The 62,606-nt window shown below is 37.0% G+C and overlaps 1 protein-coding gene across 1 annotated transcript; it reads right to left on the bottom strand.

Annotated features, from left to right (window-relative positions):
* Positions 1-20,945: 20,945 nt before the first annotated feature.
* Positions 20,946-41,916, bottom strand: SLC38A11 (solute carrier family 38 member 11; the record flags this gene model as incomplete). Its single annotated transcript, XM_080347193.1, has 10 exons — positions 20,946-21,191; positions 23,883-24,014; positions 24,666-24,778; positions 26,465-26,626; positions 27,564-27,634; positions 35,559-35,638; positions 36,013-36,119; positions 37,810-37,875; positions 39,894-40,028; positions 41,856-41,916. 10 exons carry the CDS (start codon positions 41,914-41,916, stop codon positions 20,946-20,948), a joined length of 1,173 nt encoding a protein of 390 aa, XP_080203319.1.
* Between the last annotated feature and the right edge of the window lie 20,690 nt (positions 41,917-62,606).

Here is a 62,606-nt window from a genome sequence, read left to right as displayed (position 1 = left end):
GTCTATGGTTGGAGGTAAAACAATCCTTCACCTGGAGGCGTTACTCCGTGTGACAAGCCCCCACCCTCTGCACTCAGTACATGCACTTGGTGCCACTGTACATTCAGCATAACTGTTTGCAAATTAATACCCAGTTCTGATTACTGTTAGCATGACCTTCAAGTTATGGTTGTAGTCAGAACTGTTAATCCCAACTGCTGTTTGAAGGAGAACCTCTATCTTGGGTGGAGACATGGAGTTCTAGGCACCTTATTAACTACGAGTTCTTCATACAAGATAAATTACAAAAAACAAAGTCCTGTCTGTTCCAAAAAAAAAGCAGTAATACCCAATGGCATTTTTTGTAACAATCAGGAGTTGTCCTCAATGGTTTTAGGAAAATCTCCATGCCTCAACCCACATTGTAGGATAGTGCCAGTGGTTGCTCTCCTCTGTTAAAGAGGTTGCCAGAAATGTGTAATACAAGTATTCAGGGATGAAAGATGCTACAGAAATGTAATAGAGTGTAGGATCTTTAAACAGGTATGCTCATTATTGCCTGTGGTGAAAGCTAATAGAAGTGTTAAACAGACCACAGGAGTCTTAAGGTATTTTTCACTGTTGTAGAAGTCTATTTACAAGGTCTTTCTTTCAAAATTTATTACTATATAACAGTGTATATATTACTATATAACAGTGGCATTTCATGATTTAAGGATGTAACCTGAATGCTCTCTTAATGTAGTTTTGTACATAGAAAATCATACTGTATCACACAGTAGTTGTTTTGAATAATATTGTGCAAAGTAGGTGTGAAATAGAATATGGAATTGAAGGCTGTTTTCCTCGTTAAATTAATTTTATGATGCGTAATTAAAATATATTAGAAAGCTGAGCTGCTTTATTCTGACAGCAGGCATGATGCAAGTGAGGTTTTTTACCTTTATAAAGATAAAACAAAGAATTATTATATGACTCTTACTTTCATTTAAATGAAAACTAAATCTGTATGTGCTTTTTTCTACAGAGCAGGCAATCAGCTTACATTGCATCCTGTTGAACAGTTGCCTTTTCTGTGTTTGCATTCCAGCATGTGGGTGAGGTTTCGGGAAGCATGCTCACACATGCATGTAGCCACTGAAAGTATTGCTGTAGGCACGGGGACAGGTTTTTGTGCCCATCTAAACTGTGTGCGTCATTGAAGAACCCTATACACATATACACACAAGAGGAATAGTAAGCATTTTGTCAGCATCTTTTTTTTTTTCCCCTAAGGAGCTTGAGGAGCATTTCAAAATAGTAAAATGTTACCTCCATAAAGAAGTTAAAATTATTATTTCTGTTTCTCATGTTAAATAACCTCAGTGATTGAAGATGACACAATTTGCTAAAATCACAATTAGTGAACAACACAACTTGGACAGCACTATATCACAACTAGTTGTATTCTCCACTCTCATCAGCAGATAATCTTAAAGAAAATTGGATTATAATAATAAAAGGCATTTGCCTGGGCGAATCCTATATTTCTAAGTACATGGAAAATTATGAAAGTGTTTTTAAAATGAGTAGACTCAAAATTTGCATCAGAGATTTACCAAGTAGGGCACTGATACATGCATTTTCTAAACATCTGAGCATAAAGACATTCTATGCAATATGGTGATGGATTTGTTTTCAGTTTATGGTAGGGCTACTGTTTTTTTAGAATAAGGAGAGGAGAGGAGAGGAGAGGAGAGGAGAGGAGAGGAGAGGAGAGGAGAGGAGAGGAGAGGAGAGGAGAGGAGAGGAGAGGAGAGGAGAGGAAAGGGAAAGGAAAGGGAGAGGGAAAGGAAAAGAATGAAGAGTTCAGTTGAAAGGGACCTACAACAATCATCTAGTCCAACTGCCTGACCACTTGGATTAGTTGATTGTTGAAGTGCCATGGAATATAGAAAAAAAAATGTCTCCTCTTATACAGGGAAAAAGTAGAAAAGAGTTCCAGTTAGGACTGTCCTGTTTAGGTGACCCAAAGTAATATTGAAATTACCCCGCAGCTGGGTTTGTACTGGTAAACTCCTTTGCAATGGAGACCAATTACAGTAACTGAAGTGTCACAGACTCTGCTAACCTAAACAGGATTACACATGTAGTACCATTTAGTCTTTGTCCTTAATGTTGTATTTTAATAATTACATGTAGGTCATATCTATGCTGGTCTTCTACACAAGGACAGGTGTCACCCTGAGAAGGAGACAGGTCACCTTATTCTAAATTGTAAGCAATGCAGTTGTTTGTTTAATGCTTTGGACTGATACATGAACTACCAATAAGACTACAAAAAGGTACCTCATATACTGTCAGATATAGGACTAAGTAATTTTTGCCTTTTATAGAGAGTGTTTTCCCAATAGTTGCTACTACATATAAAAGTAAATGCAGGGTCAGATCAAAAAATATTTTATTCTTTCACTAATATTGTCCCAAAAAAATTTTGCTTCAAATGTGTACATTACAGGCGCTTACTTTCCTAGAGATATATTGTCCTTTTGGGTCATATTTAAGATTAGCATGATACTATGATGCATTCCCATTGCTATCATTATGTTTTTACTCTGCTAGTGTTTTATTTTTGCCTTTGGATCATCAAGGTGAATGTTTTACTACATTACGTGTCATTATTTGTAAGTTATTTTGCATGTTGAACAGTATTTTTGGGAATGCATTAAATATCAATTAGTGAGGTATTCATGTGGAATAACTTTGCACTTGAGTAATATTAGAAAGCTTCATACGATGTGGAGTAGTGATATAAGATATGGAATCATTTATGCCCTGAAGTATCCTGTTGCAATGTTCATTATTTTTTTAAACAGCTTTGTCTAATGCTTTCAAATCATGTTAACCACAATAGCTCAGACAAAGGTCAGATAAGAGTGAATTTAAATGTTAATCTTATCTAAGGTTTGGAAGAAACTCCAAGTTCACAAAATTGCTCTCATGCACTAAATTTACAGATTATGAACGTTCATAACTAGGAAAGTATGCTGTGCAAAAATCCTCAACACTGACGGCTATGAAGTCGAAACACTAAAAAATACTTATGAAGAAAAACACCTTTGAAAAAAAAACACATTCATAATATTTGTTCAAGTGATCAGTGATGCATTATCTTCTCTCTTATTGTATCGTAAAATAACACTAAAAGAAACAAAATAGCCTTTTTCTATTAGAAAAATACACTTAGATCCAAGAGAGATTTGGGGATCTCTTCAACAGAGATACAGAAAATATAGCAATAGCTAAGCTATCAGTGGAGAAGTTATCTTAGGTCCTGAAAGATATATTGCTATGGTTGTACTATATTGTGAAAGCAAGGTATATGAGCCCAGGAGAAGCTTTATGCTGCACAGATTTGGATCTCTTTGGTACTTTACCTAGCTCGCTCAGAACTAGCCTGGGGAACTTCATAGGGCTCACACCTCCTGGACATCCTCTGAAGCACCACATTGATTTAGGTGGAATCTAGGGCCATATGTTAAGATGCTTTTGAAGCATGGAGGGGGAGTTAAATACTTAACCCAGATGTTATGAAATGCATGCTCTGATTAGACAACTGAATAAATGGGGAGGAGGGAAGGAAGAGGTGGTGCTCCTCTGGATCACTCACAAGAAAAGAGACGCTGCTCTGTGTGCAGCATTTCCTCAGGTGTGCTCAGGGACCTGCTGCTGGCAGGGACCCCACTACAGAGCTCCAAAGGGAAGTATTTATCTGGTCTATTTTAAACAAAAGATGGTACCGAGATGTTCAGCACAGACAGATCCAAGATAATTCTGGTCACATACGTGCATACAGTGAATTCTAAGGATGTGGAGAAATCTGTCAAAAAAAAAAAGGCTCATTCCACCTTCAAATGGTGGCAGTTTCAAGAATACCACACTGCACTGAGTTCCATTTAAGTCATTTAAGTGCTCTAAGCTTTTAAAAAGCTGGCTGTCTTTTTCAATAAATGTTCGAATAAAAGTCACGAGTAAGCACTTATGTAAAGGTTTCAGTCAGAGTACCTGTCCAAGTCTACCAACTGTGATAATTCCCACAACCTTTTCAGACACATTTTCCAAGTACATCACTTATCGCTCTGATTCTAAGAAGCAAGAATGAACACGGCCGGGAGCTCAAGGCTGTGCATTACAGCTGAATTTGGCTTTATGTCTAGTATTTGCCACATCAGGGGGAGATGAAACATCAGCTGCAGAAATTCTTTCAGGTTTTCAGCTGAAAATTATTACTGATCTGAGTTTGGGAGTTTGCATAAATAATTTCAAGTCATTTCAAAGCCCAGCTTTGACTCAGTTTCTTTTCTCCAGTTTGCCAGTGTCTCCTTACAGAATTACCTGGTTAGCAAGCATCTAAGTGTAGTCAGCTCAGCTTGTGCAGACATGTCAAAGACAGTTTGAAACTCGCAGCTGTGTGAAGCTCGGCGCAGGCTAACAACTCATTGTCAGAGCCAGGTTTCCTGGACAATGTAGAAGCTTAATTCTTTATGTCTATGGCTATACTTAGCAGCACTACACAGCACAAGGTAGCTCAAAGGTAGCACCAAGCATATTCTCTGCTATGCATGCACCAGTATATGTACTGTTATATCTGCCCTGTAAACAAAAAATGGTAATTAAGCAGCAGTCTCACACATAATAGGCCCATGGCAACACAGACTCAGAAAGCTGTCTAGCCTTTGTGTGTGTTGTATAAAAACATAACTTGTGTAAGCATACCTATTTGCTATTGATTTACCAAACTGCAGTGTATATTCAGCAACTTGAAATGCTTCTAATTTAAGCAGTTAAGTTTTAGCTAAGTTTAGTTTTATTTAAGAAACATAGGGAGCATTTTCCAGCACTGGTTTTCCCATTTTTTTAATTGAGGAATTGTGTCCACACATCATGGGCAGTACACTTCCTGGCATCAGAGGTGCTGTTACTTCATTCTTTCTTCTCTCCACACTGCTCTGCTAGTCACTGCTTACTATCCACTGAGTATGGCACGGCTTGGAAAGTCTGATTCGTATCTTGACACAGTCAGGATGGGAAAAAGGGCTTAACAATCTAGTTTGGTTTTGTTCTGTTTACCATGGTATAAAAATAAATATAACAATGTTTAGAATTCTCACATGCTAAATGCTATGTATACATACAGCAGTTTACATTGCTTTTTACTATACATTAACATCTATTAGTTCACTCTAGTTAAGTACTGTGTACTAATCAGAGATAAACGTTGCATGAATTGTCCAGATATTTTAATTAAAAATTAAGTGAAAAACCAAAAAAGTTAGGCTAGATCTTTAAATGCTCCACATAGAACAAGCAAAACCAGAAATGACCTTAGCTCAACCAATTTGACTTGGGCATCAGACCAGATTTGTAAGACTGCAATGTTTTATGCACAGCGGTACAATTGCACAATTAAAAGATCTGAAGACACAACTTTTAAGTACCTTGTTAAAGGTATTTTTAACCTTTTCCTTTGAAGAAAAAAACCCAACTAAATACAACAAAAAGATTTTGAATGCATCAGTCAGTTGCACTCCATGACCAATATGTAGCTCCAGGGTCACACATTTATGCCACGAGATGTGAAATTGTCATCATCATCCTATACTGGAGCTGGAGGCCACAGAGCTGCTATACCAGCACTGCAGCTATTTCTGATTTTGTGGAATGGGGCCAACATTTTTCTCAGAAACAAAGGTTAGAAAATGAAAAGAGCACCAGTTTTATCTCCCCTATCTCTTCCTGGAGAAGACTGGGTGAGTTAATGGAAAAGAAATCCATCAAGAGTTATTAAATACAAATCACCATCTCTAGCTCAGGAAGTTCCTGAACCACAGATTGCTGGATGATAGGGAGATTTGTTGAAGTACTTATGCTTTCCCTTCATTTATAGTGTTCCCTCAACATCCATTCTTGGACATTGTCTTCGACAGGATACCAGGCTAGATAAGACATACTGTCTGACATAGAGAGGCACTCTTGTTTGAGGTTCTTTCAATATATTTGGAGGCCTGACTTTAAACAAGAAAGGCCTCATTTTTTAATAAAGGTAAAGGAGTGCTATAGAAGTCTGTGGTTTCTTTGAACCTACTGTAATTATTATCTCAATATTTTGCCTACAGTCTTATTTTTACATTGTAATGCACCACACCTTTCCAGCATTAGGCATTCAAAGAGCTGGTAAAGGCAGTGGTGTTCAGGGTAAATTCCAGTCCTGCTGAATGGCTTGCTTGGGTATTGGCTTTAGCAGCTCTGTGCAAAGCGGCACTGAATGGCCGCATTAACAACTCTGAACCCAGTCTGTGTGAAAGTGACAGCACTGGGACAAGGGGATGTTTTCTCTCTCCCTAGTAGTGTATCAAATACTTATTGACCTGGTTGAACCTTAGAAGTCAGCCCATTATAGTCAGATACAAGTTCTTGGGCTTCATTCCAGGCTAAGACTCACAAAGATAAACATGTATATGCTAATAAAATGCACCAGAGTCTATTTAGGCCAAACAGCTCAAGAGAAAAGACTGAAACAGGGTTGAGCTGCACAGATGCAGATGCAGGAGAAAGTAAGGGGAAATAATGAATCACTCTAAGTGGCTTGCACCCTTTTTATTTTACTACCTATGAAAGTGCATTTGAGAAATAAGCAGCTGTAAACTCTGGTCAACATGATATCAATTCAGGTGGAGTCACAGAACCATTTTTCAAGTGAACTAACTCTGGTCTCATGATTTTACAGACAGAACCCTGCTGCATAGCCTGTTTTAAGTAATTCAAGATGCACCTTAGAAAATACTCAGCCCAAGGGCAGAAAATTTTTGAAACATTTAAAGTGAATGAAAAAGAGCAGGGAGATAAAGCTGCACAGTGGCTCAGGAGATAGATTCCTGTGAGGGCAGAAGGAAATAGATTGAACATAGAACATAGATTGTGATTATCAATGTTAAAAGGAAACATGACATTTTTCAGCATGAAATATGAAGACTGAGATGAGAGGAAGAAAACCAAGAGGTGTAAATGTCTGGCAGGGCCAGATTACATGGTTAAGGAACATGAAGATACAGGAGCAGATTCATGGCACAAGTAAAAATAATGTTCTTGGGCCGGACAGATGGTTAACCTTGCATACGGAGGCTTTCATCCCCAAGTCATTCTGTCCTCTCTAGATCACAGTGACTATTAGGCTAGACAGGAATGCAGAGTGCATAAAGAAATGTGCGGTGCAAATTTTGCCACATTTTCATCCATAGTCAAGAGTGAGAGAGTTTAGTGCTGGTACTTGTCAAGATCTGCGCTCTGATGACTTTGATGAACTATCTGAGTCAGGAAGACAGATTTGTTACTGTGTTAATGCATTCAAAGAACAGAAGCACAATGATGCACCTTCATCAAGCAGCTATCATTACTGTGTAAATCTGAAAGGTAGTAAATGTGAATCTGAATTTAAGTCTTTTGAACTGAAATGGTAGAGGCAACTACATTTCTAATTTCTAGACCACTTCAGTTTTTGGTTAGAATTCCTTAATATAAAATGAAATTATTTTTGCCAATGTTTTCTAACAAAATAACAGATTTTTTTTTAATCCTCCTTATGATAAAAATTTTATCTATTACAGAATAAACTTGTAGCTGACAAAAAGTAAACTCTAGTTCACAGAGATTTAAACCAATTATAGTTAACCTGAATAACATCTTTATTCAGTTAACGTGATGCTTATGAATTGCCAATCAGGCTAAATATATGTTCTGTAAAAAAAACAAACAAACAATGAAAGTGAATCTGTTGTACTCTAAGAGTTAAGGAGTCGCAACTCTATGTATTGTTTCTCCAGTAAAACATAAACTGCTCTCTACAGAGACGAGAACCTATTCTACTGATTCACCAATGCAGAACAGTCAAACACCATGGATGAACTTCAAGCTACTTGCTTCGAGGGCAAGATCCTTTGTGATTACTAGGGGTTCAAATTTACCTGATGTTTCAAGGTTCAAGCATAGGTGTTTTCAAGGTTTTCCTTCTTCCTGCCATTCAGGCTAAGAAGTCTAATTTTTCAAAGGTCAGAGATATTTAAGTCCGCCTTTTTCCTTTAAATTAGTTCACAAAATCAGGTAAAAGACAGGACTTAGATAGCAATCACTTAGATGGGGAATAACAGGGAAGAGAGAATTATCTTTGTTTTAAATGTATGTGGAAGATTTTTTATTTTTTCTTTTGTTCCTAATTACTGTTATTATTGTAGACAGTTACCTTGCTTTACACATGATGTAATACTATGTTGTCTACTTTTTCTTTTATTGAGACTTCTAGTCCTCATGCTGCTCACAGTAGTTTTTTCATGCATAGTTTATGGCTGGGGCTTTAATCAGAAGCCTGTTCACCTGCCCCGGGCAGACAGCTGGAAACCGCTGTCCTGTCTTCTGGGTGAATTCGTACCAGGATTTCCATCTCCGCTATATATGTGCCTGGAAGGGTACCAATAACAATTACTGATCATTGCAAAGATCATCCCTAAGTGATGGCTCTTTCAGTCTCATTTTCAAACACATTCCACAGTTTTCTCCAAGTTCAAAGAAAGATTTGAACCACAGTGCTGAAGGAGAAAAAAAGCCAGGAGGTGGATTTCAGACCAACAATTTTTTAATATATTGAAGTTCTATCCTTACACATGTCCATTTCTCTAGTTTTAACTGAGTCCCTCTCTTAACTCCAAATTAAATCATGAGATACATTCTGAAAGTTACTCCTGTGAAAGAATCCTAGACATCTGGGGCCTATGATATGAAAAGAAGCACTTCACAATCTTCAGCAAAATAGCAAGTGGGGGAGATAGTGAGGACAGCGTTCAGCATTGTTTTTTGCAGCCACTGTGAAGAGAATCTTCTCCTAAGAGCTGTGGAAATTACATGCAGCTGTTACAAACAGGAATGTAATTGTATACAGTCCCTTAAAAAAAGACTAACATCTGGAAGCTTTATCTGATGACTGTTCAAGTCAAATATCATCCAGGTAAAAAACAAGAGTACAGCACAGAAAAGGTATCCAAGTTTGGTATGATAGGACAGAGAACACCAGGAAACTGCAATGTGCTTAAGTCATGACAACTTTAACCTGATGCTGGGAAGAAGAAAGTGAAATAATATTTCTTAAACCCTCTCAGGCACCACAGCTTATTGCTTGTGTTTATCCAGCAAACCTGCCTTTCCAGAGATCTCTCCAGGTTGCACCAGATACCAGCAAGTATCACGCATTGCAAAATGCCACAGTAGAGAGCAATCTGATTAGAACTGTAGCATTTCATTTGCAAACATTCTACTTCAGTTACAGATTAACAGAAAGGATTTAATTTATTGAAGGAGAAAATTAGTAGCTGGCAAAAGCAAGATACGGAAAAGGCATGCTGGAAATTACAGGAAAACCTCAGGAGGACCTGATTGTAGTATGTTTTAGCTTTTGCATACAGCTTATGATTATTGTGTGAGAAGTCTCATGAAGACCAAACATACTTTCCAGAGATGATTAATGGTTTTACCTTGTCCAGTGAAAAAACGTAGTGATTTCACTGATTTGTTAAAGTCAGCTCAACATCTCCTAAGGCAGGCCTCAAATTTACATGTAGGCATGACAAAAAATGGGACCTATTAGGAATAATGGAAGTATAAGATAAGCTATTAAACTTTTGATGATTGCCATTATGGAACTGGTGGTAAAGGAATGGAGTGGTAATGCCTTTTCCCATTTCTGCTAGAAATCTTGCTCCTTAACTGCTCCAGGATCTACTTCACCAGCAGATCCTGCCTGAATAATACTCACATTTAATCTCCATACATGAAACAGAAAAGAGGAGTAATAAAATGGGTAGAATCCCCTGTCAAACTTACAACAAAGAGCAAGTTCCAACAACTCCTGTCCTCCTTGCCACTATCCAGAGGCACGCACAAGTCAGGTAACTGTTGCAATTTGATCTCTTTAGCAACATATGACCCATCAGACTTAAGAGTACTTTTTGTACTCCCACAGCTAGATACTTTTGCTAGGTATCATCAGCCTAATTTACTACAATATTATAGAGCCCATTGTAAGGATGGCGGGATTCTACAGGAAGAGACTCTGTATCAGACAGCAAGAAAAGCTTTCTTCACTTTCTTCCACCTGGCAATCACTGTAACCTTAGTCACTTTTCAAATTGTTATGGCTCAGAAACTATTTTACTGGAAGTATGAATAAGCAGAAAGGCCTCTGTATTAAAAATACAATGGAGAGCAGCTAGTTTTAGCACACCATCTGCAGTGATTGCACTCAAATATTTATTACGTATGTTCCACTAAGGAATAATCAATAAGCTTTGCCAGAGAGCTGATGAGGGTTCAGAGGAGAAAGCTGTGTGTCAAGTAGCTTGTGACAGTGTAAAGAGACTACAGAAATATATGCATCCAAGGGGAGAGCTGTCAGGCACTCAGGAGTTGGAATATAGCATTCAGTCACACTCAACTTCATGAATACGTGCTGGATTATTACATGAAAGGAAACTGCAGCTGTAGCGATACTGTGTTCTGCAATACAGGTGTGCCTGCTGCCAAGGATGACCTTCTTGACAAGCACCTTATCCTCACCTCAGTGCCCCGGATTCTCAGTGATTCAGTCACTTTGACATAATGAATACAGACTTCCTCAGAATATTGGCTTGTGATAAGAATGAATGCCCAAAAGTAGAATGACTAGTCTCCAAAAGAGGCAGAAACTCCTCTTGTTCCTTTCTTTCTCTGTTTCTTAAAGCTCTATTCTCAACTGTTACAGACTGCCACCTTTTTAACAGTCATCTTCTCTTCCAGAGGTATCTCAGGATCAACAGCTCTCTCATGAATAGGCTCTCAAGTGTTCTGTGCTTCAGCTTGTCTCTTGTGTAGACTAATACTGCCCTGCCAGTGTTTGTTCGGCAGTTGCCATTGTCTGATACAATGGGCCTGGGTTACCATTTATCAGACCTGTTCTTCCAGCCAGTCTGCATTCCTTGCCCTCTCCACTTCCAGGATGGGGAGATCCTTTATGAAGATACTTCCTGAGCCTGCCAAAGAGGCATGCTCCTCTTCAAGAAAACAACAATAATCACTTTCATAATAAATTTAAAAGTGAAACAAATGCTTTGAAAGATATTTTGATTAATAGCCCTGATAATATAACTTCTTTCCTCTTATGCTTCTTGGTTCCAAGAAACTAAAATACCACCTTTTTACATTCTAGCTTGATTTCATAATGTCTTTTCAAAAATTTTCATGTCTGCAACTCTTGCTGCTCTCTGGAAGTCCAGTGCAAGCTCTGTGGAATAGCTTATTGGAAAGGAGTATAAGAGTTTAGCACTGTGCACAAACCAAGTGTAAAAAAAAAATAAAGTTAGAAATCAGTAATATTTTTTAAAACTTTATAACTAAAATGAAAAAGTAGTTCAGCAAGCAAAATGGTGTTTTGGCTTAGGAAAATTTCGGACCATCTCTTACAACTCTTCTCACAACTACATTTTTCATCTATAGCCAGCTATTGGTTCTCAGAGTCTTTACAGAAGGCAGGTATGCTCAGTAAACCAGGAATCACAAAGCTCCCGATTCATTCACGTTTAACTGAGAATAACCATAAATAACCCCTTGAATTCACTGTCAGCTGGAGAGGAATGATGTACTGAATAGTGTGAATGCCCTCTTCAGGCTGAACAAGAAATTGCTATAATTCTGGGATTGATTTCAGTTTGTCTATTAAATAGGTACTAAATAAATGAGTCTATATCAGTCATTATTAGCCTGAACTGACATTGTCTGAAAATTGTAAATAGTACAGTGATATCTCCTGATATTGTGGATAGACAGTTGATAATCTATCACAGACTTTTCGCCAGTCATAAAGGCAGGTTGTGCCTGTACTACTGAATTATATAGAAACACGGAACAGGATTGAACCGTGCACCCTTGTTCATCACTGCTTGTTAACTGTCACAACACTCCTGGCGTGGTTTGACTGTACCAGCCAGCATTCTTTCCCATACACTCTGTATAAGGCTACCTGAGTGTTTATTGGTCTCATGAGCTATTGCACATCCTTCGCATAACTTCAAGTCTTTTGATCTGAAAAAAAAATCTTTCTGTCTCTCTCACACACACACATGCACACACACAGAAACTATGCCTAGAGCCCTATCAGTACCCTAGTTTGTCCAGGGGCCCTCAAAGGCCAACTGATTTGTGCTGTGGACACAAACAATTCTGTGCCATTTGGCTTCTGATCTAGAGACCAGTCTCCTCTCGAAAGCCTCAACAACCTCCTGGAAGAGCCAGGTTTTGAGGTAATCAATACTGCATTTTCCTGAAGGGCCAATTTAGTGTGGGGGACATCAGATGCCAGGTAGCTCACAAGCATCAGGTGAAAATAGCTTCCCGTTGAAGCAATTATCAAAACAGACACTAAACCATCAGCCTTACACAGGCCTGCTCTGAGCCTGCTGCTGTCTCTGGCCGGTACATGTTGCCAGAGGTTTCAGAGCCTCTGTCACAGCAATCTATTTTGCCCAGAAAAACAGCAGTCAGCAACTGTTGCGTGCCTAAACTCTGTGACATTCGGCCCCATGACCTCCATCCCAGCATATCTGTGTTGTTTTTCTGATTGGCCAAGTCTACTGTGCATGAGATCAACAAAAATATAAATATATGCACTCAGTTTAACAGAGAAATCATCTTATCCCCTAGCCAAAGATGGGTGAATACAACTATTTGAAGACTATTATGAATTCAGAGCAGGAAAAAAGGCTTTTAAACACAGTATTTACTGGAATAGGAAGACTAATGGACATCACGTGGAACACAGTAATGTCATATGCAACAAGAGTAGCAAAGCAACAGAAGTACTAAAAATCAAAAACAAGGAAGGAGAGTGGTGTGACAAGTAAAAATCCATGGCCCTGCTTAATTTTAACAGTCAAAATCGCCCTTGTTATTTCTAAAGGAGCTGCTGAGCAGTTCCATGAGAACATGCCCAAAATATCATGCTCAGGGGTAGATTCACCCTAATGAATGCCTGTGATTTCAGGCTGCAGAGGAGCTGCAGTTCTAACTGCACATGCAGTACAGAGTAACAGCTGCATTTAAAGACTCCAGCTGCACAGATAAATGACCTGCTTGTGGTTGTCCCTAACTCTGCCACGGAAGTTTAGATAAGCATACAAGTCCACAAAATCAATGTACGCCATTACAATGCTTGTCTGTTCACTACAAACATGAACAAATGACTCAATGACTATATTTGAGAAAGCAAAGAGAAGTGTTCTACATGCAGGAGCCTCTTGGCTGATTCTTGCCTCTTGCTCCTAGCAATACAGTGCCATCTGCTTTTCTTGTCATCCTCCTTACTCCATTCCAGAAAGAGACAGACCTAACGTTCCTCTAGGACACAATTACAAGATCCCATGTTAGAAGCCTGGATTCTGACAGGGTTAACTATTAGCAAATCTGGAGCCATGTTCTTTTCTCCTTCTCCCTAGAACACAAAATAAATATTTGCTTAATTTTGCACTTACCAAAATATTTTGCAACATAAGAAATCTGTACTTGCTTTCTGTTAAATATAGCAAATTTATTTCCAGCTTCAATTGCCTTATAATGTCCAGTTTTGAAGAAGGCATTTGAATCTTGCCACTTTCTTCCTACACTTCTGGCAAATATACTTCAATACCACACACATATAACAAACAAAAGTATTTTAAAATATCAATTAATTTAAATAAAAATTAGTTTTGGTATCAAGCTGAAGGTACAATCTTCAAGGCCTGGATATAAAATGCTGGTCTGTTGATATACTGAACAGTTATTTAATTGAGTATTGAATTATTGAATAATCACTAACAATTATCAATTTAATTATTAATTTACCCATATACCACAACTGCTTTGTCTACTGGCCAGAATATTGTAGTGAATCTGGGTATGTTCTGCGTAATGGTCAATATTTCACAGTAGACAGTTGTCAGAGTAAAATCTTGATTCCTACAATATTATAATAAACACTTTAAATTTGTTTTCATGTTGAAGTAAATAGGATTGCTGCTGCATTTTTAGTTAACCATGTATGTTCCGGATTGAGACTTTGGAGCCCTGTGAAGGATCATAAAAATTGAAATCCAAGTAAAAGAGCACGCAGAAGGCTGCTGCTCATGAATGGAGTCTTTTCAGAACTGAAATACGCTTAAAACTTCAAGGAAGATTAACACTTCATACAGGAGAAAAAAAATCCAAGTTGTTAGTCTGGATCAAGATGGATCTAAAAAGAGAAAGTGCAATGAATTTTTAATGCCTCTGTGATTTGCAGGATCCCAAGGGCACTGACACAGAGTTTCATTGACAAGAATACTGATAGCAGAATTAGCCCAAAAGTGAAGATCCTGGAGTAACAGAAAAGTTTCTGCAATTCCTTTAATATTCCAACTAAGACATTATTTTTGCATTTGCAAAACAGCAGTTTAAAGGCTTGTTTTGTGGTGTTTGGTTTTGGTTTTGTGGGGTGTTTGTTTGTTTTTCTAAAAGGGGTAGGTATACTATGAGAAAAATATAAAAACAACTTTTTATTTATCATTGTTCCATAGTAAAGGAACGTTAACTAAAGATTTTAACGAAACAGTTTATCTAGTTGCCCGCTTCAACTTCTTTCTCTTGGGTCACAGTGATATTCTTCATGAACTTGCACCAGTCCCATGATACTCTGTCTAGTGCCTACAGATATCCTGATGCACAGGATCTGTTATTTTATAATTCTACGTTGGCACCATCCCACTTGTTACAGGAAACAGCCAGAAGCTGTTGCACAAGTTACTAAACCTCATCATAAACAATAATTACTTGTAAAATGTTATTATCTGCCCAATTTTTGAACACAGTCCAGTGAAATGCAGTTCACATTGTTAGAATACTGATGTTACCAACAAGAGGTCCAAGTGAGTTGCCAGCTTACATCTAACTATAGCACAACAAGCACAATGTCAAGAGGTTTTTTTGGCTCTAGTTTTGGAAGCATTAACCATCAGTTGGGAGTATTTGCAAATTTTCAAAAAATGTTCCTTCCTCAGTTCCAGGAGGCTCCTCTTTTGATGCCCTACTGAAGTTTCAGGATGTTTTTCTTGTTGCATCCTGCTTTAGTTCCAAGTTCCCTTCTGGAAACCCCCTACAAGTTTCATAGTCTTCCAAGGAAAAAAAATACAATAGAATGTCCATTTAAGGAAAAACTGCATCATAATAAAAGAAGGTGGGAACAGACTATCAGCGATTAATAATACAAAGTAGCATGCAACAGAACCTGGAGAATCTTTTAGAGCTAATTCTGTTCTTTACTGTTACAAATTGACTTATGTGTGTATTAGAAGGAACAGTATTCCTGTCTACTCAAAAAGACTTGTGTTTTAAATTATTATCTTGATTTCTTGGTTCAGCTGGCATTTAATAACAGCAGATGCTACCACAGGGAAAGACTGTTTTCAAGTTTCCTTGCATCTTTCTGCATTTCCATGACTTTTTAGTCAATAGTTGCAGTGGACTTGAGATTAGGCAGAGGTGATTAAGTCAATTCCCAAAGCTTGAATTTGTTTACAGCAAACAGAATTGTTATTAATAGTATCTTTACCATTGGTATTCTTAGGCAATGCAAGATTGGTTATTTGCAGAAAACAGATAAAGTATCAGTTCTTAATTTGAAATAAGAAGCTTCCTGTGCTATGTTATCTGTATTTTTCATGTGGAAGAAATGAAATAGGGTCTCTTGTCCAGTTTCACAATGAGTAACTTCTCTTTGAAATATAATGGCATGGGTCTTCAGGGCACCCACAGGAACAACTACACCATCCCCTCTGTCAAAGCTCCTCAAACTCCTGTGTCTCTACCTGCAAAGTCAGAAAACTGATCCAGCTCACTTTCCTAGCCAGTGCCCTGTAAACCATCTAATGCAATAGGCTGGGAACACAGGGCAGAAGGGATGAATTACAAGGAAGAAATTACAATTCCCTCTGCTTTTGTACCTGAATCTAAATTAAGAAAGCTAGTGGTGCTTCACACCTCCAGGTTCTAGCTCCCCTTCCTCTCCAACCTGATGCTTTAACACTGCTGCATCCACACGCTTTTCCCACAGTTGGGACAAGTCCAACGGAGCCTACCAGCAATTATTTGATATGTCACCAATTATACATTTGCCTTTCCCCACTCAGGTATACCTTTCTTTTCTAAAACCTGGATTAAAATACATCTGATTTCTGAAAGACTGAAAATGCTAACTATTCTGTGATAACTGGGTAACTGCACACTTCTCCCACCTCTCCAGGCAGGCTTCATGATGGTTTGTGGAGTCCCTGGAATGACTAGCTAACTATAAACTGGTCTCAGATAATCAGATTTCTGCACAAAATGGGCTATAATCTTCTTGTGTGATTCAAAAATTACTGTCTTATTAGAAGAAACTTCTTTTTCATCCTACTGCCCAGTCATTGCCAGGGAACAGATCTAATATATGCTGTTAAATATATGAATGGAGTCCAAAAGCATGACTTGTCTCACAATGCAGGCAGACTAGCACTGTTACAAAGGTTTGGTGCCAGCATACAGCTAATTTGAAATGCTGTAAAATGCTGTGCTATGGTATTGTCTTATATCTTCTTCAAAATGTAATTTTAGGTATTTATCTCTTTTCTGGAAAACATCTAGCTACATAGTCCTGGGAAGGTAATAATCCTTCTGTGAAACTTCATGTTATTTTAAGACATCTATTATTCTGTAGTAGGCCAATGCCAAGAATTTTAATGTAAAGAAAAATGGAAGAGAAAACACTTTGCACTGGACACATCAGAGCACTGAGCTGGGATATAAAAGGATCTGATTCAAAATACAGACATGCCGTTCTGTGAAAAAATAAGTCAGAGAAAGATAGAAAGAGAAGGAGCAAATGAGCAGAAGTGAATTTATGTGACCTGAACATTGTTTAAATATGCTCACATTTTATCATCTCTTTTCCATTTTTTAAGTTGATGCCTAGTCAAGTGACTTTTTCAGTCAAACAGCGTAGGAAGGTATTTTTATTTGCCTTTTCTCAGCTAACATCTCTCTCACAATATGACAGTAAAGAGCCTGAAGCCTACTTGCTGAAGTTCACTAGAAACATTTCTTTTGTATGATATATAAGGTAGGATGAAAGGAAAAGCTAGTGCTCAGTATAATGGAAAGAGTTTTAAATATAAGTCCCTGTAATCATGTAACTTTTTTGCTCTGTAGGGTCTATCTTAATGAAGGTATATTCAAGAAGTCAGTTTTGGCTTTAAAAGCAAATTCTTGTCTTTTGCCCTCAAAATTATCTTTCCAAATAGGTTGATATGAAAGAAGGCCAAAATTAGACAGGTGTCACTTCATCAAATGTCACATGATCCTAGCCACGCTTCCTTTGATAAGATAATTAGTGTTCCAAGATGGCCAGGACTGCCCTGTATTTGAATATATTCTGTATAACAGACAAGGTACTGCTTTTTCACACGAGTTCTCACGCAGCACTACAAAAACTAGAATAACTACTAACCACTTTTGGCCACAAAATGCAGTGAACCACATATGGAGACATCTTTTAAGCCTTTTTTCCACAAAAAAATATTTGAACCAAAAATAAGAGCAAAGGGACACTCTGTCACCCAGTGACATATTTACGTTACTCATTAATGATAAGGACAAAATATAGAGAAACAGCACAATATTGCCAAAGAAAAATAAGTACTTCTTACGTTACTAGAGCACCTAGGAGTCCCTGTCATCCATCAGAAGCCACTGTACTAAGTAAGTAGTACCTGAACACAGAAAAAAAATAAGACAGCCCCTGTGTCTAGAAACAAGACATGAGACATGCAGACAACATATCACCATGGAGTCTCAGCCAGTCAGTCTTGGCAAGACAGCAGTATCACCACTGTCAGTTTTTCTGCTGCCATCAAGACAACAGACACCACTGAAGCCAAACAGGAGGTAACTGGAGCAGGCTGCGTGGAACTTTTTCAGTATAGGGATTTCTACTCGCTACAGCTGAGTCTGCCAAGTGTGCTGCTTCTGGCAGATGTCAGCTTCCCATTGAAAGCCTATTTGCAGGATCCCACCTATAGCAGGTTTTACGGAATGACATCTGTAATTTATTCCTTCGGTGTCTAAAAGTCATTTTGACTTAGTTTCTAACTTCGTTTTTGTCTTCAGCTCATTACTTCAGTACTTGTATGAATTCAGCACACCCAGAAATTTTGGGGGAATTTCCAGTGCTTTTGTGCTTTAGGAAACCACATGTGAAAATTCAGACCTTCCTGAAGTTTTGCTGAATGCCTGCTGCACGTGATTTTGGAATTCTATAAATCAACTACAGCTTTCCCATGCAGTATTGTCTTATGAAATATCTAGAATAAAAGTTTAGCTAAAAATAAGCAGAAAGAGGAATAATCAAATAATCTAATTTCTCTTCATGAAGAGTTTTCAGTCAACTGTTGAATTCATAGGATATATGTTTGTTTTTTGAGTTCTCTTTCCTGCTATGGGAATCTGTTCTGTCTCATGTCTTGCATGAGATTGTTTAGTCTGCCACTTTTTTGTCCTTCTCCCTAACTTCTATTCAGTGTTCACACCAGACAGTCCAAATAAATCCTCACATTATATTTAAGTTTTGTTTGCTACCGAGTCACAAATACTAAATAGTATCTCTACTAAACAGATAGATATCCTTCCCATATCTGACCCAGATAACATGTGTGATATGAGATATAAAGATTTAGTGTGTAAAAAAATATATAGAATAACATCCATTTAGCAAACCTAAGCGATTCTTGACTCCCTCCAGACAGAAATGTGAGGAGGAAAAAAAATCTCCATGGAGGCCACTGTAGTACATGGGGTATGCTCATCTGACAAACTTTCAGAGAGAAAAATACTCTGTGAATGTGTGGAATTTTGTAATCGATAAGAAGGACATTGCTCTAGAAAGTTCGAAACTGTCTGCTTAGCTCCTGTAAGAATGGTAATTCTACATCTGGTGTCCTGAAATGCCTCCTCAGCTAGAGAAAGGAACTTGGAAGACACAGTGAGTCACACTACCAGCTTTTGATGTGAAAACCCTGCCAGTGAATGCTTATGGAACGTTGTTGTTCTCCGTCCGCCTGGGCTCGCTGAAGCCCTGTCACCACACAGCATCTGGGGCTCTGGCACTCCTTCCACTCTTGTGCAGCACAGCTCTGCCTGCAGGACTGCAGTACTGGTGAGATCCTGCACACGCTGAGAACAGCCAGAGCATCCCAGTGGATTTTAGAAAGCTGCAACAAACTCCAGTCTGCTGGATCTAAACTGGTGACAAATATTCTCCAGTTACCTGGACAGCAGATAAATTTTCACCCTCAACATGGACTCTGTGTAGGGAAATGAAAGCAAAACACTCCCATTTCTCTCTAATAGCTTTACAACTTAAAAAAACAAACAAAACAAGCAAAAAACCCCAACACCCCCAAAACCCCAACAATACTTAAAACATTTATTATGAAAGCACTGCTTTTAAAAGTGTATTATTCTTATGAGTATTATTATAATCTAGTGACTCTTGCTTTAAAATCTATTTAGCTAGAAGTCTTGAATGAAATAGCTTTTTCATGCAGGATGAACTGAAGACAAAAGCCATCACCACCCCATTAAGCAGCACAGAAACAGAGCAGCATTAAACACCTAGTTGTCCAGTTTGCAAAAATGAAGATCACAATAATGCAAAAACTGACTCAAAGCACACAGTTTCATTTGATAACATTTTCAAAATCCCAGTACTGATATAGAGAATGCTCATATTACTAATTCTCAACTTCAAATTACTCATATTCTAAAGGCATATGTTAATGTGTATTTTTATGTATACATATTTACATATATATATATATGAATCCTTAATATCAAATGAATTTTGGAGAACACAACAAATGACTGAAATTTTACAAACCACAATGAAATCAATAGATACATATTGAAAAGAATCAGAGGCCTAAAATGATAACCAAGTTTAGAATGTTTTCTTACAGGATTTGCTTAGGCTGTACATGCCTAGCACATAGTAATGTTTCAATCCAGTTTCAGAAAAAATAAACAGGGTTATAAATGCAAGATGTGTTTGTTATGCACATAATTTTCTTCTCTGTCAATTTTGAATATTTACAAAGACCATTTACTTGAACCTTTTAACATTCCCCTGTGTGGATTTATTCATGCAAAGTCTTTTAATTAGAAGACGACAAATTGTAACAGTTACAGTTGAATAGTATCAGTTACAGTTCAGACAGAATACCAAATTGCCCTTGACTCAAGAGCCAGTACCAGGGATGCTTTCAGCACTAAAGGAAAGTTATTGTGAAATCAAAGAGACAATTAATAGGGGTCTTTCAATTTAACAGCAGAAGTTTAATACACAGCGACCTAGACATACTTTCTTCCAGGACTTCAAAAAAGGCCTCATACTATAGTGTGCTAATAAATGTACATTATAAGATTATAAAATTAATAAAAATTAAATGACAGCAATGAAACATGGGAGATGTTTACATCCCTAAGCATTTCATTCATAGCTATTAAACAGCATTTCAGACTGTGTTTAAAAAAAATAAAATAAAACAAAGCAGCTTTTTTTGATAGGTTTGCAAGCTATTCAAGTAACGCCTACTGAAAGGCACCTCTAAGAATTTTTTTTTCAACAGCTAAAAATTAAGTCTTATATGGTAAAGGATTGCAGTATAAAAACAAGTGTGTAAATACAGTTACACAGTTTAAAATTTTTAGTGCATATCAAAACACAAAAGGTCTTTGTTCCACTCTTTCAAATTGGTGTGTATGGCTTGCTGCGAGATGCATCTGATGCAGTCTGGAGACTAGCATGCTACCTATGGTGGAAACGTACTGTTGGGAAAAGAATCATTGCTAGGGAAGCAGTAGAACATTTCTTTTCCATGGCTACATTCCTGGGGATGCAAGACAGTCAAAACAAACCCAACTGTCATCACTAGCACACCGACAGCAAGAATCAGGCAGGATATGAGGCTGTCTGAATGGTTCCATCGCTCTTTGGACAGCCTTAGATAACACGCTGTTGGGATGATAAAAACAAGCGGGGTAGCACTCAGAACTCCCTGTGTGTGGGAAACAACAATAGAAAAAACCTGCATAAGAATATTTAGATGTGAAGAACAAAAGCCTACATTTTAAAATGGTTGTGGTTAGATTGATACAACAGTAAAGCCAGAGAATAGAGCCCTTTTCCAGTCTTGCTCCATGGAAAATTTTCTTTTCAAAATCACAAATAACTTGCAAAAATATCTGTAAAACTATTTGAAATAATTCAGACTTAAACGCTTTTGCTTTGTTGATACAGAATAATATTTTATGTTTCAAGTACTATCATATCTGATTACCAGACATTTCTTGGCTTCAGTTCAAACGTAATAGCATAATGGTTCTGCAATACTGTAACTGACTTAAAATATTTAAGACCATTCCTCGTAGGAGTCTAGATATAACACTGCCTTAAAAAAAAGGGGGGGTGGGGGGGTGGGGGGGAACATCATGTAGCAGTTCAAAGAATTCTGATCAGTTTCTACATTTATGATCTGATTTGACTTCCCTATGAAATCAAAGCTCCTTCTGAGATAGTAGAACACCTCTTATCAAAAATCCAGCTTCTCTTTAGATGCTCTCTTAGACAGATAAAAAGCACCTGCTTAAATGCTTTTATAGTAAAGCCACTGCATATTAACATGAGTTATATGCCAAAAGAGAGCATATTTATGCAGAAATTTTGAACACTTACTTTGTCACATACTTAAACACTATGTTTCAATGTAATTATGGTGAGGTAGTAATCCAGCCTACCGAGTATCTTCACACCATTATTTGTACAAACTTTTGTATTTTTTTATGGTAGAACCTGTTAACAGTGATCAGTACAGACATCAAAAATAGGGACAAACACAAAGTATCTTCATAAAAACTGAGACACTCCAGTATGTGAACCAACATAAACCAGGATCGCAGTAAAAGAATAGCACAGCAAAATCCATGGACTCTTGGCTCCCATATGACCAAATGGCTTCCATGGCTACCACAGGGCTAACACAATGGCTTGTGTTTCATTTTAAAACCAGAAAGCAGGGAAAAAAGTAAGCATAGTCAGAGAAACAGCAGGAAATGCCATCTGTGATGGAAAACCAAAAGACAGCTCTTCTGCTGGACGGAAAGCCTGCTGAGAAGACAGAACACCTATCTTTCATATGTAAAGACTATTTTTTCTCTACTGGTGGATATCAAGACTGAGCAATCTTTCTAACATCCAACAAATACGTACAGCTGTACTGTCAGATTCTCTCTGAAAAAGGAAAAGAAAACATACCCACAAGATATAAGCTATCCACTCAAATCCCTGGCTATCAACTTCTATTTGTAACTGAATTAAGCTATCAGCTTGACTATTGAATAATTGCTTAGACCTCCCTGGGTAAAGATATTGCACTGATGGAATGTTTGCTTTTGAGTGATTATTTTAAAACAATTTAATTCCAAATAGGAATCACACATTTTTATTCCTGCTAGAAAGACTCACTGGCATTTCTCTGGTGTACATTTATTCTTAACATATTATACCATATAATAAATGTAAAACATACACATATATAGACATATATGGGCACACATAGTTAATTAGGTTAATTATACCAGTACTCAGATATTTGGCTGGAACAGGCATGTGTGTATGTATGCACACATTTAAATATTTTTATTGGTGTGTACATACACAGACAGGTGAATTTTCTGTACCTTTAATGTAAAAACAGAGAGAAAAAAGATGGACAAGAAACTACCAACAGATGCCATGAATAAGAAATTTTAATGGAAACATGCATCCTAATCAAACTAGTAGGAATATTGTCTATTTTGAGCTGGTTATAATTTGGAAAGGTTCAACTGAGAAGAAACCATACAGGTAACTATTTTAAATAGAGGGTAATTGGATAGCTTATCTGTATAGTCAGACTTGTTCTACAATATTACTGTAAGCATGACCTGCTAAATCACTGCTACGAAATCACTCATTACTGCTCAGTTAGCAGACAAACTGCACTGTAGGGCAGAACAGTGTACACGTATCATAATGTACATACAAGTTTGTTCCATCAGTTTTAGGCAAGCGTGCGATACATAGCTTGAAATTATCAATGAGTGCATGGACAGGGATGTGTGGAGGCAGTTCTAAAGTATTTCTATAGAGAAGCAAAGGCTCCACTTAAAAAGTTTTCTGCACTTTCTAACTTCTGTATCTCAGAGTATGATATTTCCACATCTGCTTTATTTATTAAAAATAGCTGACCTGCACAGAAGGCAAACTGTTAAGACAAAAAAACCTTTATCATAATGTAGACTGGACTTCTTTTTAACATTTGCTTTAATTAAATGTACATTCTGTGCCAAAACAGACTGATTTCCTCTGTTAAGTTTGCTTTGCTAACTAGTAGTCTCAGACTCCAGCAGACTACATGGCAGTGCCAGCCAATCAGGTTACTTAATTGTATGAAAATTGGTTCAAGTCAATAAGCGTCTTGTGCATGTGCCTGGTAAGCTCCATCTCTGCTACAAGGTGATACCAGACATAGGAATGTTTACTGGTACACAAAGCAGTTTCCTCCTAAAAATCATACACTCAGGTTATGAATTTTCTCAGTTTTGCTCCTTTTTAAGCCAAAACCAGGGAAAATTCCAGTTACTATCTCTGTAGTTCTGTTTTATAAAATAGTGACTTATTTAACAGAAGAGTATACAGGTTCACTTACATTCAGCTCTAAAACTATTCCAAGGCAATCATACACTAGTGATACACCCGTCGCCACAGCAATGATAACCATTGTCACAACAATATGGAAAACTGTTGAGAGGTTCCCATGAAAAAACACATTGGCAACCACCTGAAACAGAACCACAATTTTAAATCTTGATTTTGCTCTTTATGTTAACAAACAGGTTTTCCCAAATCTTCTCACTTTAGTAAACTAAAGGAATTGGTGAGAACACACTGACTGAACATTATCGATCTCGCTTCAAGAAAACATCTTCATCCACTTTCAAAAATAACTCACAACGAGCATTACCAGAATTGCAAAACACTTGCAAGACTGAATTATACCTGCAGGATTTAGAGGATTTAGTCTTCTCAGTTTCCCACTACAGAATTAAAACTACTTACAATTATTTATGGAAAAGATGGCTTTCCTAGAGGGAGATAGTTTCACAAAGTAACACTAGTAAGTATGATAAATATGCTATTTGTGGCTGTTCTCAACATCACAAAAACAGTAGCTTTTATGCCAAACCTGAGATTTTAAGTAGTCCTGATATTATTAATTATTAATATAATATTGGATAATATTATAATAAATGTAATACAACATTATATTGCCAGAATCTGAACTGTACAACTAGGACCTCATATTCATTGCATGCAGCAGGATAGGACATGCTGATATTACAGATCAACCATTGACTTCAGCTACAATATGTATTAATAATGGGAGAATATTATTAATATTTCTAAAACGGAGAATGCAATAAATTCTTACCTCTCTCGTCACAAAACATTCAAGGGGGAAGGTCAGAATTACAGTAACTCCATAACAAAACCTTCCAAATGTAGCAAGGTTGTCACCTCTACAGTAGTTTTCAAATATATCTCCTGAGGCACAGCAAAACAGCAGTTAGTTTGAAGTTCATGTCATTTGCCTATTTGCAAACTGAAGCATAAGTTACTGGAGTCACTGTACTGAGACTTTCTGATCCCTTCTCCTGACACATATCAAGACACTGTAGTTACCAACACAAATTACATCCGGGGGAACTTTCACCTTGTCCTACTAGTAGCCATGTTTTTATTTCAAGTAGCATTTATCTTTCAAAAAGATTTTAACACATACACATTAGAGTTTGTCATCTGTTATCCTCCCCTTAACACAGACTTTGTATGACATGCTGGTGTTTGTTTAAATAAATATGTGACTGATTCAGAAAGAAAGCTTGTATATATAAAAGAAAGGTTTCCTTGAAAAATGCAATTCCTAGAACGACAACAATTACTTTTACAATTACAACAAGACTAAGGAGATACCTCTGGAGAACTGCATTACCCTGATGGTATCTAATTATAGCTGGCAAAAAGCCCATTATAAATGTATGGATTATTACCTAGCAAATCTTACATCTAAGAACAAAAGCATTGCTCTGGAATTCAAATCATCATCATCTCGCTTAGTGTTTACCACAAAGAATCTAGAATAATGATCTCGGAGCCACAGGAGACATTGCAAGATAGTGATGAGATGATTTATCAGGTCTTTTACAGTTGATTGCTGTCTTATGATTTACAACTTTTATGATCGCAAGGATGCTGAAGAAGCAAAAATATGTACTTCAGAGAAAACAGCCAGAAGATTTTGAGAAGGGAGACAGAAGGTAAGACAGAACCTGCTTACAGTAGAGTCATATGCTGAGGAATAGCTGCAGTCAAAGCTTTCTATACCTGAAATATCTCAGCCTGTCTGCACTTAATTGAGCTACAGTTGCATCTAGGACAGTAAGTTATTCTGCATAAACAGCACTGGAGGCAGGAAAAAAGGACATGGTACAATTCCTCTGTTCTCAAGTACATGCTGGTGCTCATCAGGAAAGGGAAAAGCTTGGAAGCCTCCTACAATTTGGAACAGCACTATTAAATAACAAAATCTGATTCCTTATGAAATATATATTCTTCCTGAAGAAGCTAATGTACTGAACAAATGTATTCCCTGTTGTTCTGAAAGCACCTCTTCCACTTCAACAAAATGATGTTCAATAGTACGATGTTACATTGATTATATATATTTATACATATATTTATATTAATACACACACAGAGGTGACGTTAGGATTAGTTACAGTAGAACAGCTGTTGTAAATACAGGCACTATCTCTCAGTCAGAGCTAGGATGTTGTATTAGCACAGCCAGGAAAAGATACAGGACAGTGTACAGAAATACATATATCCCAGCCACCCTGTAGAAAAATCAAGGTCATTTTTGTTCTTACTGCTCTCCGCTTCTGGATCATGTGGCTAAATTACAGATGTTTACTCCTCAGAGGTATTATGATTATGGAAGCATTCAATGGAGACTTTCACCAGTGAGGCTTACACTTCAGAATGTGGCACCTATTGCCATCCCGTTTTGCTTGTTGGGTAACTACAAGGAATGTCCTAACTACTTCTGTCCAAACATAGTATGATTTGGCATTTTTATAGTCGCTAAGATATTAACATCTAAAGTCAGACAGAAAGGCAGAAATGTAAGGATTACAGCAAGCTCCAAAATTCAGGGATTGAGCAGTTTACCTTCTGTGTATCCTGTGAAAGTCATATATCCACACGCAGCAAACATGACACTGATAACAACAGCGAGTGAGACAGACACATGTGTGACTCGAGACCAGTTCTTTAATGTGGGTTCTTGCAGAGACCCATAAATTAAAAAGCTGTTATGGTTGCAGATGAATGCTGAAACACACACGATAGTTAATGTAAATGTAGGAACTCATGCATATAAAATACATTTATGGAGTATATATTCCAAAGTAGGAGTGACACAGCACAGTCATTATTAAATATAAACTTAATCTTTAAATTAGTGGCAAAGATAAATGGCTTGAACTTTTACTTACTTATTTGATTTTGGTGAAGGTTTTTCTTAATTCTGAGAGGATTCCGATTACCCTAAAATGACATGCCATTTCCCACTCTCCCCACCTCACTTTCCTCTTCCTGCTCTTCTTTTGCTTAAGAACCCTACAGCAGTTTTGAAATTTTTTTTTTTTGAAGTCCACAGAGTCATGCACTACTTTCAGACTTCTTCTGACATCCATTGTAGGCAGCAGCAAGCATTGGGAGGCCTTAGATTATCACAGTATTAACAAGAAGTAACGTACCAGCTCCTCCAGGCAGGAACAGATTTTAGGATGAGGATAATGGAGGCAAGTTGAGATGCACCTGAGTGGTTCATTGTGAGAAAAGGGCAGCCACAGGCACTCTCTAGTGAATGTTCGCATTGCAGTCTAAGTTTTTTCCTGTTAGAGGTTATCTGAGAGAATGCAGAATGATCACAGCCTCCTCAGTTTATCAATCAGACTAACCGTGTTGGTGCAGATGTTTTAAGATGACCGGGGCAGTTGAGCTGGATTCACACACCACAGCACTGTTCCTGCTACAGCAGCAACAGCCTGTAGGGCCAGATGGGCAATGGATGGGGATAATGTCTTAAATGATAACAACTAAATTCACCTACAGATGACTCAAAGTCAACTTCATTTTTTTTCTAAACCATCTTAACATGCATTAAAAAAATTACAATTAAAAAATTCAGTTCCTAAGTCCAAAATACTGAATAATTTCCTAGCAGTTGATCTGAATATTGAAAATAGAAAAAAAAATTACTTACCAAATGACATCACCCCAATGGCTTGTACTGCATTTGGTTTTGCAAATGCCCATGCATTTTCTGATTTAGGTCTAAAACAGACATTTGTTTTAATAGATTATTCTCTTTTCAACTATCAGTTATTAAAAATAATTTAAAATACTATGCTGTAATGCAGAACTGCTAGTCAGGTCTCCAGAACTCTCTGAAGTACGCCACAGTGTTGATCAACATTAAGTTGAAACTAGGGACATACGCTTCTCACCTCTGTTGTTTTGATTAAAATATTTCTGTAACCAGTTTTTACAGCCAAAAATGTCAACCTGTTTCAGTGACCAGTTTTGTAAATGAACTATTCAAGTCATCATATACCAAGTAGCAGCAACAGTGAAGGTAAAACTGTTACTGACTCTGAGTAAGGTTATCTCAACCCAAAATCTCTATTTAAAGGCAATTTCTTCCTTTGAATTTGCACATCTAATCCATGCAGTCTAGAGATACATTTTCCTAGGCTACAAATCAAGTAAGACACTCCACCTTTCTTTAAACCTGTTCCGACTATTCTTCATAATAAAGGGATTCTGATAGTTCTCAAAGAAGCAATAAAGTATAAGAAAGTATATGGAGACTTTTACAATCAGTCAAGAATATAATATCCCCCACATCTGTCCCTCTAGGATATGCTCACAGTTTTGGACCTGTGGTTATTTTAAGTCTTAGAAGAAGACCACAGAAAACCATCAGCAATCTTTGTTAAAATCCATTTGATGTATGAACTTCCTCTCTGAATAAAGAATTAAAATGAAGGAAAAGGGAAGGGCATGAAACATTCTTTTCCAGAAATAACAAGTGACATTCACAAGCCAGTTGAACATTATATGCGTAGAAAAAGCAACAGTACAGAGAACTTGCTCTTAAGAAGTCATCTGCTGCTAACTTTGCTCTGTTTTTATTTACAGGGAAAGCTGCTGCCATCTGAGAGCTCAGCTGCTATTTTCCTACTGCCCGAGAAAGCAGTACAACACTCGTGCCAGTTCTGTGAAGGTAACAATGGCAGCTTTGTCTCTGCCTCTGTCTGCTGATAACTAGCTGGTTTTGACAGCCATAGTAGTAGATGCTATGCTACGTTTCATTGCTTTCAAAGGTTTAAATTACACCTCTACTCACTAGAAAGGAAAAAAAAGACTAAAAATACGTTTTTGTTTCCCCTTTCAAAATTCCTATCTTACCGTTGCTCGACAGCTCAAATAGTCAATCCTTCCTTTTCTATATTAAAAAAAAAAAAGATTTATAGTATCTAATGCACATTCAGTTCAGACTTAAAGCACCTTTTCAGTTCTTAAGCTGTGGTTGCTAAGCTTTGCTTTGAAGTGACCAGAAACCAAGCATCAAAATGAAGTTCAGTTCTTTGTCCTCAGATGCAGTATATTGTCTTGACTACTGTAACATACTGCTTCTAGTCTTAAGAAAAAAAAAAAAATCAATAATATTCCAAAATAAAAATAGAATATGGAAAGCTAACATTGCAACTCTTCCATTCTGTAACCACTAGAGGTCAGCTTTGATATCAAATACACAGAATGAAAATTTGTTTTATACTATTCTTTGGCAACAGAATTTGTGAAAGCCTCCATACCCGCTTTTCTATTAATAATTAACATTTAGATTATCCCATACCCTATACACCAAAATATTTTTAAATGCACAGATATAAAGAATGCTTTTGTCTGAAACATTTATGTGAAAATGGTACCTCCTGCACAATAGTATAGCTATATTATAAGCTCCTATAAACAGGGATTTCAAAAATGGAATGTAGAAAGCACCTTAATTTCAGTTGAAACTTTTTAAATAAAGTGGCCAAATAATCAACTAAAAGAAAATATCACAGGAGATAGTTTTCCCCTTGCACAGTGTTTGCTTATGCACAAGCAACATACCAAAATATAGCTTTGCTTTATGGATCAATAACAAATCGGATTGGAGTACTATTTGGGGGAAAAAATTCAAAAGTATAAAATCCTGCTTATTTAGCAGCTTAAGAAAATAAATTCCTTCCATCTAAATTCCTTGTAGTTGCAGAAGGCAGGAGGAATTTCAAATCCACAATTTGAACACTTGCAGCAGACTGCAACAGCATACAATGCACATTGGTACATACGACATACACAACAGCATATGACTGCTTCTTACAGTAAGTCATATACTGCTGCATGTATTTTGAAAAACATTTTTGTACCTTCAGAATAGATGGCTCTCACACAGACGTGATATGTAAAATAGGAAGTGAAAGCAACGCAGTAAGAAATTTCATTTCTGAGCATTTAGAACTGAATCAACAACTCTAGAGTTCTGAATATACCAACAACAAATCATCCCCAAGTCCCATTTGTAAGACATACAGACTTACACAAAGCTCCTGGAAAAGTGCACAGGTGACACAAAAGTGTCTATATAAAATGAGACTTCAGACTAGGAAGGATAAAATTGTGTCAGGAAACAGTTGCCAGTCACTATGGAAAAGCCATACAGTGAATAGTAACTTGGGTTAATAAGTTACTTATGTGAATAACATACAGTGAATATAACTTAAAAAATGACTGACAAGACAAAGGGCACCTATTGGAAATATCAAGTGTCAAGGTAGACATGCATACATTCATATGAACGCGTGCCTCTGTGTAGCCAGATGCATACATTGGCTGAAAAAGTCTATCACAAGAACACCAGGTAACATGATACCTGTTTTGCTTTTCCAATCCTGCTGCTACTGTTCAAAATAAGAGTTGTGGTTTGTGAGGTTTTTTTTTGAGAAGGACCTTTCTTCTGACCAGTCTGACCTACATTCTTGTTAGGAATTGTTAAGGGAAAATTTTAACTACTGCTCATACAAGAAAAGTAGTAGCTGGCAAATAAGAATGAATGCCAAAAAAAGCTAGCTTGCTGCTCCTCACTCAGTGTATAAAAACACAGGCTCTGCCTGCATGAACACAAAGATTTTTTCATGTTGGAGAAGTAGTTAGATAGAACAAAATGAAAGTTAACCGAATAAATAAATTTGTGATACTAAATGCATTTGTAGAAAGCTGTATTATCATATTAGAAGTTGTAACACAAAGTAAAAGCTGAAAGGTAATAAACTGTGATTCTTGGAATAAAAATAATAAAAGCTCAAACAAAATGACATTCTAGGTGAGATCCCAGACTGTATAAAGTCTCAGCTGAAAGTAAGACAATAGCAAGATAGATTGACAATGAGAACTGTCCATAGGAAGGTAGTGAAGGCCAGTGACGAAGAAAGCCTAGAGGTTAAGAAAATAAGACCCTATCCAGTCTTAAGTATATTTAAGGGAAAGTATAGCATAATAAACACACTAGTGAGTTCAAAAACCGTTTTGAAAGTATTCATGTTTATCTGCATAAGAACAGGGGAAAATGAAAAGAAGAAATGGACCAGGCAAAACTTAAGATATCCTAACGAGGTAAAAGGCATTTCGCACCCAGATCCTGAGTAAGAGTCGGATAAATTTATTTGGCAGTCTAAGATCGCGTATCTTCTACTTCTTGTAATATGTTTACAGTATAGTATTCCCCATCTTAAGATCCACACTATGCAAAAATATTTCCTGTCATTTATGAAGAAATGCTGACAAATATAACACAACAGCAGAGTGCATCAGAAGCAAAATATCTTTAAGGAGGAGAATAGAAACATACGTCCCTGATCTCAACCCAGCTTGCACATAGGAAACACTGATTGGGAAAAAAAAAAAAAAAAAAGAGTTAACTTCTAGAGAGGAAGCAAAGTCATATGTTTGACAGGGGAGCTACATGTTGGAATGACCAAAGACTTCCATTGTTTTGGATTGAAGATCAGTGACAAAACACCAAGTTTAGGTGCAAACCAGCAGTTAATCAAAATAATCCAAAAACACATGGAAAATTAATTCAGGTTTAATTAAATGATTCAGACACTTAGAAACCTACTTGTTTTAAGTTAAAATAGCTTTCTAGGTTTTGTTTAAACTTTAAGCATTTTAAAATACTGAAAAAAGTTTATAGATACTGAATATAACTTCAATCGATATAATGGAAAGAAAATGAGTAATGTTACATCAGCCTTGAATTTTATATTAACCAAAGTCATCTTGGTTGTTAAAGAACACAGATGAGACAAAGCTATATGTCATCCCCACTTAGTTACAGCTTCTTTAATGGAAAACTTAGCACTTCTGAAAATACATGGTAGCTTAGGTTTAATTTTTTAATTTCATCACACATTAAAGTTTATCTTTTCTTACTATTGGATTATTTATATGAAGGAAAGAATCAACTTTCTACTTTGAAGTTATTTTTCCTGAACACATGGTGTTTCGTCCCTGTGGCCAGCTGCCAGTTGAGTAATTCTCACGTCCTATTTATGTGTAGCAGATGCTCTTGAAGTTTTTCCTAGAGCTTTATGTATTGTGCAGACACCGACATCATGATATTCTTTCCAAAAGAACACCAAATTAAAATTATACATCCTTACAAGCTACATAAAATATTGCTTTGTACAGCAATGAATGTTAGTTTCAGCTTTGAAGCATGAAGTTATTTTATCCAGTTTTACCATACTGTACATTTACAGTTTGAGATCATTCTAACCCATTGTTTTTGATCACAGTAGCAAAATACCCAGCTATAAGTAGGTGGAAATAAAATAAAGAATGGATCATCAACATGTATTTTTATCCAGCATCTTGAACTGTTGAGAATAAACTTTGGGTCCAGAATGTTCATTATGTCCTTCAGGCAACAATAATCATATGGATAATATTGATCAAAAGCAAAACTGGGGAAAAAAATAAGGTAACTCAATTTCATATTTGTCATAAGAGGAAATAACATAAATCAAGTAATCTCTCAGCATAAATACATTCTTTTCTTTTTTTCCTGAAAACTAACAATAAAATAACGTTCCTATAATATCCCTGGACAATCCATTCCACTCCCAAGGCAGATTAAAAAACAAAACAAAAAAACAAACAAAAAACAAACAACACCACCAAAAAGTGCAACATTTCAAAGACTTATAATTGTCATTTTTCAGCCTACAGTTTCAAGTACATCACAGCATTAAAAACAGCAATAATGTGGTTTCACCGATGGTCTAACACATTGCAGAGGGGTTCTAGGAAAGATAATATTCTCTGTTGTCCAAATAATAGATATAATTTTCAACTACCAACATAAATTGCATTTAAGCAAAAAGGAAGTTTTATCATCCCCACATAATCTTTTTGTACTTCTCAAAGGGAAGCAATCTTCTCTTTGAAAAATCTAAACATAAGTGAAAACTGACTAGTACTCAGAGAGTAATTATCAAAGCAGGAAGATATCTGAATATGATTCCAGTGGAACCTGACCTGAGCCAAGCACTTTTTAATGCATGCAGCAGTAACCTGAATGATGGAACAAAAAGTAAGAAGCATCCTGAACAGAAAGCATGAAATGTGCAGTTATCGCAAGCATGCTAGAGAATAGGGCAAAAAAAAAAAAATATCATCTGACAAAGCAGTATTAAATTCCGTAGTGACAAATTCTGCGGTTACGCAGGTGAGGAAAAAAGCCTTCATGAGAACAGAGCAAGGAGGAAACAAGCAAAAAAACACCCCAAACTTCATGAGAACAGAGTAAAAGAAAGGAAAAATTGCCAGCTCACTGCTCCGTAGAGAAGGGCTTGATGCTTCTATTAGACTGCAAACCCAAGACATTTCCACAATGTCATGCTGTTTTCCAAAAAGGCAAACATCAAACTAGGTTACATAAACAGGAGCACGGCAATCCCCAAAATATACAGTTGAAAGGGTCCTCAAGGTACTTGGCATGTAAGATACTTCAATCATTCTCCTCTGCTCCTCAGTGGGAATGCCACTGGCAGGTGGGGCACCATGATCTTGCTTCAATTTGCAGAGCTTAAGGCAGCCATTGAGAATGATGGTAGCACAGGAAATCAGAAGAGGAACATTAAAGGAACTGTCTTTGCTTAGTCTATAGAAGGGATCACCAAAGGAGGACAAGTTACAGCTCTTTACAAGTGTTTTTTAAGCATTTGAAAAAGAATGAACAGTTTGCTGTCCATATCCGCTGTGGTTAGGCCAAGAAGCAACCAACATGAAATGCAGTAAAAGAGACATGATACACATTTAGGAAGAACTCATAAGAAAAGGCTAGTTGAGAACTGGAATGGGAAATCATGGCATCGCCAAGAACAAACTACGTAACCACCTGTCATCAACGACAGGCACACCATCAGTTCTGCCATGTAACAATGGTAGGGATTAAATATTCTGTCTTGGCCCCATCAAGCCTTTATCTAGGATTGTACAAATTCTTTTCCTATATGATGGATCTGAGGACTGTATTTAATAATCATTATTTTTAAAAAATGTCTTTGAAATCTCCAACTTCTGTACTGTACTGTAATAAGGATTCACAGTAAATGACATATTTACTTGCTTCACTTATTATAATACTATGATGGGACCCACACTAAAGTATATTAGTGTTCTTGATTCTCATTGAAAAAAAAAGACATGGCATATCATTATACCATTAATGAAATACTAGCAGAAAGTTTTAATAATTAAGGCATATGTCTAACTGTAAAATACAAATAGTAAAAACAGACTTTGACAGGATGTTTGTGAGGCAAAAAAAAATTAGCAGTTTATCAACTTGCTAGATGCATTTTTGAAAACAAGAAGTATGAAGGCAAAAATGGAAGTCTCTAAAGAATTAAAAAGTAAAACTTCAAGAATCACTCAGACTCCAACTTTACTTATTCTAAGAAGAAAACCCATGGATTCCATAATTTTCAATACATCACAGCTGTTACCATACTACACAATACATAGCTTCTTCCTTTTTTAACAGAAGATTTTGAGATTACCCTCTCAAATACCCTTTTAACACACAATATGTAAAACATTCTGCCTTAGAAAGATGGTGAAGGGTAAGTCCCATGCTGTCCCAAGTGCCTCATTTTATGGATGACAGACAATATCACCTGGTACAACTTCAGAAATTGCTATTCTAGTCATCTTCCTAGCATTAAACATGAATGCCCTGCAACTAACCCATATATCACAGCAGTAAGACAAACAAAAGAATTATGCGTAACACTGCTGAAACAATCATGGTGGAAGAATGCACTACTTACAGAAACAGCAGAAATACTATATAAAACTATTACAATAAATAAAAAAGCACATTCAGAAACAGAGGTTGTCATCTTTATTAATTTATCTTCACATTTAAAAGATAAAGGCAGACTTTCTAGGTCATAGAGAAAATAGCATAGATTCGTAAAACTTTCTTGCAATATAGTTATAAAAATATTGCCACAACAGATGCTTGTGTGTACTTAACTGTCTAGAACACTCCAATGTCCAATGTTAAATATTACTTTCAGAGTAGGAGCACTGGAAAACAGTTCTGCACACTTATATTGTTTTCTCAAATAAAGTTTTAATAAATAAAGAATAATAAATAAAGAATAAAGTTTTTACTATTGTGTTCTCTGTTTTCATGATTTTGAATACAAATTTTATTATGAAATACATATTAACAGAAAAAGAAATACTTCTAAGATACTATCTATTTCAAGATTGTAAATACAGGCCTTTCTGATGATACTAGACAGAATTAAAGATGCCTCAAATGACAGACAACCTCACATGCCCATTCAGAAGCCGCTTGGTAGTAGCCATATACCTGCAATTTTCAATTAATTGGTAGGTTTTTTGAGGCTTCTTCTACATCTGCTTATGTACAATAGAAGAAGAAAAATAAAAGGATAAAGTAGGTTTTAGCTGTTCAGTTTGTATTACTCTTAATACAGATTTGTTTTTTCAATTATTTATCTCTCCGAAAACAGCCATGTTCCAAAACTGTGCAGATACAAGTAATAGTGAAATAGCAAATTCCCCATGATAAAAAAATTCACTTTGTGGCAAGCGTAAGAATACTCACACTTGTGGACTCAGTGTTACTGTTCTCACCATCACAATAATCAGTATGACAATGGTTAAAATCAGAGAAATAAGAGATACCTGTAAAGGTAAAAACACAAATTCAGTCAGTAAGCTGCTGAAAGGTTGTCCCTGATATTCCCATTTACACATTTCTAATCAACAGAGCTCAGCATTTCAAGATCAGGCCTGTATCACCCAGTGCTTTACAATGTTTGAGTTCTACTGGCAGTAGATGGAAAAATTCCAGCAATTCATATTGAGACCAAAGTTTTGCTTAAACTATTCCAACCTTTCTGATATTTCTTGGGACAGAAGACAGTCTGAACTTCTAAACTATTTAACATGCTCTAGCCAGATGTAATTTAGTTCAAATACATGAAGTTATGACTCGCACTTATTTTCTAGTGGCATACAAAAAAGTAGGCTAAAACTCAACTGCTATTGTGATTTACCTTTCCCAGTTTTGCTATGTCGCGATATAAAGATAGAGGCAAGGTAAAGACGATGGTGGTAAGAAGAATTACGAAGTGACGATCAGTAAGCACGTTATCTGGTTCAACTAAATAAAAAAAGAAATAATTTATTTCTCCAGGAAACTAACACAAGGAACAGATTATTAACTTTTGAAAGGCTAGGTGTAACAGACTCTGACACTGAGCAGGCTTTTATCTGCTTTATTCAAGGTAAGTAACACTGAAATAAACACTAGGCCTTAACTAACTTCAAGAAAGCCATACATAGCATGCACACAATCACAAGAATTATAGGAAACTTTGGGAGTCTGGCATTTCTACAAATAGATCAGTATGAATTTAATTCATCATGCCAGGTTTGATGCTGGCAAACTGCAAGTAAAACATTCTACTACTTCTTTCTGCTATTTACTCTTCAGGATTTTTGACACTGTGTGTTGGCATCAATTACTGTGCTGTTGACGATAAGCAAATTCTTAAAGAACGATCCCAAAATAAATTAATGTTGAGGTTTCTTTTGAGCACCTTTTTTCTTGCTGTCTGCTGGCTTCCACTTGCAAAACACAGATTACCATGTGAAGGCAACAATAATGTTATAATATTCCCTGCAATCAGAGGGATTTATTTGTACAACTCGTGTTTTTTCCAAGCCAATGATAACTTACAATAAAACATATCTCAGTTTCAAGTCAGACTACCACAAATCATGGCCTTGAAAGAAAGCTTGCTGCATGATTGTGGCTGGAAAGTGGCAATTGACATGGAAAGTGTCTGTTCAGTTCCATCTGTTCTTTGGGAGATTATAATGCTTTCCCACCTCTTTCCAGGCAGGCATTCTACCAGCCACTTGAAAAATACGTGCCGTGCCAGGGTCTCCTCCTATTACAGAAGTCATATTGTATATAAATCATTAGGTATTTACTGTCACTATCAACCTGATCAGGTATTCACAGAACAACAGTGTGACAGTTAAAACTGCATCCACACCTTGCAGGCTTCACCTACCGAAAATTACAGTCCTCCTGTGGAAATCAAACAGTTCATACAAATACTGATTTCCACTTCACTGCAGACACATTCTTTTTAGTTTACTTTGCCAGTGAAGAATGTTTTAACTTAGCTGGCCTCGCGATAAAGTAGATGGCAAACATGCACATAAATTGCTCCACTGATTCTGCTGTGAAAACTTAACAACACAGGAAGTGTAACAAGAGCATGAGCTAAAAAGCTCAAAAAGCCACATCTGGTTTTGCAGTGAATATCTAAGAGAACTGAAGGTTACGTATGCAGTTCACGACCAACTATTACAGATATGCTTAAGTATTAAATCCATTAGATTACAATATTTGCGAGCTATCCAGAATTATTCACTAGATAAAGTGCCATTTCAGTATTCAAATGATAATTAGAGGAAATATCTAAAAAAAGATGACAAAATATTACGATCTTGTAAATATACCACTGTGGAAGACTCATTCTATTTGCTTAGTATTTCATTGAAACGTGTGGTCTCTTCACTGACACTGAGTTCAATGATAACCAAGGACCAGGATTCATAGTATTTATTTGAGAAAGCCTTATTTTAAAAAAATCCCCAAACCACATTCATATAAATTTACTTCAAGTTCTCAACTGGAACTATATTTAAGATTGATTTAGAAGCAAAATAACAGATAGGACTTCAGATTCACACACAGGATGCTAATCCCTTAATACTTATGCTATATTCCTACCCAATAAATTTTCCCTGTTCTGAATTTTTTAAATGCATCTTACCTCCAGGAATTCTCTGAAAAATTTTAGTTAAAGTATCTCCTGTTATTATGTTGTAACTGATCATAGCTTGAAGAAAATAATATTTTTGTTAGTACAAGTCAAATATGAAATATTTGATAAACATTTAATACACATATTCCATAGACTTCAGGATTATAGACCAGTATCCCTCTTATTTGAATTCTAGCCAGCACCAACAACTTCGAAGTTTCAGGTTTCAAACAAAATTTTAAAAAATTCTTTAACACTCCCTTTTATTTTATATACATATAATTAAAACAGGTACAACCTAAGTAAGAATCCAGTGTGATAAGCAAGACTGTCGTGCTGCTCTGCCATCTAAACTTAATTCAGAAGAGGAAAAAAGGCTTTTAAAAATTGTTTCTAACAGCAGTTCTTTGGAAGTTTATTTTCAAATTCTTGTTTCTATTTAGTAAATGTCATGCGTTAGTCTAATAATCCATCTCACAATTAATTGCACAGGACTTCCTAGTTCATGTAAAACTTTAGCAAAATCTTTAATCTAGAAGAAAGGAGGAGAAAATAGATGAAGACATCAGATATTGACATCCATCCCTTCTTCTCATTAATAAGAACTACAGCCATAACATTCATATTTCATTCTTATCTCATTCTACACTAAAATGTGTATACCTGTGCATGTATACATACACACAAATTATATTTATATACACATTGACAACCAATGATAGGACAAGGGGTAATGGGTACAAATTGGAACACAAAAGGTTCCACTTTAATTTGAGAAGAAACTTCTTCTCAGTGAGGGTGACAGAACATTGGAACAGGCTGCCCAGGGAGGTTGTCTAGTCTCCTACTCTTGAGGCATTCAAGACCTGCCTGGACGCTTTCCTGTGTAACCTCATCTAGGTGTTCCTGCTCCGGCAGGGGGATTGGACTAGATGATCTTTCGAGGTCCCTTCCAATCCCTAACATTCTGTGATTCTGTGACATGGTCTTCACCATTTAGACAGCATACATATAGGTATTGACCTTAACTAATGCATAAATATTCACTGTTGTGAAATTTTAAGTCATCAACACTACTTACAGAAACAAGTTCAAGCACATATGTATAACTAATTCCATGGCAAAGATGGAGATCTTTAAATTTCTTTTCCATTTGCTCTATGAAGTAGTAATTATACTCTTTTTTAAGTCAACATATGTATCATTGTTGCCTGCAGGAACAGTAACTTGACTTCCTTGAAAATCTCAGCTACATGTAATAAATTCAGACTGATAATTACCAAACTAGGAATTTTGGTCTGGGACTCTGTGGTCACTGAGTCCAGATTCAGTATCTCAAGTTACAATCTCTTGCAGCCCCATGTGTGAACATATCAAGCTTATTTAAGATTCGATTTCAGGCTATGAATTTATTTTAAACTTCTGGTCTAATTCCTGCCCAGATTATACCTGTTTGGTTTTTTACTAGTTCTTCTTCAAAGGGGTCTTGACTGCCCAGTCTCTTAGCACCTCATTGTGCACAAGGCTGAATTAATGCTTTTAAAGAGGAATGACATCAGATAATATTCAGGCAAGATCTGATGAGTAGCTTCTCCAAAGACAGCAATACTACATCTTTGGAAAAATATTAATTCAATATACTCCAATATAATACAGAATATTATATATATTATAATAATATTATAATAATATTATATACCATATAATTCAATATACTCAATATGACAAAAGTAATATTTTTCTTTTGTTTCAGGAACATCAAATCTGTGTTCTGTTACTCATCCTAGAACAGAATCTCTTCTTTGCTATTTCTCATAGCCACTATTGTCACTAATTCTTAAGTGTGCGATTGCTAATTTCTTTCTCTGCTATGATATTTCAGTTCATTTCTGTTATTCTGGTCCTCCAATTCACTGAATTCTTCCCCAGTTGTTCTTCAGAAAACACCAAGTATTTTTTCTTTTTTATAGGAAAGAGGCCTATACAACGTATTCCTTACAGAGTTCTTAATATTTAATCAGTGAAAGAATGAGGAAATGTGAAAAAGCTCGCTATTTATAACACTTAAACATTTTTATTTTATGTGATCTTACCAATAAACGGATATAAAAACTGAAGAGTTGAAAGAATCAGATAACCTACAAGACCATATGTTTTTCTGACCAGCTCTTGATAGGTGTTGGTACTGGAGAGGTTTCCTCCTTTAATCAGTAATATAATGGAATAATCTGTTAAAATATAAAATCACTGTTAAATACAGTATGAACCAACTTGTGGTTGGTTACTGATCATCTTATTCACTCCTTAAAAGAAAGTCTGTAAAAAGAAAAACAATGACACTGAGAAGAGCAGGGATGAGAAATCTCAAAAATTATCTCAATCCACCAACACCAGGAGTTATAGGCTCACATTCGGAGGACGTTCCATCTTTCCCGACTTCGGACAGAAAAAACAGACTCATTTTCACTGGTTTCCAGCATGATCAAAGGGAATGAGAACTGTCACAAGCACCAGAGGAATAAAAATTAAATTAATAATGCAGAGGGCTCCAGAATGGATGGAGCATTCGATTATATCCTGAAAGGGAGTAAAATGTGAAGACTGCCTGTGTCATGGTGCTAGAACTCTCAATCACTTTATGGAGCTATTTATTCAAGATGGTGAAAAGATAAAGCCTGGTTAGTATTTTGTGTCTTCTTCATTGTTTACGATAAAATATTAAAAACATTTTTATTGGCTACTTTTAAAGCAAAATACATGTAAAGTAATTTATCTGGAAAACCATGAAGCAATGTGCCTTGAAACAGATGTCAAGGCAGAATTAATTCCAGACTGAACCCCAAGATTTCATGAACAACAGTTTGAAACACTGCTGTTATGTCGAGCTATGCTTTAGTATTATTCACAAAACTTCAAAAAGAGTTATCATTAAATGACCTAAAATTGTATTTGTCTGTCAATCTAGGGCTACACACAGTAATATTCAAAAACATCCTCCAAAATGAAATACAGTGAGAATTGTTAAATAACAGCTATTTGCCAATTATTCAGTAAAACCTAGGGAAAATATACAGTAATGTTACATACTTAGCATGTACTTTTAAGTGCTACAAGTCAGAAAGTTGTAACTAAGTTAGAATTTGATTGTGCAAGATATATTGAGCCACAGCTTTAAAAGAATAAAATGCTGAGTTTAATTCATGGGTTCTGGGCCTATGGCTATGAAGTCTTCAAAATACTTAGAAATGCAAAAGACAAATCAGATTCTTACTGAAAAGTAACTGGAATTTCTGAGCTATGTGTATGATGTGATTTCATTAATGTATGATACCATCAACCACAGAGAAAATTTTACATTCATAACAAACATATTCCTTATGTTATATTGCTCTCCAGTCAAACCTTGATCATTTATGAAGACTCTTCTATGATAGTTTAAGCTATGAAAAGCATCAACTGCTGCACAGCATATGGGTAACAGAATTTATGCCATTCATGTTGACTTGGTTTGTCATTTTAAGACTTCAATTCACAGTCTTTACAAAAAATCTCCCTTGATGCCAATGGATTTATGCTTATTTATCATGTGATTTCAAAACTTCTCCCTTTCTGAAAGTAAATCTGTTATTTTTTTGATGACTGACAAGTAAATATAATATTCAAAATCATAGTACAACAAAGGTTTTGATTCTGTGGGATATTTTTTAAAAGTGCTATACAACCCACTCAAGGATCAGTCTCTTAATTAGGGTAGAAACAATGGAATAAAACAGGTGATTATGAAGCACAAATAAGAGCTATTCTTCTAAACATCACCTTGACCAAGTCTAAGAAACTAGGCTTTAAGAAAATAAAATGCACACAAAAAGCAGCTTTATAGGTTGTACAGCATAATTCTCTACTTCCACTAATCTGCTCAAGGGATTAGTGAGGTAAGGAAAACATTTGTCATTTTTATTGTCATAGATATACTTGTTTAAGATATCATTAGCTCAAGATCAGCTAAACTTTCCAAGACTAATTTTCACTTTACAATAGAAACTGCTTTTGAGTACCTGTGATATAGGCAACCACAAATAAAAGCAGTACTCCTAGCGGAAAACCGGCTTCCTTCATTGAATATGGCAATCCTGCAAATAAGAGGAGAAGAGATTATACAAGAATCTTTCCAAATACTTATTCGTGATGATGAAAACAAAGAAATATTCACATTTTAAAAAATGCTATCAATCTCCCAAATTGGGCCAGCATGCCTAACAACCTCAGAAAGACCATTTTTACTTGACGAAGTGTTGCCCAGATATGAAGTTCAGTGAGCACCTGCCCAGATAGTTCTCTCTGATTGCTATGGCCAAGAGGCTGTAGGGTATTTATCACTGTGAAACATGATCTCAACTGACACCTTTGCATTTTTGCATAGTAAGCAAATAAAAGTAGAGAAAAATCACTAGGAACAGCAGCAGAAAGACAAGACTTATTCTCCAAAATGGATAGTCATACATGTCGAAACAAGGCTGAACACAGGACAGTGAAGAAAAGTGCACTTACCTATAATGCCTGATCCTATGATGGAGTTGATAATGTTAAAGCCAGCTGATGCCAGATCACCATTTCCTCCTTTATTCTTGGGCTTACCAACGAGGGCTGTCTGGTCATCTGTTTCTGCCTATTTCAGGAAGAAAACAACATTATATCTGAGAAACATGGGTGAGAACAAGGATTTTACACATTGTCTATTCAAGATTTAAAAAGTTATAGACTCAGATTTGTAGAGGTATTTTGATAACTAAATCCCATTTTTTTCAGTGAGAAATCAAAGGGGCATTAGGCATCTAATTCCTGTATAAGTCTGACCCACAATTAATTCTTCTCTGAAAAAAAAAAAAGTGGAAAGGCAGAAATTTATTTTAAATTAAGTCATCTTATAATTCAAAAGAGGAACATGCATTCAATGAAGAAAATGCCTGCCTGTGTTCTACAAAAGCAAAGCATTGTGTACTTACCATGAAAATAAAACCACTATTTCTGGATGCAGAAGCCTATTTAACATATATATCAGGTAGTACAAACTCAGATGCTTGTCACTAATACTCCTGGAATGAAAATTAAATGACTGATAAATTGAAGCCATCTGTAGATAGTGGTATAAGCTGACAAGCATAACAGTGCCTCGAGGAGGGCTACATAGATAACTGGAATCTTTAATCCTTAAGCAGTACTAACATCAGAAGAGTAATACTGGCTCAGATATATACCAGTATAGCCTGGCATCCCATTTCTGAGAAAGGATATGGAAAACATCTAGGGAGGCCTATAAGAACATGAAAAATAGATAGTTAGCAAATAATTCTCCTGTCCCAGCTTTCATCACTTTCTATACCCTGGACTTCCAAAAGCAGATATGCTCTTGGTACATCACATCCCTTAATGGACTGCTCCTTGAATTTGCCCATTTTTGAAGGCACATGTATTTTTTAGCATCTGCAATGTCATATACCAATGAATTAATAATGCAACATATGAAGAGACATGTACTCTTCTTTGCTCTGAATCTACCATTAAATATTTCCACTTGATGACCCAAAAATGCTTGTAACATCACAGACAAACCAATCACAATTTCCTACTCACCCATATCACATGTAATTTTATAGGTAACGTTCTCCCTCAGCTGTTTCTCATCTAGACTTAGAGGTGCTACATTTTATTTTACCACTGATTTGAGCAACAGAAGCATCACTGTCATTGTCTCCTGAAATGTTAATGCTCTCTGCTACTTACAGCACAGTACATGTGATATTGCACTAGACTAGAACAGTCCAGTTGCCTCTATTCAGTTGGTACAAGAAAATGAGCACAATGTGCGCTCTACAGCTCAAAGTCTCTGTCATTAACCCTGGTCCCTTCCCCACCTGGAAGAGAGATATTTGAATTGGAAAAAAAAAAAAAAGGACAAGAAATAGAAACTGTGACGGAGTGCAATGGCTCCTGTGTGAAGACTGGCGCTTTGAAGGTGCACTTGGACTGCAGACAGGGCGGGAATGCCTGTTGGGAGGCACGCTAGCGAGCTGCGCAACGCGGACCCAGGGACCAGCTGCGGGCCATGAGGCAGCCTGGGCCACCCGGTATCCTGTTGACAGCGCTGGGTCCGCTGGGAGAGCAGGTGCTCGAGTTCTGGTCCTCAAGCGAGACTGAATTTTAGCTGTGCCAATCAGCCACAGTTCCCGTGCCTCACACGAACAAGGCCACTCTGATTGCACCTGTAAGTCTTTCTTCCCATACAAGTTCGGGGAAAGCTGAACAGAGTGGAAAAACCCGCAGCCGCCGCCAGCCCCTCACAGCCGCCGCCAGCCCCTCACAGCCGCCCACCCGCCCGGGACGCCTCGCGCGACCGCTCGCGGTGAACCCGCCAAAAGCGGCCGCCGACCGCCCGCAGCCCCATCCCGCCCAACGTCCCGCGACGACGGGCCGGGAGAAGAGAGGACAAGCCGGCGCAGGCCGGCGGAAAGCCTGACACCGCACCCCTCCTGCCGCCGCTGATCTCAGCCCCGGTACCTGGTGAGCAGCGGCCGGTAGCGGCTCCGGCCCACCGTGCTCCATCGCCGGCTGCCCCGAGGGTCGTGCGGCTCTTCCCTCACGGCGCCGCCGGGCTGCTGCGGGCCGCCCCAGCTGCCTCAGCCCCACGGGCCCTGGGGAGGCAGGGGAGGGAGCAGTGCGCGGTGGGCAGCTCCTCCCGGGCGGGCGGGGAGCGGTGCAAGCTGCTTTCACACGGGCTCGGGAGAGTCCCGAGGCACCTCCACTGGCTTTGCAAAGGCAGGAGCTTTCCGGCCTCAGTAGCCCGTGCCCGGCACAGTGTCCGCACAGAGCCCTGTCGGGCCGGGCTCAGGTACTGCGGGGAGGTCGGGCCTGGAGGGGGCGGGCGGGCGCGCGCCGCCTCGGGACCGTGAGGCGTGAGGGGGGCGGCGGCCGCTCCTCCGGTGGGTCCGTTGGAAGTTTGCAGAAAGTGAGCGCTTCTGCCTTGTGTTTGTGAGACCCCAGTTTACAAAACGCTCATCTGGGATGAGCAAGGAAAGCTTTCTCCGTAGGGTGTTGTGAAAACCGGCTCCAGTGTTTGTTGCTGCTTTTCAATATCGATGTTATTGACAAGGCTTCGCTACCCTAGTCGTCGGTTGTTCTCTTCAGGGAGGGTGAGCTCTTGCAAAGAGGGCTAAGTCATCAAAACAGGGATAAGTCAGGTGAAGAACAGACCAGGTTGACAGTGAAAATAAAGGAGGAAGCCGAACTAATTAAAAGAGGTCAAATTATCGTGCTGAAACTTTGGAGTCTGTAGATTCCTCACTTAACTGAGACCAGGCAGTGTCCAGCAGAAGCATGCTTTGTAAACATAGGACAAACTACACAAACAAAAACATGTAGGAAGTAGTAAGCAATAATAAAAAAATAGAGGCAGTCTTTAGGTTTGCAAAGCATTACTGGATGTGAAATTTATGGCCTACAAAGGTAAAAAAATAACTTGGAGAACTTATTCCAATTAACTGGAGTGCCCTAGCAATAGAATGCAGACCAAACATTTTCAACAAGATTAAGTCATTACCAGAAAAAAAAAAACCTGAGAGATGGCAACTAAATAGCAGAAGAAAATAGAGCATGCTAATTTCCTTTCTACAGTTCGAATAATTCTTATATTTGATAATTCTTTGCTGTGGTGAACTGCAGTGGTTAAAGGAGTGCATATGCCATGCATCAGTAATTTTGTCTTTAAAGACCTATGATGCACATGATTTAATATGGAGAACAAAGTGTACATAAAGAGCATATATGACATTTTTGTTCAATAGCTTAAGCACATTAGCTTCAACTCCTTCAAAAAAATGTCTAATCAACTCCATGACAAGCTACAAGCTGACATGTATTCTTGTGTGACCAGTCAGATGACGTGACTCAGCAGAGAAAATTTTAGAGGCCTAAGGTGCAGTGAAAGTTCCTGTGATTTAGTAGCAAGGGTTTTTTTCATAGACTGTACAAAGAATTCTGTGTAAAAATAGGGAATTAACATGTTTTAAAGCAGAGTGTAATAAAGCATAGAGTAGGTTTTCATGACAGTATTCTACCAGACTCTCTGCATGTGTGAGTACTGTAGCAACTTCCTCACAAAGCCTTTTTATCAAACACCCACATGCTCTACAGCAGTCCCTCTGAGTTCTACGATTTTGTTTTAATTCCAATTTGGAGTATGCATTTGTTACCTCAGAAAATAATTTCTGTTTTGTGCAAATGCTTTCTCTTGCATGTCCTTGTTATTAATCAGATACATTCTTCAGTCATTTATTTGACACAAACTGAGTTAAGCTCCCACTATGCAGTTGTTGATATGTGAGGGGGCTGGTGCCTGAATGTGGCACCTGCTTATTTAAGAGTCCTAGAATTTTATTTGTATCAGTCATACTGGCACCATGCTGAGCAGTGTTTGTAAACTTGAAAGCTTTAATTCAGTATGCTAGCAGTGAGTTAGAGAAAGAAACTGACATTTCCCAAAAGATTGTGTGAAGGGTCTGTTTCCTGTACTATGAGAATAGTCTTTGATCACTTGGATTGCTCTGTGCTCTTTGCTGTGCTTTGGGATGTGGTGATTGTATGGAAAGCTTAATACTGGTTTTAATCTTAGCAATGAGACTAGTAGTACATTGTGAATGAAATCACAGGGCACACTGAAAGTCCATAATCCAGTGTTTGCATTGTGTTCCTTGGGACAGTTTGTACAATTGTTTACTCCTGTGGTTGTGGTGGACGGCAAAGCTCTGAAAGCTGCCAACGGAGTTAAACCACAGGAACAAGGCAATTATAAAAAACAGAAGGCATCTTCCAAAAAGAGATTATAAAACCAGAACAGAGAAAGTAAGGAGATTTTTTTGTTTACTGGAGAGTATCTTGGGAAGATTTCCACAGCAGAACTCTTCACATATAGAGGACTACACAGAGAATATGCTTTAGACTGCATTATCAATAGAGTGAATGGAAAAGATATGTAATGATGGTTTGGGATGATCAGATGAATTAATCTTAGAACGCTAAATTAACTTGTAGCTGGGCAAAGTAGAATGCTAATTTTTTGCTTGATATCAGTGGTGCTAAGTGGTACCAGAAAATGGCGAATGTAATGTAAATATGACTGCCCAAAAGGACTCCAGGACTGATCCAGGAAACTACCAATATGTGTGACATATCCACCGGGCAACCCAGTAAAAGAATAAATAATGAGATGGCATTGGGTTGTGTTGGCAAAGCTTTGTGGGGAAGCTTGTGCTGTTATAGCTTTTGCTTTGCTAGTGGTACTGCTTGAGAAGTAAATATATAAATGCCAATAAAACCGTCATCTTTCGCAAGCATTGCATATATTAAAACAAGGCATTAAAAAAAACCAGAGAAAACTCAATACTATAAGGTCTTTGTGTACACCAAGGATGTGGTTTAGGTCATCTGAAAACATATGAGATAAAACATGTAAGAAAGACTAGACACAAAGCAGGCCTAGAAGAGAACAGCCATGTGATGTGAATTGATAAATATAAGAGAGATTTTTTTCTTTGGTTTTTTTTCCTTAAATGAATGTATAAAACAGAAGAAGAAGAAAAAAAGCATTTTTAATAGGGGATTATTGTTATAATCACATGACATTTTAATGTCAGATTTTTTAGTCGTTCCTGGAAAGGTCAGTAACCTTTAAATTTTTAATAGTGTCTTTGTCCATGAGACAAACATTTAAAAAGAACTACCATTTTCAGCAGTAAATTAATTTAGCTGTAAGATAGCTAATAGTCTACCAGTAAGAGTGATTATGGACCATTTTTAAAAAAAGATTTTGCTGAGAAATGGGCCTTGGCGATGTGTCTGAGCAAGATGGAGTGAAAACTGTCCAGCCTAATCAGGCCCCTCTACAAAGGTGGCCAGGACTACAGGGGAATGCAGCCACCCACTGTTACAGCTGTGAGCAGTCTGCTTGTGTTGCTTAGCTGGCGAGCTCAATAAACACCAAGCACATTGTCTTCATGGGGAGTACATAGAGCATTATAAAAACTACATAAAAGATTTGCAGTTTGAGGAAAATGTTTACACTCTAAAAGTTCTAACCTGGCTTTCATAAGAACCTGTAGTCTTTGAAGTTCATGGACAAATGCTAAACAACTGAGCTCGAAGTTATCAGTACAACTTTTCCTCTCCTATGGGTTGTAGGCACCATAATCTGTTTTGGAGAAACATGTAGTCTTCAAACATATAGGTAGAAAATCTAGTCTAGGTAGTGTCAGTAGCCTTTTGTTGATGGTCCTCATTGTGGATCCTGGGTCTTCAGTCTTTTGTGATAACGAAATTATCACATTATAACATGTCCTGCACAGTTATGGTCAAAAGAAATACCTGGAGGGAGAAATTCTTGAACTACAACTGGATCTTTCTTAATAGTTTTTTGTGACAAATAATATACTATTTATTTAATTTAAATCTCCCACAAAGTCAGATAAATAGGAGAATTTGAATCTTTACATGTGAATTTTTTTATGGCAGGTTTGAAATTTAAAATTATCTTTTCTCTCCAACTCATTAATTCATGGGATCTGTATCTGGGAAAATCACAACCAAAATTCTTCTGCTTCAAAACAGCCCCAGTGAAACCCAGAGGTCAGGCATGCTGGTGTGGGAGAGCTGCACTGTGATCCCTAGACTGTGAATTGGGAGCTGCTTTGCTTTGTTATACCCCATAACTTTCCAGTGATGTTGTGTACTTTTGAATCCCAGTGGCTAGACTATATTTACTATAGACTATTTACTATAATTGAGAATTAAAATGAGAGAATAAATGGTTGCTTCATATTCACATGACTGTAAGTGAAGTACAGCTCATTGTGCGTGTGCTTAGCTGAGGGTTTAGAATTGAAGTTAATATCACACTTTAACCTGCTGGGCCACCTACGTTAGGGAAAAAGAAGAGAAGCTGAAAACAAAAGCTGTTTGATTGTTTATCTGGGTAAGAGTTAGAATTTGAGTGACGAGGAAGCTATAAAATTAGGGTTTACTCTAAAGTGTTGCTGTAGTTGGTCTGGATATCTCCTTTTGTGCTGCTTGGATAGATTTTTAAAGGGTAGTAGAAAGCTGACCAAATATGGTCCTTCACTACTTGAAAAAAAATCTTTCATCCTCAGTCTGAACAGATCTGACTTTCTTATAAGTCATAAAAATAGCAGTAAAATTGTTATACCAGGTTTCTCAAACTCATTCCTTAGGTAAAGATATAGTATAGCATGGTTGTCAAAGCTGATATTAATGTAGGTGTAAATCTGTCTTGGGGATCATTGCACCTGGCTAATTCCCTCTCCATCTGAGTGTTTGGTACATAGATATATGTAAAACGTGAGAAAGTTTAAAGATACTGCCTGATATACAAGAAACTTTGTTTCCATACCCCAGCACTATGGTCCTGAACATAGGATGGAGGGCACTGAGGGCACTGATTTAAGAGTACAAAGAAGCTTGCAAACTTTAGTAGGTCTGTTGGATTATAGGAAACTTTGATATTTCTACAGTTCTAATATAGAACTTAATCTAAAAACTGCAATTGGTGGGGAAACAACAAACAAATGAAAAACAAACAACCACGTGAAAAGGGATACTTCAAATTGTGAACTGATTGTGACATTTTCACAAAAAGAACTTTTCAACAAATGCCTAAAACCTGTCACATTTTTCTTACAGGAATGCAGAAAATATCTGAGGGAAAAAAAAGTATGAAAAAATCTTCCTGCAAGTTTTTAGAAAAGGATTATTCTTGAGAAAACATTTACAGTTTCTCTGCAATGGTTTTGGGATCTCAAAAGCCAAGGTAAGAATTTTTTTCCAGTGTTTTCAGCCACGTCTACCAAAAAAGTATAAACAAACGATCTCAATATACTTGGTAAATTTTTGTGCTGGCAGGTGATGAGGCAAGTTATCTGGTTGTCAGGAAAAAATATTAAAGACATATAAGAACTGATTTAGGTAGCTGCCTGAAGCTGTCACCATAGTAAAACCAGCTTACTCAGTTACGTCACCCTGTGCCCTTTCAGTTGCATTTGGCTACAGCTTTGGATTATTAAGTAGGCTGTCTCACCCTGCTTCTCCTTTAGAGGCTTTGGCTTTTAGTATCTGCTATCTTTTTCCTCTTATCCTGCATCTTATAGTTTTATTTTATAACAATCTCTGTTCTTCTTCATCCATGTTTATTTTACTGTAAGCCCTTCATGTCAGATTTTTTTATTCCTAGATGGTAGAAATTGCTATCCTGATAATCTTTAAAGGATTTACAATGTACAGTTTTTATCATAGGTTGCTTAGTGAATGTGCGATAGCAGATAAATGAGTGTTGTCACGAGGAGCTGAACTGTGGGATGTTCAAGCTTTTTATTTAAAATTATCTTCTGACTACAGGATTATAGACAAAAAACCAGAATACTATAGAATTATTTTAGATGAAAGCATGTAGATATGATAAAGGCAAGCAGGAGACCTGGAGGCAAGAGAGTAAGGTGCAAGCCTGCAGCCAGCCTCAGGGCTTTCAGTGTTCAGAGAATAAAAGATGAGGGTAGAGACATGTTTGGCAGGGATATATTTATGTATAAAGTGTGTTTTTGTGAAGTGTGCTAAATTCGTTTGCTGCATGCATAATTTTGATTTATGCTGAGTGTAATGGCATTGTGGTTACCAGTTGGTTAGCTTAGTTGGTTCAATTATCTTTCTGAACTTCAGCAGGAGCTGGTGATACTGCAAGTGCTGCTATTCTGCTGGATGTTCACGATTCACTGATGACATGTATCTATATGCAGCCCTAGAGCTTTTACTATAGTATTTCTCCAGTGCCTTAACAGGCCCTATACAGAAGTAAAACAAGTTTCTTTGATTACTACTTACATGCTTCAGTTTTCAAATGATTAAAATTGATGTTACTGAATCAACAGCACTTGCTGTTTTGGTCCTGCTTTTCTGTGCTTTAGTTCTTTAATATCTTCAGAATGATTGCTAATCAATGGCATGATTCTCTTGCTTTGTAGGGAATATCTCTCTCTGCTTTTTGAAGTGGATGGTGCACTGAATTTGTGCTTGTAGTAGCTTAAAAATACTGCCTTCAATATGATAAGACATGGGCTCATTTGGAAAGCTATGGTCAATTTACTCTACTTTCTTCTAGTTAAAAGCAACCTATTTAGAGTATAAAAAGACCCTTTTCCACTTATATTTTGATATGTATATCCCTTGTATCCCTAATACACAATATTAATTATTTCCTGAAGTTCTTTGGTAATGTTTTTAAGTGGTTCTTACTGGGGTATATACCCATATAACTCGTTCCTGAGCTACGTTGTGATGGACTTACCCAGCAAAGTTTAGCACACCTTTTTATTGGGCCTTGGAATGACACATCACGACACCCCTCCGTGCTGCCGCTGCAAATTCCCCTTGAAAGACTCTGTGGTGTTAAGGTGATGTCAAACAAGCCGTGGGGGACGTGCTCTGTGCTGCGGGCACTAGGGGGCAATATTTGACCGCTTTTGCTCGTGTGCTGTAGAGCCCCAACGAGCCCCTGTTGGGTATTGCTGTCTATAGCCCAGCCTGGCTGGAAACCCGTGTCGGGAGCCTCACTCACTCCAGTTCCTGCTTCTGCAGGCTCCGGTGGAAACGTTTTCTACAAACACAACGGCAATGGGAAACCAATGGTGAAAACAACACCTGAACTCAGAATCCATTGTGGGCATTTCGATATGCTCAAAAAGATTTGTCAGGGATGGAAAATGAAGTCAAGTGATACAGTTCAATTTTTCTTTTTTTTTTTTTTTTTTTCCCAAAAGAGAGTGTCATATTATAAAAACATGAAAAAAATTAAGCACAGTAAGTCATAATTGTGTCAGAGATTAGTCAACCTCCTTCTGTCTTTTGTTGGCTTGTTCATAACAATCTTATTAACTTCGCATTCCTTGTAATTGTTTGTCCATTTATGAGTTTTGATCATTTTCAAGCTCATATTTCTCTTTGTTTTTATGTAGAGGCTGAGAAATAAGATGTTGCAAATCTCATTAAGAAAGTTGGTGTTTGAATCAAGCTACATGAATATTTAAGATATTTACAGTGTAAAATGTTACAGGCAATAAACAGATTATTATTTATTTATTATGTACCAAGTGACTGAACACTTTTGCTATGCTTTTGGAAACTCTGAATGCCCCATAAGTTTTTGCTTGTTTATTATTGTGAAATCTGATTTAAGGATAGAATATTAATGATGAAAATTTGGACAAAGTGAAGTCAGTGGTGTAATTCTAAGTGCTCTGTGGTGCTGTATGACTATAGCATAAGAGCTAATCAATTACATACACCTGTAGAATGTAATGGATTATTTTGTTATGCTTCTTGTGTGTTTTTATTACTTGTATATCTGACAGAATTGTTTGCATGTGTAAAGTTCTGTAGTAGGTTCTACAGTAATGCAGGTTTGGAGTGTGTTAGAAAGTGAAAGACTACTGTGTTTTGAGAAGGAGTAGAAGAAAAAGTTTTTGTTTTGCCAAAGGGACTAGCAAGGGTAAGGAGGAAAGAGGGAGAAAACAAGAAATGCACCATGGGAAGTGATGATTTTAAAATGATAAGACAAAAATAAGTAGGAGACAATTGGGCTTGTTGAATGCTGTTCTACTAATGGCTTCCCTGCCATTTAGTTTCTCTTTTGATTGTGTTTGCAGCCTCTCAGATTTTTCTTTCAGAAGTATTTTCTGATTTGCCATTTGTAACATTTTATCTTAGGTGATGAAGTGCTTCCCAATCACTGTTCAATTTGTAATCATATCTGGTTGCTCATTTTAACCCTAAATTAATACATTTCATTGTGAAAGGCAGCCAAGAAGTTTTGGCAACAGTTCTGGATTTTCTTTAAATGTGAGTCTGAAGAGCTGCATGGAAATATGGTTTCCTTATTTTTTCAGTATTATAAATAAAGAGAAGTGAAGAAAGAGGAAGGGTCTCAAGAGGAAAGAAAAAGAGAAGTCTAGCAGATTTCCAATGTTGTGTTGTCAATATGTCTGTTTAAAGTTCAGTGAAACAGTAAATCTCTTTTAAATATGTACTTGAGATGATCCAAGTGATTTGGTAAACACATAGAGAGCAGTGTTTAGTCAAATACACCTCTACTGCTATATAACAGCTCCATAAAATCAAATACAGAGATTAGCTATACAACTTCTATTAGCTATAGTACATACAGCTATTTTCTATTAGTAGTATGTGGATGTGCCTTATAAATGTATCTTCTGTATCAAAGCATAACTGACAGATGGTACCAGTGACTCCTTAGTTCTGTCTCCTGCTTCAAAATAGACTTGCTGTCAATTAATTCAGACTAGAAAAGAATTAGATTTGATTATCTGGGTTGTTGTGGTTTTTTTGGTTAGTTAATACTTAGTATTTTTAGCATTTTCAACTCGTTGATTTGTTAACATTTGGCAGAATTAATCCTGACCCATGACTGGGGCTCCTGCCTATTAAGGTAGTATGATTAATAAGATAAAATCAAAAAGTTGCATTCAGAATTCTGTTTAATTAGCATCATGAAACAGCAGTAAGAATATCTAGCAATATTTTCCCAAACACTGGAAGAATTAGGAATGAGAAAGATTGTATTTTCAGAAAGGTATTCCTGATTTCAGTATAATCTTCTCTTAGAACATGCAGTATGCTTTCTCTGGTCATGAGTTTCCTATTGCTAAAATGAGGATAATGTTTTCCATTTTCCAGAACTATTGTGAAGAAAATGCCATTATTTTTTTCCTCAGATATTAATGTGGTAGATACTATAGAAAGTGCTACAAGAAAAAAACAACCACAAAAATCTATTAGCTTTATTTGAATTTGAAAAAAAAAAGTGTTTTCAATAATAAGTTAAATAATAAATTCCCTTAGAGCAGCAAGCTGAATTTGTTTCACTTTTGATCCATTTGGAGAGTGACTTATGTAGGAAGAAATCTGAGCGAAGTTAGAAGTTGCTAATGTGGAGCCTGCATGAAGCTGCTAAAAAGGAAAGCTATGTAGGAAGAGCCTATAATTTTCATTCCTATCTTTGGACTTGGATTAATGCCCAGAATAGTGACAAATACTGGAGAAAGGCGAAGAATCACCTCCATAGGCAATAACAACTAACTAAAGGAATGGATAACTGCATACAATTAAAGCAATGAAGTAGTTGCTAATGAAAAGAATATTTTTCTATTTTCAGTACAGATAACTGACAAGAAAGACTTTTTTAACACTTAAAGTAGCATTTTCAATGGAGGAAGAAAAGGAAATGTTGATAACTGTGTGTGTCACTGTATGAATATGTGCATGATATATATATACACATATGTACAACAGAAAAATTTAGCTGAAGATATTACAAAATATCGTCTCCCTCTCAAGGCCAAAACTATACTTTCTCTAGGCGAGTTATTGAAGAGGTACCTTTTTGAAGAGCTTGACATAGAGGTGCATAATTTATCTGAGAACATGTCTTTGACAGAAGTAGGAGTAGTATGTAATATGATGGCTATATTTATTTAATTTTTCCCCTCTGTCATTTAATATTTAAAAAAATATACATACAGACACTGGATTAAGTGTTAAGTACTTCCCCACACATTTTAGTCCTATGGTGCTATTGCCTGACTTTACCCTCTGCTCCTCAAGAACCACTGCAGAAAACTTCCTTGTGCTGTCTGAGTTGATAATATCCTTGGAGAGAATGGATAATGGGTAATGGACTTTTCTGGCTGTCTTTGGAGCTTATGGAATAACAGTATCCCTGTAGTTTTCACCTCTCTTATTCAAGATTCAAATAGTTTTTCTGTCTGGTTTGTAGGTAAAGCATTTGTGACTGTAAGATGCAGTGGCTCTGTCTTTTGGAAGAGTTTAAGAAAGTGGGGCTCTTGCAAAGGAATAACAAAAAGAGGGCCAAATGGAACAGAATGGTACTATTTTGTAATGAATAGCTGCATAAATTACTTTTAAAGTGTGCGGGTGGTGTATTGTGTTTGTTTTTTGTTGTTGTTTGGTGAGGTTTTTTGTTTGTTTTGATGGTTTTGTTTGTTTGTTTGTTTAACATGGTTTTATATATGGAAAAGGGAAGTAAATCATACCAGCTAGGTCTGTGTATGGAACAAGATCCTGCTATAGTACTGCATGAACAAAAGTTCCCCTTGTGTACTGAGATATTAATTTTATTAAGTTTGGGGGTTTTGCTTCCTTGTAGTGCTTTTGAATCATGGTCAGTCTAAAAGGAGTGTGGCATTGTATGAAGTCTGCTGCTAATATTGGCCAAGAAACATCCAGAAACAAGATGTGGGATTTGAACAATAGACATATTTTCCTTAATAAATGGAGGATTTACTTACAGAGATGTCAGCTGTTAAGTATTTCTGCTGCTGTAGTATTCTCTGACCTTATGACTTTCCTCATTTCTGAACATTGTTACTGTCTTGGGAAAGGGATAGATTTATAGATGATAGAGGGTCTATTCAGGTGGCGTCTATATTGAAAGACCTGCTGACTCCACTGAATCTGCTTAATGCTTAACATAACAAAAGGTGGTCTTCTAACACCTCTCCCTTTATTATACCAAAGTATGCTAATGCAAACACCTAACTCTAAAGTTAGATACATTTCTTTAAGTGCTTGGATATGCTGCACCTTTTCCTAGTGAATATAAAATTTGATTGTGACTATTGAAACTGTTTCATTTTCTGTCAAGAATTTCAGTCTTATCTCTTCTATTTGGGGCACTCTCTGCTGTGCATGTGGAGTAAAATTGCGTGAAATAAAGTAAATATGGAGTTTTAAAATAAAAAGGAGCATATATGTTTACAGGAATAATTTTTACTGTGTAATCAAATGTTTTAGACATTTTAACATATATGCCATGCTTTTAATTATAAAGAAAAGTATTACTTAAGGCAAAACCAGAGATATATGTGTATACTTTTATACTAGAACCAAGGCTTCATAGGTATGAGCTTAATACTAGGTGGCAGAAAGATTGACTTATGGGCTGAAAGACTGCAGTAACACAAACCAGTGTCATTGCTGGGGAAGTAATGACATGTTTCAAATATTAACTGGTATGAAATATTTTGTTGAAGGCTATTGTTGACATGCATTCTTCAACAAGAGTGTCTTTGCAAGCAGAATTAGGAAGATGTGATGATACAGCTGAGCAAAATACAGTACTCCATATTATGTGCGGTTGCTAAGGATATAAACCTATCAGTGATATCTCATTTTAGGAGTTCAGGGAATGAATAATAGCTCTATGACTAACGATTAATGATATGGAGTGAAAAAGAAGCACCATTGGATAACAGAAGGTAGAATCATTTTACTATATGCAGCAATGAACATTACCTTGCACAAACAGTACAGCCTTGAAGTAAGGTGGGTGGAGGTACAGCTGAGTGGGAGGCAGAAAAGAGGACTGAGAGCATAAGATTTATGGGTGAGAAATTCAACCCTGTAAATAAATTTTACCATTAGGAGTTTAACATGAGAGATGCTGCAGATTGGACTTCGACGTTCCAGATGCTCTCTGCTTTCAATTTTAGGTTAATGGCATTGTTATTTCCACAGCAACCATCAGTGACATTGCAGAAAAGGGCTGCAGCTAGAGTTTTTGTTGTTAGATATATTATGGATTACTGCTATTATAGTGTGAACTATTTAAGGTGATCCTCCATTGATTCCTTTCCTCTTTTCCTCACTGTATGTTTTTAGTAACATAACATATGCAAATAAGCATCCAATTTGTATAATTGAAAACTAGCTGAACGGCCTTGCCCAGGTTTTCCAAATGTTGTTCTCCTGGCATAGCGGTAGAGATATCATATTATTTAAATACTTTTAAAGGTGATTTTAAGGTTACTGATGGTACCTTAAAAATGTACGCACAACTGATTATAAAATTGGAAATGTTTTTGTGATCCAGGTAATGGCAAGCAGGTTATTGGTACAGTTTGTCAGATTTGGTTCAGAACTGCCCTAATGGGGTCACAGTCATTATAGGCAGGAGAAGCATAGATCTGCTTAAAGCCAAGAAACACACACTTCTGTGAGGCTGAATGTCTTGATTCCTGTTACAGCCAGGAGATGGAATTGCATAGTGAGTTTTCAACTTAAAATAAAAAAAACTTTTTTCATTATTATTTTATGAATAGTTATTATCAAACCATAATATGATATTAAGAGCTCATCTGACTGCTTTCTCTTCTGTCAGTTTTATCTGCAAAATAAGTATTTAGAGATCCTGATCTACAGTGCCAGTTCAGAAAAGAACGCTTGCAGTTGTGTTAAATCTGTTGTGGTGTGTGTGTTTGTTCGTTCGTTTGTTTTGTAGTTTTGTTTGAGTTTGTTTTTCTGAGTCCTCCAGCAGCAGTAAATTAAGGCCAAGGAGCTTTCTCCCATGCATGCAACTGCTATGTCACTCCCTTCCCATTGTGCATCTCTGTATTGAAGAAGCTGCACAGTGTTGGAACAGGTCAGCTGGCGCTATTGCATTACCACATCAGCTCACAAGAGTGCAGTGTAGGGGCAGCCTGAAAGGATGTTGCAGCCAAGAACTGAAACAACTGATGTAGTAAGTCTAATTTTAGGTGCAAGAGCCTCAACAGTTTACAAATAATGAGAAGCAGACTTAAAACTATCTCAGTATGTATTTATACATGAGCAGTGGGTTTTTTTCAGTGTTATATTTTTATCTGTCTCTAATTCGTATTTTGTGTATATATTTATATGCATTGTTTTTAAAACAGCTATTTCATTCCTTTCTTCTTCTCAAATTATAAGATATTTCAGGCACAATTTCCATAGATATTTTGTAGCTATCTGACTGTCTTAATACATCCCACTGCATTACATTTTTAATTGATGTTTAATAATGTAAGCAAATATTTATTATACTGAAGGTGAATATAATCTACCAAGCAAATATCTAATGTAATACATTTTTAAAACAGTAGTTTCTGAGAATTTTAATCCCTTTAAAATAACAGCAGCTTTTGTTTGTACAGCATTTTAAGGTGTTAAATCATTAAATGAAGTACTGCAACACATCTAGTACATACACAACTATAAATACTCTGAGTGGGCACAGAATAACACCCAGCGAGATACATGAGCAAAATGCATGCTCCTGTGTTGGTCAAATCACTTAGCATCTATAAATAGTAAGGAATCAATTTATACAGTATGAATCTAGTTATTGGGCAACCTTGGCTCCAGAAGTATAGCTCATGTTACTTTTACCCTTCTGTGCCTTGAGCTAGATGAGGGACCTTTTGAGTAGTACATCCTTGATAGCAGAACTCTCCTTAGTATTGTAGAAACTTACCCAGTGTAATTAAGTTTCTGAGTTTGGTCCTTCCTGAGCTGCCTGACAGCAATTGAAGCATGGAGGATTTAAAAAATACTTCTTTTTTTATGAGGATATTTCTTGCCTTGTTACTCCATTTCTCCCTCACATCCTGAGCCTGAAGGACCAGTGAGTGGTGATTGTTCATGGTGGTGGTTTTGTGTGGTGTGGCTTTTTGTTTGTTTTCTTTTTCAATTGAGCTTACTTTTAGATCTGTTTGGTCTAGTGGGCACTCAATGGAATTAAAACTTGAGTGACATAGACCTCGATGGTGTTGGAACACCTAAATTTACCGCAGAAAATCCTGTTACCAGAAATGTGATGCTAATACCTTTGAGTATTCTTCTCGATAATAGTCTTAAAAAACACATCAGTGACTGTGCATGAAGTAAAATGTGAGATTATGAATATCAAGACTCTTTGGTCTCATGGCAAGGATCCTGTAGCCTATAAAGTTGGAATTCAAGGATGTCCCCATGTGCTTTACTAGCAGTTCTAAGTGGAAAAAGTGGTTTGTGACAGAATTTAATAGCAGGTTTGCTTTCAGAAGAAAAGGGTCTCACAGTTTTGACATCTTGTTTTGATGCTTTTTGATACTATCGAAAAGAAAATCCGGCATAACCTCTTTATAGAATACAAGGCAAATAATGGTAAAAAAAAAAAAGATAATGTTTTAGCTTTTCCGTGCTGCCCAACATTTGAGACGTTTGCCTTCAAACACTTTTGCTCTGTTTCCAGATCTGTACATGTTTATGGAGACCTAGTTCTGTCAAAAGGGAAATGGTGATAAAATATGCATGGTATTGTTAATAGTACAAAGATAACACAGTATAAAAACATCTTTAGAAATTAGTGCCACAGATTGAGGACACAGTGACTTAAACTTGTCTTTAGATAATCTCTATTTTAAATCCATCTGCTCTTAGGCTTTGTAGTGCTCAAATTTCCTCTCCATTTTTCTGCAGAAGGTCAAATAGAAAAACTGTACCCACAAGTTATTTTATTGATAGCATGTGTATTAATATTCATGGAATTTGTTGAACCAAGAAAAAATGTAAATAATGAATTGAAAGCAAACAAACCAAAGTTCTTATGTTAATTGCTAAAGAATAATGTTATAGCAGGAAGTTCAGCTGGAGGTGAGTCAGTAATTGGTGTGTACCCCAAGGACTGATACTGGGACCAATACTGTTCAGCCTCTTTGTTAATAACCTGGTGATGGGACACAGGTCAACCTCAACAAATTTGCAGACACCACAAAAATGTTGAGGAGTTACTACCCAATACTGTATGCCAGGAGGTTGTGCTGCCATTCAGGTGGACCTGGACTGGCTGGCCAACTGGACAGAAAAGAATATCATGGTGTTCAAAAAAGGGCAGTGCTGAGTCCTGCTGGGGGCCAAGTGGCTGGAGAGCAGCTCCGCAGAGTGGGATTTTGAGGTCCTGGTGGAAAATAAGTTGAACATGAGCCAGCAGTGTGCCTTCACAGCAAAGAATGCCAACAGTGTTCTGGCCTGCATTAGGAAGAGCATGGCCAGCAGGCTGAGGCAGGTGATTTTCTCAGTATTCCGTGTTGGTCATATCTGGAGTACCATGTCCACTTCTGGGCTCCCCAGTATGAGAAATATGTGGACTTTCTGGAGTGGGTCCATAGAAGGACTACAAAGGTTATCAAGGGATTGGAGCATTTATTGTATGAAGAAGAACTGAGGGAACTGGGGCTTTCAGTCTGGAGAAGAGAAGGCTCAGGGGATCTTGGTATGTGGATAAGTACCTGCTGGGAGAGAACGAAGAAGAGGGAGCTAGACCCATGTCAGTAGTGCCTACTGATAGGAGAAGGGACGATGAGCATAAATTAAAACACTTAAAATTCCCTTTGAACCAAAGAAAAACCTTTTTTACTGTGTGAATGGTCAAATTTTGGAACGGGTTTCCCAGAAAGGTTGTGGAGTCTCCATCTGTGGAGACAGTCAAAAGCTCCTGCACAACCTGGTCTGGGTAACCCTGCTTGCGCAAGGGGGTTGAACTACATGATCTCAAGAGGGCCCTTTGAACCGAAATGATTCAGAAAATATGATGGAAAAAATTATCGCGCTGCCTGTGTGTGTACAGTTGCACTTAATGAGATTGAAATGCGAAAAGCAGCTATGGTGGAAGGCAGCATTGGAGCAGCAATGCATCCTGTGCTTGTGTGCTTCCCCATAAACTTCTTGAATTGTGCTTTAACCAGTGAATTCTGGTATCTTGCCCAGCAGGACTTTACTGCTTCATACAAATCCATGAAATAAATTTTCCAGTTTCAGCTTTCACAGGTCCAGTCTGTTAGCAGGTAATGGGAAATGTTCACCTACCACTAAGGTCTGACAGCAAAAAGAAAGAATGGCCTAATAAAATGTTTGCACAACACAATTTTCACTTACTATAAGCAGGTTGGATGATGGAAATATTTACAAACAATCTGAGTTATTTAATACATTGATAAATTAAAAACTGAGACCTATAGTAGTCATAACAGCTGGGTGGCCACTATGAGATGGTTTCTTAGCTTTCAAGCATATAGATCTCAGGTTCTCTCTTCTTCAGCTTTTAAAGATCTGTCCTTACAGAGATAGGTTAAAAACCTTGTTAAGCATAATTTTGTTAAATGTTTTTATTCGTCAGCACCAACTCAGTGAGATAAGATTTTGTGTTGTATGAATTTTTTTTTTATCTAAAACCTGATTTTTGTAATGATATTTATTAAAAATGCTTTTATTCTTTTTTTACTAGGCTTTTCCGCCTAGTTGTAAGCATGTATAAAGTGTCAGTTTTCTGCTATAGTAGCTAGAAATTTTCTGCACTTATAATCTACTGCCAGTGGTGCAGCTACTGGCAGTAGATAATGTTTTCAGCATTTGCATCAGTGAGCACATTTTACAGGCACTTTGAGCTATCCTACCATGCATTTGAAGGAAACATTGTGTCTCTTTTGACCGCAAATTGAATTTACTTGCAGGTCTCCATTTTCAAAATATAAAAAGATGTTCGGTTTCTGCCAAATTCAGTTTTGTGTCTTAAAGTCTCCCTTCTTCAGATAAGCTGAAAGTTATTTTGAATTAGGAAAATCCTTCTCATTTTTCTGTCAAAAAAGGTGGTAAAATATGGGAGATGAATACTGGGGGTGGGGTGGGAGGAGAGAGTAGCAGGGAAGGAGCTGTAGAATTGTTTCTAAGTAAAAACCATGATATGCTGTAAAAGCTAAGAAATCAATTTAGTTTATGGAAGCATCTGAAAAGAATCATTTGTAGTGCAGTGGAACATCTACCTCTGCAAACATAAAAGAGAAGGTCCTCCAGGTATCAAATTTCCTATGTAGTTTGGTGTAGCCTCGTCTTCAGCCTACTGGGATCTTGTTGATTCTAGTTTCTAAGTTTGCCAGCAGTGATTAGCAAGGCTTTCAGAATCTAGAAACTTAGTGAACTACTCTGTAATAAACTCACCTTCATAGTTTTGATCAATATGGAATTTAGCTAATGTTAGTAAGATTTCACTCATGTAGTTAGACAATACTTGTGTTCCATTTCAGCACAGTTAATTCTGAAATGTGTAGTGAATGAATCTTGCAGTTTCACCAGAAATAGTCCATGTTCACAAACAGGTAGAGTTCAAACCTAGAAGTTGGTGAGAATCAAAAATTGCTTTTGTTTCGTAAGATAATTTTGTCTCTTCCCCATTCCCCCTCCTTTTTTTTTTTTTTTTTTTTTTTTTGCTAATTAGATTATTCAAACCAACTCTCTTCTACTGTCCCATTAGGTGCTGCATCATGAATAGTGAAGTTCTGGTTCATCCAGTGCTGAATGCTGATCACCACATTCTCCCATTAAAACTGAAAAGGAACAAATATCCTGAGAAAGGAGGCATTTAAAGATTTGTAGGAGTGATGCAGCTTATGATGTGCTTCAGCAGAGTAAGTTAATTTTGATTAATTTTCAGAGGCTATCACTAATAACTTGTGTTTTTTTACAGAAACGTTTTTAACTGTGTGCAAGCAGCACTTGTTCAGGTCTAAGAAACAGAAAAAAGGGAATGTTAGCCTAGAGAGGAGGAAGTGGACATGTTGGAATTCAGTGAATTCCTGGAGTATGTTGAAATTTAGGCAGTGATTTTTATCTTAACTATTAAGATGCTGCAGGATGGTTTTTTTGTTTGTTTTGGTTTTTTAACTATCCATGTCAGACAAATCTGTATGCAAAATGATGCTTTTTGTTTATGGTGATTTATTCTTTGACAAAAAAATAGTGTATGATTTTGAGCATTGATTTGATTTTTGCTGTAAAATGGCCTCGCCGCCCTTTCAGTAAGTCAGCAGAGTGAGTGCTTCCTATGG

The sequence above is a fragment of the Nesoenas mayeri genome, assembly GCF_963082525.1.
Source record: "Nesoenas mayeri genome assembly, chromosome: 6".
Lineage (NCBI taxonomy): Eukaryota > Metazoa > Chordata > Aves > Columbiformes > Columbidae > Nesoenas > Nesoenas mayeri.
Note: the sequence above shows the minus strand (reverse complement) of the source record. Positions and strands in the feature narration are given on the sequence as shown.